The sequence below is a fragment of the Vigna unguiculata genome, chromosome 10, assembly GCF_037176805.1.
Source record: "Vigna unguiculata cultivar grain cowpea cultivar isolate G323 ecotype 2 chromosome 10, ASM3717680v1, whole genome shotgun sequence".
NCBI lineage: Eukaryota > Viridiplantae > Streptophyta > Magnoliopsida > Fabales > Fabaceae > Vigna > Vigna unguiculata.
In genome coordinates this window covers 4,999,999-5,072,087 of record NC_140801.1, presented here as the reverse complement: position 1 = coordinate 5,072,087, position 72,089 = coordinate 4,999,999, and the positions used below count along the sequence as shown (strand labels likewise).

The window sequence follows — 72,089 nt, the reverse complement described above, 5'->3', positions numbered from 1 at the left end:
TTAAATAATGTTTCCCCTAATTTATCTATTTGTACTTGTATGCATGTAATTTATTATTTTTTTCGTCACACTAGTTACAAAACTTCTGAACTGACGGACGTTGATAACTTCAAACTGATGTGATTAAATTTAAGGTCAACATTGACATAGTCACATAAATTAAAACAAAAGCTAAAAATATATTGGCAAGCACTAAAAATATACATGACTTAAAGCAAAAGCTATCGTATATGGAGGAACAAAAATATGGATATACTTTTCATCGCACCTCACCTCTTTTTTTATAAATTTTTTTTCTTAAATTTTCTAATTGATCCTGACTTTGACAAGAGAAAACGACTTGTATGGAATTTCGAATATAATATGACAGTAAAGATGCAAATGATATCTAAAAAAAAATACCCGTTTTTTGAGCTGTCTATTATATATGCAAAATTTAATGAAAAAGACATATAATATAAAAGACACCAATATTAACATTTTAGGAGAAAACTTACATACATTATTAGTATATTGTACCAATCAAAATGGAATTTAAAGAATACCAAACTATCGAGATAAAATTTGAGATAATAGAACATAATACCAATAATTTTTTTATTGGCAAAGAATACTTATATTTCGAATAAAGTATTTGGGATCCCCAACCCTGGTATACTTTGTATTCAATCTTTGTTTCGGCTAATGACCCACCAAATCAACCATACACACATAATCATATTCCATAACCCTTCCTTTCTATATCCACCAGTGGCATATCTCCCAACTATACCCAACCATCATTATTATCTAATTAGATTAGATCACAAAATAAGCACAAATTATATAATAGGACAAGTTTGTGTTAACTTTTACGCAGCAGAGAGAATACACAGTAGGGTTTAAAGTGATCAATGTATATTCAAAACTGAATTGCATCTCATACACAGAGTATGGTGCTTTATATAGCAGCACGCTTGAGAGAAACAGAATACAACAGACAAAACTGACAGTGCCTTTTTATTAACTAACAAGCCTGACATGTATTTGACTTAATTTCCTAACACTCCTCCTTAAGTCAAACTGGCTTTGATATTCATAATGCCAACTACATCTTTTAGCCAACGAAGCCTCTCTGTTCTAAAGGCTTTGGTGAATAGATATGGTAGTTGCAACTCAGATGTACAATGCTCAACCTTGAGTTTCTGAAATCGACGTAGGGATATATATCCAATGCTTTCTGAGTTTACAATTGAAAAAGGCACTTCTTTCATAGCTTTATTCTCAGCAGCTAGAGTTATCAGGGATTTCATTTGCACCATATTTGTTTCCATTAGGAGAATCTTCGAACAACCAGAAAGAATGAGAGATTTTAAAGATTTCAATTTCCTTATCTCCTTAGGGAGATATCTTAGACCTGTACAGTCCTTCAAATTTAGCAGTATAAGATTTCTGAGAAATCCAATAGAATGGTGCAGTTCGTGCAATCCTGGACAATCTTTGAGAATGAGACGTTCAAGACGTGGTAGTCCGATAAGTCAGGGGTTTGTGTTAAATTCTTGGAGTGACTAAGATTAAGAACTTTTAGCCACATTAAAAACTACAGCAAGATAAGCAAGATAGTTTATTTGACAAATATTAGAGATGAAATAGTAAAGGGAGGCTTTGGATAGGTATTTTGAAGAAAACCCTTGCAAATTGATCCATCTCACTTTCTTCCCCTGTCGTTTAAAGACAAAAGAAAAGCCAATGCATTGAACATAAGAAAGCAAACACTTAACAGAAGTCCAAAACCATATATAAAGATTGTTCTTACTGTATTATTTGTCAATACATATTCTGAGTCATCAAACAGTCGACGCTTCATCCAAAATTCCCCTTGTATATATTTATGAATAATTTCTCTTCCCATGTCTTGTAACAAATGATGCATTCTAAGTTCGTTGTGTTAGGTTTTTAAAGGAGGGGGTTTCACTGGGGAGAACAACACCAATGAGATCTGAGCCCAACCACATAAGACACTGACACCACTCTCAACCCAAAACCTTAAGGCAATGGGGTTATGGGTCTTGATTCTTATATAGTGCTCTACTTTCTCATTTCTGGTCAATGTGGGACTTAGACTCACACTTGGATTTCTAACAATCTCCCCCTCAAGGGTGAGTCCCTTCAACCACATTGGTACACTCCCCCTCCAGCGGAAGCTGCCCAACCACGAGTACTCCTTTTCTGTACCGCCGTTATTCTTAACGGGTCACGCTTTACCTGACCAACACTGTCAGGAAGACTTTCGATACTAGGACCATACTGCACTCGTCTGAGCCGGTATTAACCATCGGCTCTGATACCACTTGTTAGGTTTTTAAAGGAGGGGGTTTCACTGGGGAGAACAACACCAATGAGATCTGAGCCCAACCACATAAGACATTGATACCACTCTGATGGGGAAAACAACAACAAACAATATACCAGAGAATGCAGCGGATATAATTTCCCCTAACTTGCAAGAATCTATGAGGAGCAATAATCAAAGAGCAACAATAATAAATCACCAAAAGCACAAATAAAGGCACCAAGATTTTTAACGTGGAAAACCCCTCAAATCAAGGGTAAAAACCACGAGTCGTCCAGACCAAAGAAATAGCTCCACTATGATCAACAAGAGTACAAAAGAGTCTCAATCAATAGCACAAATTAGTGCCAACATCCAACCAAATAACAAAGCAACAAAGCTTTCAAATAGAGAAGAACAAGAGGGGAAAACCTCTACAAATCACTGCTGCAGTGCGAAATTAATATCTCCCAACTCAGACCTCGTATCAAAGATCCGACCGGTCAGAATGAAGAGCAATGAGTTCCGAACCTGCTGTAAAAATTTCAGCCCGATCCAACGGGGAACGAATCCGCAGCGCCGAATTTACTGCGACAGCTCTATGAAAAACGTGAACAGAATTTTCTCTCTACCTCTCCCTCTATGTGTTAGGGCTTTCAGTGTATTCTGACTCTATTGTTCTGCCTCTCTCTTTATTTTATAGCCTCCTCTCCACTAGGTTTAAGTGAGACATGGGCTTCTCAAATTTTGGGCCTTTTCTCCACATAGGAAGGGAGCCCAATACCCAACAAATCTCCCCCTCACAACTATGTGGAGATAACCGCCAAACCAGCGATCTCACAACAAACTTCAAACTTTCCTCTTGGCAATGCTTTAGTCATCATATCAGCACCATTATCATCTGTATGAACCTTTTCCAACTCCAACAACTTAGCATCCAAAGCATCACGTATCCAATGATACCTCACATCAATATGTTTGGATCTAGAATGAAAAGTTGGATTCTTACCAAGATGGATAGCACTTTGGCTATCAACGAACAATGAATAGTTATCTTGCCTAAAACCAAGCTCCTGCAAGAATTTCTTCAACCATAATAACTCCTTGCATGCTTCAGTAATAGCAATGAACTCTGCCTCTGTAGTAGACAACACTACACACCTCTGTAGTCTTGATTGCCAAGCCACAGCTCCCCCTGCAAACTTTATCAAATAGCCCGAAGTGGACTTTCTGGAATCAATATCTCCAGCCATATCTGAGTCTGAGTAACCCATCAAAGTAGGTTTATCACCTCCAAAACAAAGCTTCATATCAACTGTACCATGAAGATACCTCAAAATCCATTTCACAGCATTCCAATGCTCTCTACCTGGGTTTGACAAAAATCAACTAACTGTACCAACAGCATGTGCAATATCTGGTCTTGTACACACCATCGCATACATCAAACTGCCCACCGCAGATGCATAAGGAACTCTACTCATATTGGTCTTCTCAACTTCATTTGAAGGACTCTGTTTAAGACTCAGTTTAAAATGAGTAGCAAGAGGAGTACTCACAGCTTTAGCATTTTCCATCTGGAATCTCTGCAACACCTTCCTAATGTATTGCTCTTGTGATAGATAAATCTTCTTTTCTCTCCTATCACGTGAGATATGTATGCCAAGAATCCTTTTAGCAGCTCCCAAGTCTTTCATGGCAAAAGACTCGCTAAGTGTCTTCTTTAACCTGTCAATTTTGGAAATATCTTTCCCAACAATAAGCATGTCATCAACATATAATAACAGGATAATAAAGTCATCATTAGAAAAACTTTTAACAAAGACACAATGATCAGAAGTAGTCTTCTTGTAACCCTTTCAACCAAGGTCCTGTTCATCCTCTCCGCTAGACCATTCAACTGAGGAGTTTTAGGAGGAGTCTTCTCGTGTCTAATACCATGCTGCCTGCAATAAACATCAAAAGGTCCACGGTACTCACCACCATTATCACTACGGATGCATTTCAGCTTCTTGCCTGATTGCCTCTCAACCATAACATGAAATTCCTTGAACTTTTCAAGTACTTGACCTTTCCGCTGAAGAGCATAGACCCATAGCTTCCTGGAACAATCATCAATAAAAGTAACAAAGTAAAGTGCACCACTAAATGACTTTACCTTTAATGGGCCACAAACGTCAGAATGCACCAATTCAAGCAATTCTGACTTCCTTGAGGGTGGATGCTTCTTAAAAGATACTCTGGTTTGTTTACCAGCCATGCAATGAGAACATTTCTCCAATTCTGCATTTCTCAATCCCATAAGCACATCCTTTTTAGCTAAGCAGTTAAGCCCTTTCTCACTTATATGACCAAGCCTCCGGTGCCACAAAGATGCCTCCATATACATAGCATTCACACTGTCTTTAGCAACCAAAGCTTTAGTCCAATACAATTTAGATTGTTTCTCCCCTCTGGCCATAACCAAGTTACCTTTAGTGAGCTTCCATTTACTAGAACCAAAGTGATTGTCATAACCACAATCATCAAGCAACTGCACAGAGATTAAATTAAAACGAACATCTGGAGCATATTTGACTCCTTTAAGCAACAACTGCACTCCCATGTTGGTTTGCAGGCAAACATCACCAACACCAATCACTTTAGACTCACCATCATTACCCATCTTCAACACTCCAAAATCACCAGAAGTGTAAGATGTGAAGAAATCCTTCCTAGGTGTAACATGCAGTGTAGCACCACTATCAATAATCCACATGCTCTCATCAGATACAAGATTAACATACTCAAAGTCACGAAGAAGAACAAGATCACCATCTGTAAATTCTTGTATGTTGACTTGGACTTGCTCCTACTCTTCTCTCTACCACCTTTATGTTCCTTTTTCTGACTTCTCCCCCTAGCTACACCATTCGAGGCAGAGTTCGTAATTGAAACCCGAAATACCTCCCAAGACTCTGGTAGAGTATTAAGCAACCATAATCCCATAACTTCGTCATCAAACTTTATGCCCATTCCTGACAATTGATCTAGGAGTCCTTGAAACTCATTTAAGTGATCAGAAATAGAAGAATTCTCCCTGTACCTCAAATTCATCCACTTGTTAGGTTTTTAAAGGAGGGGGTTTCACTGGGGAGAACAACACCAATGAGATCTGAGCCCAACCACATAAGACACTGACACCACTCTCAACCCAAAACCTTAAGGCAATGGGGTTATGGGTCTTGATTCTTATATAGTGCTCTACTTTCTCATTTCTGGTCAATGTGGGACTTAGACTCACACTTGGATTTCTAACACGTTGTTCCTTTTAACTTTTATGAGGTTACGATCTATGAGAACTCTTATTCCATTATCAGCGTCTACTCCACAGCTCTTTAGAATCTTCGTAACATAGGCTCTGCCCTTACCAACAAAGGAACAACATAAGTCAAGAAATAAATCTCTTTCCATTTGATTGTGTAAACCGTCAAAGCTTATTTTCAATTTCCATTGAACATCGTTCATGGGAATTTTATCTAATTTTAACACCACACTCTTCCATTCTTCTTTCGTCCTTTCAAATAAAGTACTTCTAATGACTTCAAGAGCTAGAGGTAGTCCTCCACAATAAGAAACTACTTCCTTTGCAAGGTCGTCGTATTCTGCTTTTGGTTTTGCTTCTCTAAATGCGTGCCAGCTAAGAAGCGTCGCATTGGAGAGTAGGTTGTTGGATGTCAATTGGCTGCACTGAATTCTGGTGGTGAAGGGAAAGTGGTGAGTCCAACAGAAGAAAGAGCAGAATCCAGATGAGAAACAAACTTGCTACGGATATCTTCTCCAGTAAAATTGATGAGCACATCGTACTTTCGTTGGAGTTTGGATGGTGAAGACGCGAATTCCATGGAAGGTCAGATATAGATGATATGTGCAGACACAAAACCATTCGAAGTAGTAAACAATTATTTACGATGAGAGCAAAACAATTACTCAGCATTTTATACTAAATATCATATGCACCTTGCTCCACTTGTAACAGTTAATTTTTTCCCCTTACTATATCTATTTGTACTTTTATGCATGTAATATATTTTCTTAATTTTTAAACTGATGATAACATCAAACTGATGTGATTGGATTTAAAATCAAAATTGTTATATTTACATACTAAAAAGTATATTGATGATAAAAACTATGAATATACTATTCATCCCACCTCACCTCCATTTTTTTTCTTAAATTTTCTAATTTGTAGACTATGAAAAGAGAAAAATCTTGTATGGAATTTGGGAGATTATACGAGAATAAAGATGCAAATGATAATAAAAAAACTTACGAAACGATAGCATTTTAATTGGAATATCCTAACTACTTGATAAGCAAATTAATGAAAAAGACATCTAATATAAAAGACTCTAATATTAATGTATTAGGACAAAACTTAAATACATTATTGGTATTGTGTATCAATCAAAACTTGAATTCTCCGTATATATTACATGTTTAACATTGAATAGAATATATTATAAAGAATACCAAAGATTATCGAGATAAACTTCGATGTAAATAATGAACATAATATAAATAAATATTGTTGATAAGAAATAAATGAATAAGAAAGTTAGGATTTTATATTTTAATTCTTTTATTTATCATCTTCCATATCCTGATCCTTTCTATTAAACTAAGAAATTTAGTTTCCTTCCTCTAAATCTTTATCTATTATCTCTACAAAACGCAAGTCAAGTTTACAATAAGTTTTCTATTAAATTAAGTATATATTCTTCCATTAATTTATCAAGCTGATTATGGTTTTTCTGTGAACTGATTTATAAATTTAATGACTTGATGTTATTGAAGGCATCGAGAAGTGACAAGGAATTATTCAAAACACCAAGGCTTGTTATGGAGTCAAGAGTTACTAGAAAGATGTTTCACACAATCGATCAAAGTTTAGCAAGGGTCAAGTCTTATAAAAATGGCATATATGAAGGATTGAAGAGGTCGAGATACATTATCTTTTACAAGGATGGTTTAAGATATGGATATCACAAGACAAGTAGGTAACTCGTTAGAAGTTAGCTATGTATCCCCTGTTACATGATTGATAAGAGAGCCAAAACAATATAGCTAATGTTGGTCGAAAATGATATTCAAAGCAGAGGATATCATAGCAAATCGGAAAGAAGGACAAAGCAACAACCGTTACAAAAACATGCATAATGAATCTTAACTACATGGACTCTAAAACTACTAGTCACCGAGGGTGGTTTTTCTAGGATAGTTATAGGGCGGTTTTGCATATAACTTGTTTATTTTCTTAAATTCATTGTTTGTAATTGAAGGGAAGCATAAAAGGTATAAATAGGTTGATTTTGTATTTTGCAAGGGTGACAAATCTTAGAATACATACATTCTCATAATGTCATTAACATGAACAAATGACTAATCTAGTATTGGCTATTTCAGTTTGGATCATCGCCTTCATTGATTTATTTTACAAGTTCGTTTCCTTTCTTTTAGTAATTTAGTTTATGCAATTTATTTCCCATTATTTACATTTCATTGCAATCAACATATCCATACACATCATTACTTGATTCATTCCTTGATTCACCATTTTAATCCATACTTCATCTATTGTGTCTTTATTTCCTTTTCATTGTTATTAGAAACCAAAAAGAAATAAAAGTAGGGTTCTGTTAGTATGACATGCATGAAATGAAATTCAAGTGAAAGAGATTGAATTCTTTGGTTATTTGGGTAGAGTAATTCATAACATAAGTAATTTCTACATAAATTAATCTTCTTTATAGAAGCATAAACAAACACCCTAGTTAGACCGAAAAACAAGTGTTTGCTAGCCTTATGGAAAAAAAACTTACATTGACTTGATTTAGGTTAAGTAATACTGATAATCTAATGCTCAAAACTAAATCTTCAAGAAACAAATTGGCGCTCCCAATGGAATCCTTGTGTCGTATGTTTAAAGGTGTCAATTTGGCCCAGCCCACAAAGCTTGGTCTTAGCCCATGTGGGTTAGGGCCAAAAAAGCCCACACCGAAAAAAAACCCCATCAAAGAAGTCCACAGGGTCAAAAACCCCACAAAAGCCTTGTGGATCAGGGCCAACCCATGGGATTTCATCCTCAACATTATTATTTATGGGACGGACTCAACGATCAGGACAAGCACTGTAAGACGCTTGAAAATTAATTAATTAAATAATTAATTAATTAATTAATAAATGCGAGTATAAAGTGCCTTTATGACATTAATTATTGGTTTATATGGTGTGGAAAAGTACTAGCTCAAGTGGTTGAGAGTACTTTGATTGTGTGAGAGGACTTGGGTTCGAGTCCTATGTATGTCATTTATGTGTTGATTGTTTTATTATTGATTTTTAATAATATGTATGGGTATGGAATTGGCATTTTGATCTTATCAGGATTGGAATGTATCACTAACATGATTTGGTTGAGTTGGTTATGCACTTGAATGGTGACTAAGTGGTCATAGGTTCAAACTTGGTTGGGAATCAAATTGGAACTTTATTTTTTTAATGTAGTTTTGGAGGGAATGTGAGAGGGCAACAGTAAACCTAGAAGGGCCCTCCAAGGATGCTGAATTATGTGCATTTTTATATGGTTTGTGTTTGTTCTCAAATTGGAATTTTATGTACATTGCAATTAAGAATTTGGGAATAGAATGTGGAGTGTCAAGTCTTTTGGGTATGAAACAAGAATGTGATGAGGGTTTCGGGTACTGTTATTTGATTCATGGTCATTTTATGCGTTTGGAGGATTCAAACATATGTACAATGTGTTTTAGAGTTTGATTGATGGTACAGATTTAATGAATATGATTGTATTCTAAATTGGCATTGGTTTGGTGTTTTTGGGGCACGAGCAGTGGTGAAACTCTGCAAGTTTCGCCCAAACGACTCCTTCTCGCCTAGGCAAGAGTTGCAGGAGTCCTTTCAGTGTTCATACTCGAGCATTTCGCTCAGGCGACCAAATACAGTCTTGCTTAGGCGAGATTGGATCGCCTAAGCGAGGTCGCGAGGAAACCTGGTTGGTTTCGAGCGCGAAAACTCGTCCAGGCGAGGAGTTTTGTTGGTTTGAGCGAACCAGGGTCTCGCTCAGGCGAGACTGCCTCGCCTAAGCGAGATATCGCGATCAAGTTGGATGTGCGCTTGCATTATAGCTCAGACGAGACTGAATTGGGTGTTTAAGCGAGATAACGTGATGAGGTTGTTGTTTTAAGGTCGCCCAGGCGAGGTAAATTAGCCGAAGCGAGGCTGAAGGCTTAGCTTGGGCGAGAGTCCCTAGCTTTAGCGAGTTTAGGCGAAATTCCATGTTTGTGTGTGCTTGTGTGTGTGATTTGACTACTTTATCCTAGGTATAGGATGTGTGTGCATGTCACTAGTGCATTTTTGAGCTTTTACAGCGTTGTATATGCCTCAGTTCCTGCGGACCCACTGCATATAAGCACGCGGTGGCAGTTTTGTAATTAAATTCATCTTTTATGCCTCGGTTGTCATAATAACCGAGGCATATGGCTAAAAAAAAAATTGATTCAACGCGTTGACCCCTAATTTAATTTTATTTTTTTTTACCGATGCAATATACCTCGGTTCTCTCTTAACCGAGGCAGTAGAGGCATGTAATTTTTTTGACCACTGCGTTGACCCATAATTTAAGTTTTTTTTACTGAAGCAATATGCCTCGGTTCTTTAATAACCGAGGTAGTAGTGATAATATATGCCTCTGTCCAGTGCCTACCCGAGGTAGTAAGGGTACAATATGCCTCGGTTTCGAATAACCGAGGCAGTATCCCTTCGTAGGGTTAAAAAAACCCCAATTCCTTCCTTGTGCAGGGATCTCCGACTTCTTCTACGAGCGTGCATCTTCTCCGGCCAACCTTCATCTTCTCCAACGACCAGCGTCACCGTCCCGCATAGCTCCCACCGTCCTACACACCTCCGACGCTCCAGGCCAGCGTTTCGTCGCCTGCACCGCACTGTCGCGGCTTCTTCTTCTTCTTCGACCAACCACCACCGTCGTCTGCACCGCACCGCCCTTCTCCGACGACCAGCGCAACTCTGCGCCACCATCCCGCACACCTTCGATGCAGAGCTCCCACCATCCCGCACACCTCCGACGCTCCAGGCCATCGTTTCGTCACCTACACCGCACCGCCGCGGCTTCTTCTTCTTCTTTGACCAACCACCACCGTCGTTGCACCGTCGAGGAGCCGTGCACTGCCACCGGAGCCGCTACGTGTTCTTCGAGCAACCATCACCAACGACCACTGCGATTCTATTCAGTCTGCCTGCACCGCCACTACACGCAGCTCGACGAGGTTCTTCCGGTGCCGCTGCCATTGCCTCCATTCAATCCCCCGCTCCTTGGTATGTTTATTTTTACGATTTGGATTGTTTTTGGATTCGCCTGGATTTAATTTTTTTGGATTGTTTGTATGTTCTTATATTTTCAATCTTGAATTTGAGATTATTAAAAATATGGAAGAAATTTTGGATTGTTTGTACTAGGAGATAATTTGTATCCTAGGAGTTAGTATGTATCAATTTCATGAGAATTTATATTAAACTTTTGACAGTGTTCACGTAGTATCCCTGTTGTCCGACTGTGGGTACAATTGATTCTCCTCCGTTGCTACTCATGTCTCACACTCCAGGTTCTTAATTTTATTATGAGCTTATAATTGTTTAGTGTATTGTTTATTTAGTATGTTTTTTATTTATATTTTAAAGTAAATCAATTTATTTTGTTTGATCTCAAATTGTCGTTGCATGGAGTTAGCCATAGTTTCCCGTTTGAGATTGAGTACGAAAATTATATACTTGTCTCCAAGTATTTTTTTTAAAGAATATGTATTTTTTTTAAAAGGAGACAATACTAATAATTTAAATGTATTCAATCTTGAATTGTCCGGTTGGACAGTTTAAGAAGATTAATCACTTTTTAATAGTTTATTAGTGCATGTCTATTTTAATATACATATCTCAATATTCATGAATATTTGTCAATTGTGTTTTGTATTGATCTTTGGGTGCATATTTGACTGTGGTTAATAATCACTTTCATTTCGTGTAACCTGAAGACCATGCGAAATGGTGGCGAAATTTCGTGAAATTTAAGATATGTGTTTTAAAATTAATATGTACCAATAAACTAGAAGAAGTGAATCTTCTTGAATGGGATAGGGTCACACCTTAAATACAAAAGCGAGGTGATCATTCATTTAAAGATTATTGAAATTGTTCACACAATTTCAGTATATAAACGTATGGATTGAGACTGGATTTACTTGCCACGCATCAGTGTTGAGTATGAGAAAGGAGTAGAAGAATTTAAACAATTTGCGCAACGTTATGAAGGTAGAAGTGATGATGAAGTGAAGTTTAGATGTCCTTGTGTGAACTGTTCGAATGCGAGAAGGTTGAATGCAACTACAATTAGGGAACATCTTATCTGCGATGGTTTCCTTCCAAGATATACAATATGGACATGGCATGACGAATTAATAGACTTCCCAACTGTCTCCCGAACTGAAAATTTTGTGGATTCCATCATGGAAGATCAACGTGAAGAAGACAAATTAGAGGACATGATTCGTGATGTTGGCGCTGAAGCTTTTGCCCAAGCGCACGTGTATGAGACAATCTCTACTGATTCAGAGACTCCGTTGTATGTTGGTTCAACTAAGTTTACAAGGTTGTCAGCGGTGTTAAGATTGATGAATTTGAAGGCGACTAATGGGTGGACCGATAAGAGTTTCACAGAATTATTAGTGTTGTTGAATGAAATGCTTCCAGGTGGAAATACACTACCCACTTGCAACTATGATGCCAAAAAAATTCTTTGTTTGATGGGTATGGAGTATAAACTGATACATGCATGTCCTAATGATTGCATGCTCTATAGGAAAGAATTTGAAGGATTGAAAAAGTGTCCGAAGTGTGGCTTATCACGGTACAAGGAGAAAATCAACAATGAAGATAAAGGTGAGTTAGAAAAGGATGGACCCGCTTTGAAAGTAGTCTGGTACCTTCCAATCGTACCTAGACTTAAGCGTTTGTTTGCGAATCCAAAAGACGCTAAAAACCTTCGGTGGCATGCAGATGAGAGAAGATGTGACGGCCTGCTTCGTCATCCAGCTGATTCAATGCAATGGAAAAATATTGATCACGAGTTCCCCCAATTCGGTGAAGAATGTAGAAATATTCGCTTTGGTTTAGCTACTGATGGAATGAATCCATTTGGTAATTTAAGTACCAACCACAGTTGTTGGCCCGTTATATTGATCACGATTTTTCTTCCGCTTATTATTTGATACTTTTGTTATCTTTCCAACAAATGATAGTAGAGCTCTGGTTATGAGCTTTGGTTTGTGTTTTGAATATAGGAGATAAATTGTTCAATTTGAAAATCTCACATGGAAGATTTATTATTTTGTAAATGTCTTTCTGATTCTATGAACAGGATGTCGAACCAACATATAAATATGTGGAAGATTGGAAGAAGTTAAATAGAAAGATTATTGACGTGATCAAACAATAGATATATCAATATATTTTTCATCATATATTAATATTTAAATTTTTACTTGATTCATCTCAATTTATTTTATATTTTAAAATAAAAATATTATTTTATTACTGTTGAATAGGTGCAGAATAAAAATTGTGGTGTTTGTATATCTTATCCCTCATAAAAAAAAACGTGTACAGTATTTATCATCTTTGTCACTTCAATTTGAAACAAAGAATAAGAGCCAAAACTAAAAACAAGATTTTTAAAACTACTATAACGAAAAAAATAAGAATAAATCACATGCTTAAAAGTACAAATACATAAAGTTAGGGAAAAATATTTAACCGTAATCGAGGTGACAATCCCAATGATTACAAGCCCAGGATGAATCATAAAATTATCGGTAATTGCTTTGGTCTCATCCTAAATAATTGTCAGCACCCAAAGTTATCCAAAGTTATGAAGTAGTAAATTAAGAATTGTCTATACACTAGTGCAGAATTGGATTTCTACCTTGCCTTATAGGCCTCGGTTGGCCAGGAACCGAAGTCTATAATGGCGCGGTGGTAATTTTGCAATTATAGGCAATTTTTATGCCTCGGTTCCCCTACAACCCGAAGCCAAAACCAGTTATAGGCCTCGGTTCTACGCAACCCGAAGCTAAAAGAGCTGTTAGGCCTCGGTTAAGAAGGCCCGAAGCCAAAAAGAATGCCCAAAATTTCAAAAATGCCATTCTCGTTTTGACTTATAGGCCTCGGTTGTGATAATAGCCGGTGCCAAAAGCGGTTTTAGGCCTCGGGTGGTGGGGACCCGAGGCCAAAAGGGGTTATATGCCTCGGTTCTAAATTGAACCGAGGCCATAGTGTTTAATTAGGGCTCAAAACTGCAGCTCCTCCATTTCTCTCCTCCATTTCTCTCTGCAATTCCGGCCACCACGCGCTGCTCCTCCTCCATTTCGCTCCTCCACCACTGCCACCCCGTCGAGAAAACCACGCGAGCACGCGAGCCGCCGCTGTCTCTCCCTCTCTCTCCGCGACTTCCGGCGAGAAAACGACGCCAGCCCCTGCCGCCGTGTCGTCTCGCCTTCGGCCACGCTGCTCCGGCAGTGGTCGCTCTCTCTGTCTCTCTGCAAGTGTTCCGGCGTCCCTCCACCACCACGCGAACATTTTGGTTCTTTTGCCGCAATTGTCGCGCCGCGGTTTTTTTTTAAGGTAAATTTTCAACGCGTTTTTGTTTGATTTTCTATTTTTGTGTATGTTTGTTTTTCTGTTTTTGTGTATGTTAATTATGACTTTCTCTTGTGTTTTTTGTTATCTCTTGTAGCTTTCGAACGCATTGAATTGGATCATCTTCCAGTGTCATCTACTCTTTTTACGCGCTCCCAGGTTCCTAATTCTAATATTTTCCTATGATGCCAATCTGTTGTTTGATTTATATATTTTATTAATTATTTGTTAAAACATGTTGTTTGTTTTTCTTATATGTGAGTTAGCCTTAGTTTCCCGTTTGAGATTCAATACGTAAATTATGTATTGTTCCCGAGTTTTCATTTTGAAAAAATTACATTTTTTTAAAATTACATATAAGGGGATACAATACTAATAATTTAAATGTATTGAATCTTGAATTGTCCGATTGGACAGTTTAAGAAGATTAATCACTTTCTAGTAATTTATTAGTGCATATATATTTAAAATACATATCTTAAAATTCATGAATATTTGTCAATTGTGTTTTGTATTGATCTTCGGGTGCATATTTGATTGTGGTTTATAATCACTTTCATTTCGTGTATCCTGAAGGCCAATGCGAAATGCTGGCAAAATTTCGTGAAATTTAAGATATGTATTTTAAAAGTAATATGTACCAATAAAATAAGGAAAGTGAATCTTCTTAAATGGGATAGGGTCACACCTTGATTACGACGTGAGCATTGATTCAAAGATTACTGAAATTGTTCACGCAATTTCAGTATGGATCGAGATTGGATTAATTTACCACGTATTAGCGCTGAGTATGAGAATGGAGTAGAAGAATTTATAAAATTTGCGCAACGTTATGAGGGGAGAAGTGATGATGAGGTGAAGTTCAGATGTCCGTGTGTCAACTGTTTGAATGAAACCAAAACCGAGGCCAAAAAGGGTATCGAATTTAAAAAAAAAAAAAAAAAGCCCATATGGCCTCGGTTGCAACCAAAACCGAGGCCAAAAGGGTATCGAATTTTAAAAAAAAAAAAAAAAAAAGAAGCTCATATGGCCTCGGGTGGCCCAGAAAACCGAGGCCAAAAGGTGGGCTCTATGGCCTCGGGTTCCTCTGAACCGAGGCAGAAGGGCACTCTATGGCTTCGGTTCTTAACCGAGGCCAAAAGCTGTGCTCTTTTGGCCTCGCCCCAATATGCTTCGGTTCCCGAACCGGTGCAGAATGTGATAAACAACCGCTGCCAAAGGCCCTTCCTGCACTGGTGATACTTTTAGAATTAGATATTGTTATTAGTGTAATATTTTATTCTTTTGGTCTTAACGGGCTCCCAGGACTAAAAAGAAATATTAATTTTCTGCCTGTACTTTCAATGGTTTTGTGTATGCACATATCATTTATCTGACCTTCCATGGAATCAGCGTCTTCATCATCCAAACCCCAACGGATGTACAATGTGCTCATCAACTTTACCGGAGAAGACATTAGCAGGAAATTTGTTTCTCATCTCGATTCTGTTCTCACTTCTGTTGGAATCTCCACATTCCTTCACCACCAGAATGCAATGAAGGAAATGTATATCGAAGAACCTATTTTGAATTTGTGTCAGGTAGTAATAGTTGTTTTCACCAAAACCTATTCTCAATCTTCCTGGTGTCTTCATCAACTTCAACAAATCATTAAATGGCATGAAACTTATCGTCGACATGTTCTGCCGGTATGTTATGAAATTGAGCCATCTGATGTACGTCTTCAATAGGGTGATTTTGGAAAAGCCTTCATAGCAACTGCTCACCAAACGTTCTCAGGAAAACAACTGAAGCATAGCATGATTCGGGGCGAGAAATATCATGGACTTAGAGCTCATTATATAGTCACTAACACCCATGCCTTTGGTTATCCTAAGCGATGTGTTTTTTTCAAGATATGTTATTTTCATTAGCCCAACATTCTTCACCCTGATTAAAATAAACACATCTTTATTGATTATACTAACAATCATACTCCACCCATGAGGGGTATCACTTGGAATCAAGTCGTCCCGAAAATTTCCACTTGAAATAAAACTATGCCAACAGTTTTCACTTGAAATCAAACCATCCAAGAATTTTCACTTGGAATCAAACTATCCTAAGAACTTCCACTCGGAATCAAACCATCCCAAGAATTTTCACTTGGAATTAAACTATTTGAAGAATTTTCACTTAGAATCAAACCATCCCAAGAATTTTCACTTGGAATCAAACCATCCCAAGAATTTTCACTTGGAATTAAACCATCCCAAGAATTTCCACTTCGAATTAAGTCATCCCAAGAATTTTCATGCACCATGCATCACTGGTAACCAATGCCCATGTATAATCACCACACACTTTGCATAAATATTAGCCAATGCTCATGCATAAACACCATACTTCCTTTGTCGGAACTATGCCGCAACCCACGATGCAAAACCATAGAACATTGCAAAAAACCACAGATCGAACATCTACACTTCGCAGCCACCTTGTCGTTTGACTCCTTTGTCGGAGAAGCAACACCTACCAGCGTAGCACCTCCATTGACTCTTGTCGAAGCAGATCTGTAAACCACATAGCACTTCCTCCATGCACATACTGCCCGCAAATTATGACTCACAGATCAAATCTCCGTCGTACATAACTCACCGGGTCATGCGAGCACCAACTGCGACATCCTTCCTAGATCCAGGAGCATCTCGCCACACACGAACTCCACTGCAGATCCAGCACAACTCACAATCCTTGAACCTCCATGAATGAACCTAACTACAGATTCAACACGTCAACACAACACTAACAATGATCCTTCCATCAAATTTCTCATTGCAACTTCAACAACCAAGGATGATTCTACAACAATAAGGAATTAATCTTTTCTGATGTGGAAGATCATACTACGTATGCTGCAACCATAGAGCATACTAATAAAAAATCCTTACCGAACCATAGCTCTTGATACCACTATTGGGAAAACCCCCTAAAAAACACATATATAACTCTCTCATGCCCTTTGACCCCGAGTACCCACACCCTCCAAAATAATAATTTAACCCAAACCTCACAACGCTCTTATTACAAGAGTATAAGAAATAAGAAGAGTCAAATACACGCTTGAAGTGTCTTTGTTTTGGGGCAAGGAACATCATGGACTTAAAGTCCATTATATAGTCAATAACACCCATCCCATGGTTGTCCTAGGCGATGTGGGACTTCTTTGCAAGAAATGTTATTTTCATCGGCCTAACATTTTAATTAATTTGGGTAATACATGACTTCTTCTATAATTTGTATTGTACTTGATGGAGTGACACAGAACTAGTGGATACAATTGTTGAAAGCGTTCTTAATTTATCAGTATAGTCTTGTTTGCTACTAATTTTCCAGTTGGATTACAATCCCACGTGGAAGCTATGATTCGAACTATAAAAAATAGATCCACAAAAGTTTGTACAGGGATATGTGGAATGGAAGGAATGTACAACCACCATTTCCAAAGCCATCTACAACCATATTCATGGAACATTAAGGAGAAAAGTTTCATTGAAGATATTGTGCAAGTTAGTTGAACCAAAGGGTATCCTCATTTACAAGGACAACTTCTGTCGGATATCCTTAAATCAAAGGTGGGGATACATAGCGTTGAAATGGGAAGAAGTATGCTTCAGCAAAGGCTTCTTGGGAAAAGGGTGTTGATTGTACTTGACAATAGATGAGAAAGGTCCACTATTAGATCTTCGGAAATCATGCATGGTTAAATAAAGCGATGGGTTATGTTTCATATGGATTATGGTTATCCGGTCAGTCACTCCCAACCATCGACTCTAATACCATTGTTGGGATTGTTAGGGCTTTTATGAGAGATATAATATATATGTGATATGTTATACGAGGAACATGTTGTTGTATTATACTTTATATATAAAGCAAAATATAACATAATATCAAGTATAAAATATTTAGAATATCTCACACCTAATCTAAAATAATAACTAATTTCAAAAATAGAAATATTTTTTAAAAACTAATTTAAATAAAAAAGATATTACTTAAAAGTAATATTCTCAACATTTTTTTTTTCATTTTTTTTTTCATAAATATTCTAAAAAATATAAAACATTTTGGAAATAGTCTAAATGTAAGTCAAAAGTCCCATATTGGATATAATTGACAAAGTTAAACACTTTATAAGATAAAATACTCATAACTACATTGTCTTAAAGTTTTGGGATTAAAGTAGTGTCAAATGTCTTATATATATGTGATTATTTCAATGTCTATAACCATAATCATATATGTGACTGTCGCTTGAGCTTCTTAGCTTGCACGCATTTAGTGAAGCAAAACCAAAAGCAGAATACAATTGAAAATAATCTTTGGAGGTTTACATAATCAAATGGAAATTGATTTATAATTGCTTGACTTCCTCCATACTAATAGTGGCAACTGATTGTTTTCTTTTAAAACGAAACCGCCTATGTCCCCTTTTCACTCTCACTTTCTTCATCATCTTCATCAATGTTATTCAACTTTTTTCTCTTTAATTTTGCTTGCTTAGCATCTACAACTATCTTTATCTCCAAATTTTTAATTTTTTTCCAAAATAGAGGCACAAGGTTCAAAGTTCTCCCTAATTCTAGCAAGATGAGGTTTGAAGTTAAATATTCATTTACTCACAATCTTTGAACAATAGTTCCATTTAACTTTTCTACCATTGTCATTAATATACAACCCGAGTTTCCATCCAATATGATACCGGTTTCCCGGAGATTTTTAATTCTAATGTTAATAAGTATGGATGCACTTGGATTAGTATCATTTTTCATTTTCTTTAAATTTGGATATCATTTGCATATTTATTCTCATATAATCTACCAAATTATATACAACATTTTTCTCGACATAGTAGGATCAATTAAAAAATTTAAGAAAAAAAAGGGTGAGGTGGGAGGAAAACAATATATACGATAGTTTTTGCTTTAAGTTCATGAAGAGCCTGCAGATGCAATACTTTTTTATTTTAATTTATATAATATGTCTATTGATTTTAAATTCAATCACATTAGTCTGATGTTAATTTATGTTTGTCACTTCAGCAGTTTTGTAACAAAGAATAGCTGCGAAAACTAAAACCAAAATTTTTAAAACTACTGTGACGAAAAAAATTAAGAATAAATCACATGCATAAAAGTACAAACACATAAAGTCAGGGGAACAAATATTTAATCGTAAATAGGGTTTAATATAAAAGAGATGACATGCGCAATGGCTACAAGTCAAAGATGCATCGTAAAAATATAAGTAATTATTGCTTTGGTCTCATCGTAAGTAATTGTCAGCCAAAGTTATGATTAAATTGATAAATTAATTATTAAATTTTTTGGAATTAGATATTGTTATTAGTGTAATACTTTTTTCTTATGGTCTTAACGCGCTTCCATGAATACAAAGAATAATATTAATCTTTCTGCCTATACTTTCAATGGTTTTGTGTCTGCACATATCATTTATCTGACCTCCCATGGAATCAGCGTCTTCATCATTAAAACACCAACGGATGTACGATGTGCTCATCAACTTTGCTGGAGAAGACATCCGAAGAAAATTTGTTTCTCATCTCGACTCTGTCCTCACTTCTGTTGGAATCTCCACTTTCCTTCACCACCAGAATGCAGTGAAGGAAATGTATATCGAAGAACCTATTTTGAATATGTGTCAGGTAGTAATAGTTGTTTTCACCAAAACCTATTCTCAATCTGCCTGGTGTCTTCATCAACTTCAACAAATCATTCAATGGCACGAAACCTATCGTCGACATGTTCTGCCGGTATATTACGAAATTCAGCCATCTGATGTTCGTCTTCAGAAGGGTGATTTTGGAAAAGCCTTCACAGCAACTGCTCACCAAACGTTCTCAGGAAAACAACTGGAGCATGGCATGTCCAGGTGGAGATACGCACTCACCAAAGCTGCAAATTTCTTTGGATGGGATGAGAGCAATCACAGGTAAATCACTCACTCGATAAACATATTTTAACCTTCAACTTTAATTAATTTGGGTAATACATGACTTCTTCTATAATTTGTATTGTACTTGAAGGAGTGACGCAGAACTAGTGGACACAATTGTTAAGAGCGTTCTTAATTTATCAGTCTTGTCTGCTACTAATTTTCCAGTTGGATTACAATCCCACGTGGAAGATGTGATTCGAACTATAAAAAAGAAATCAACGGAAGTTTGTACGATAGGGATATGTGGAATGGAAGGATCTGGTAAAACCACCATTGCCAAAGCCATCTACAACCATATTCATGGCACATTCAAGGAAAAAAGTTTCATTGAAGATATTGCGCAAGTTAGTCGAACCAGAGGGTATGCTCATTTACAAGGAAAACTTCTGTCGGATATCCTTAAAACAAAGGTGGAGATACATAGCGTTGAGATGGGAAGAAGTATGCTTCAGCAAAGGCTTCTTGGTAAAAGGGTGTTGATTGTACTTGACAATATAGATGAGAAAGCTCCATTATTAGATCTTTGGAGAAATCATGCATGGTTCAATAAAGGAACTGTAATAATAATTACAACAGCACATGAACACCTACTGAGGACGAGGACGCCTCTAGATGATTCTATTTTTCGGATAAATATAATGAACGCAAGCGAGTCCCTTGAATTTCTTAGTTGGCACGCATTTAGAGAAGCAAAACCAAAAGCAGAATACGACGACCTTGCAAAGGAAGTAGTTGCGTATTGTGGAGGACTACCTCTAGCTCTTGAAGTCATTGGAAGTAGTTTATTTCAAAGCACGAAAGAAGAATGGAAGTGGGTAGTGTCAAAATTAGAGAAAATTCCCATGTATGATGTTCAACAGAAATTGAAAATAATCTTTGGAGGTTTACATAATGAACTGGAAATTGATTTATTTCTAGACGTATGTTGTTCCTTTGTTGGTAAGGACAGAGCCTATGTTACGAAGATTCTAAAGAGCTGTGGAGTAGATGCTGATAATGGAATAAGAGTTCTCATAGATCGTAACCTCATAAAAGTTAAAAGGAACAACAAACTTACAATGCATCCTTTGTTACAAAACATGGGAAGAGAAAGTTTTAATAAATTTATACAAGAGGAATTTTGGACGAAGAGTCTACGGTTTTATGATTCATATGTATTGACAAATAATACAGTAAGAATATTCTTTATATATGGTTTTGAACTTCTGTTGGTAGCGTTTGCTTTCTCATGTTCAATGCATTTGCTTTTCTTTTCTCTTTAAAATGACAGGGGAAGAAATCCTCTAAGGAATTGCCTGTGAAACTTTTGTCAGTCAGAAGAAAACTATCAGGATTGCTGAAACTCGCTCAAAATTCTGAGTTTCGTTATAAGAAAGTGAGATGGATGAGTTTGCAAGGGTTTTCTTCAAAAAATCTATCTATCGACTTTGATATGAAAGATGCAATAGCAATTGATTTAAAACGCAGTCTTCTTCGACTCGTCTGGAAACAACCCCAGGTTTTTTATTACTTGCCATTTTCAGGTGACCCTTTACTATTTCATTTTTACTTTTTCATTTCTAATATTTGTCAAATAAACTATCTTGTTGTAGATTTTGAGGTGGCTAAAAGTCCTCAATCTTAGCCACTCCAGGTACTTGAAAAAAACCCCTGACTTTATCGGACTACCACATCTTGAACAACTCATTCTCAGAGATTGTCCAAGATTGCTCGAAGTGCACCAATCTATTGGATTTCTCTACAATCTTACACTCCTAAATTTGAAGGACTGTACAAGTCTAACCAATCTCCCTAGAGAGATATATAAGTTGAAATCCTTAAAAGCTCTCATTCTCTCAGGGTGTTCGATGATTGACCTATTGGAAAAAGATATAGTGCAAATGAAATCCTTGATAACTCTAATCACTGAAAATACAACCGTGAAAGAAGTGCCTTTTTCAATTGTAAACTCAGAAAGCATTGGATATATATCCCTACGTCGATTTGAGGGATTGTTACGTAATCTTTTTCCTTCTATCATTCGGTCTTGGATGTCACCAACAATGAATCCCATATCTTATATTCATTCGTTGTACATGGATATCGATAACACATGGGATGACATTGCGCCATTGCTTGGCAGCCTCAAAAATCTTCGAAGTGTTTTGGTGGAATGTGACACCGAGTTTCAACTATCTAAACAAGTACAAAATATTCTGGTGGAATACTTTGCAAATATTATAGAACCAGAAATTTCAAAGCAACAACTCAGGTGGTCTTTGATTGGTGTTGGAGCATACCATGAATTCTTCAATGTTTTCAGCGATAACATACCTAAGGTTCTTCTTTAGCTTTACCTTTTTCTACTACCTGCACCATCATTTTAGCTAATAATTAATAAAATCGACAATTCTAACCTTCTAGCACTATTCTGTTCTACAATCACGCAACTTATCCAAACCTATATGGTTTTATTTATCAATTAACCAAGTGATTATGCTTATACTATACAAGGAAATTGTTTTCCACTTTCTTGCCTTACTAGCTTCATGATTGTTTTATTCTCAATGACAGTAGAAATATCGAAAGAAACGAAAACAGAAATGCATTTTAAATCCCTAACTACAGAAATATATAATTAAAACATTGATAGAAAACATAGATAAATGACTAAACTTTTTTAAATCATGGTACAGGATTTGGCATGCATCGAGTGGTGTGATGTTTCTCTCCCAGTTGTGAATGATACTTATTGGTTGGCCCAGATGGGTGAGGGACATTCTGTTTCTTTCACAGTGCCCGAGAATCGTGTCATGAAGGGAATTGCTTTGTGTGTATTTTATTTATCAACCTCTGAAATCGTGGCAGCTGAATGTCTTAGAAGTGTCTTAATTGTTAATTACACAAAGTGCACATTGCATATACACAACAATGACACAATCATATCCTTTAATGATATAGATTGGCAGGGTATAAAGTCTAATTTAGGATCTGGAGACAAGGTGGAGATTTTTCTGACTTTTGCTCATGGATTGCTTGTAAAGAACACAATTGTCTATTCTATATGCGCGGAATAAAATTACTTCAAAAAAGAGTCTAAACCAAAGGAAAAAATTCTCTCCTTAGATTCATAAAGAAAATTGTAATGTGACTTCTGGTATGGCATTTATCTTCTTTAAGAACCACAGGATCCTTTACTTTATGTTCATTTTTTCCATGCTTTCCTTGTTTTTCTTTATAGTATAGTTTATAGTTAAGAAATTCATGTTTATTTTAGCCCTGTTTCTCACTCCTCACATTGTGCTTCCTCAGCTTCACTTGTTTTTTTTTACCCTTAGACATATAAGCATATAATATCTCATTAAGAAATCCACTTAGAAAAAGACCTGCAATATGAAATTTAAGTCGAGATGTTGTTCGATATTTCGTTATGTGTTCTGTTTGCTATCTGCTAGGTAGTCTCTGTTTTCGTTTCAACATCACAAGCACCGTAGCCTCATTCCTTTGTTTAAGACTGAATGAAACAAATTTTAATTCACTTCTTGTTTTTACTCTGATTTGATTTGTTTTATGTATTACTAATATATATCACTTTTTTCAATTAACATTTACGAGTTTCATTATAGTTTTCAGTTGTAATTTTTCATTTCAGTTTTCAACTACTTTTTTTTTCAATATAGTCACGATCTTATAAATTATTTGAATTTTGTTAAAAATGTTTTAAATTTGATTCTTATAAATTAATATTCTTGACATGACCAAATATAACCTTTTAAAGAATTCAATAAAAAAAGAATAACTATTATTTATACTGTGGGTATTTAGATTCCCGTTGTAAAATTCATTATATAATGTTCGTGCAATTCTTATATTGGTTATACTCTTAATGTGGAAATTAAGTTTTTTCTTTATAAAATATTTGGTACATTGCTTCACAAAAAACAACACACCTTAACTGTCTCGGCAATTCGTATTATGTAAGCATAGACGTAGATAAAGAAGCAGCTACACATAGCACATATTTTAGGCCAACACAATCCAAAATATTCCAACACCTTCCTCATCCTTTGTGTGTCATTGTGTTCATCAAAAAGTGATGAATGACAAAACTAAGCTACATACATAAGGTATCTTAATGTTTACAACACACCTCCTTGTGATTTGATCATTACCAATGCGTTACATAATGTTTCATCTAACACAAAATATTTTTCCTCGCTTCTCAACTTGACTCTCTCAAATTTGACTCTCTCAAATTTGGAAAAGAAGGAAGGAACCACAGAACCAACCAAATAATTAACAATATGAACAAATAAGATTTGAGATACATAATACCTTCACATCAGTTAAAACTAGCCGAACTTCATAAGTGAAGCCATCATGGATAGGAGTGTCATATTCTAGCCTTTCAAGAAATAAATAATAAGAAAAACTACAATACATTTGGCAAGTTATTTATGAAAAATATTTTTTCAAAACAGAATGTCATAATTTCTTACAAATTAATATTTATAACAAAATTTATAGGTATTTTTTGGGTAAAAAAATCTTAAAAAGAATTGGCAAGAAATATGCCCTTTTATATATTTTGTTAATGTCAGGGTTAGGGATGTCAACGGGTGGGTATGATACGGGTAATAGCTCCTTTGTACCCTACTCGCGGGATAAATATCCGTCCTGTACCCATACGTATATTCGTGCGGGTATCCGTTATGCGGGTACCCGCATATTTTTTTAATATCCATGGGTAGTTGCAGGTATTTATAAAAGAAAATTTTAATATTTAATAACAAATTTTAACCATAAATTCAAATAAAAATATAATACATAACATTTATAAATTTCAAACAAAGTGAAAATGACTCATTTAAATAGTGTTGAATGACAATTTACAAATAAATGAAGATTTTTTAAAACCAATTGATAAAAAATAACCCATTTAAAGAATCAATGTGTTAATGTTTTAATAATTTTTTTAATTTAAATTAGAGTATAACGGGTACAGGTATCCACAGGCCGAAGTTCAAGACGGATCTGGTTTAGGCCGAAGTTCAAGTTGGATCTTGGGTCGAGATGGGCCAGGTTAGGTTGAGGGTGGAGATGAGTTGGCTTAAGTCGATGGTCAAGATGAGATGGGAAGATGTTAGAAAATAATTACTCAAATAATACTAGTAATAATCAAAATATGAAATAATATAATAATAATTATTAGAGAAATAATAACAATGACATGTATCTGAATCAAAGAATATTAATCAGAGCTATAATATTATTAATAATAAAATTATTATAATAATAATAAATAATAGATGAAAAATAAATGAGGTAAGGAGTAGAAATAGCCTGGGTTGAGGCACGCATAGCGCTATCCTTAGAGAGAAAACGCCCCTACTACGCAGGGCTAAACAAATACACAATCATATGTGTTTCAAATCATATGTGTTTCTCTCCTAAGATACAACAACCCGTTAGATCGATCGAGTGTATTGAATGATCTCCGAACCTTATGAACACCACTATCTTAAAGATAATATAGAGAACAAAAGAATAACACTTCGGAAAAAACTCTAGTTTTTGTTGTCTTTGTTGTTATGTCTTTCTCGATGCACCTAGGTGGTATTTATAGGTAGAAAAGGGAGACAAAGAAGTAAATAGTAATAAGAATATTGTCGTTAGCCATGAAAAACATTAACCCATAAATTAAAGGTTAATAAAAACATGAGTAATAGTAGAATTTTTATTTTAATTATTTATTTCTTAAATTATATTAAAATATTTCTAACAGTCCTCCACATAATATTAAAAAAAAAATAAAGCAAAAAATGTATTATCTTTTAAAACAAAATATTGTAGTTCAGCGTAAGGAACCTTCTGGGTCTGACCTTTACACCTAGTGCTTATAAACTTTCACCCGAGAAAATGCAGAGACTTAATTGCCTTGAACTACATCCCCTGTAATCGGGTTTTAGTAAATAACACATACAATATCAGTGTTCATTATAGGTTCTAATCAGTGGGTGCACGTTACGGCCTTGTGCATGTATCTTGTTTCATGAGTGTCACTTAAAGACTTGCCCATGTCCCACAATGGCGACCCCACCATCACACTCACTAGGTAAACCCTCAAAGGGTGGTTTGTGACTCACACCCCTACAATAATTGTCATTGGGTTTATGAAGAGGTATTTTATAAAATAATGCACATACCTCAACCATTGGGTTTATTAAGAGGTATTTTATAAAATAAGCATAATAATTCACAAACCTTAACCTTATTATTGCCACAATTTATAATACACCTCGCCATAAGAATGAGACATAAAATTTAATCAAATTTTTTGGTGTAGTTTAGTCAACAACAACTTCGTTGTTACCCATGGAACTCCATTCCAGGGATCGCCATTCATGTGGAGATGGGTGTCCATTGTTGCAACTAATTTATGGGCTATAATCTCATTCCCCTCGACAACTTAAATACTTGTTGTTGATGCATAAACCTTTTGATAAGCAGATCTGCAATATTTCTTTCTAACTTGACAACGTCAAGAGAGACAATACCATGAGTTATTAAGTTTGTAATATTTTTGTCTTTCATTCTCATATGTCAATTTCATTGACATTTTTACTAAAAACTTTAAATATAATAATTTGATTGTCAGGATGCATTGAACAAATGGAATAATTTATGTTGGAATAGTAGATCATGACAGAACAACAACTTTTTAACATATTCCATGATCGTGCACCTCCATCCAAGGTTAAAACATAACCATAACCAGCAGTTGATTTTGTCACCAAAATCAATATCCAATTTACATTATCCTTTAATCATCTCAAGAAATTGGACATATTATCATAACTAGAAGAAACACAAATAATATTACACTAGATGGCAAAATAGTGAGGTATATATTCATTCACTTTATAATATATAACCAAGATTTTTTTTATTAACATGTATGTTAACCATTGCAAGACACCCCTACACTTAGAAATATTTTAAATGTGGTTTTTTTCTTTCATAACTGATAACAAGTTTTCTCACAACCTTTTGAGTTCAAAATATAGTATGCAGGATATAACATTTCATTAATATAATGTTAGACATACTATAACTTGTAGAATAACATTTATTATATCAAATAAAAACTTTTTTTTTTCTTTCGCTACACAATTAGATTAACACCATATGAAGATATTACTTAATGAATAATACAATGAGTTTCACACAAAAACACTCATTTATACATACATGTATCATAACTTCTCTATTTAATTAATTTTGCACCTCAAAATTTCATAATTTGAATGGTGTCTAACCAAAATTTCTCAACTTCTCAACAATTATAATAATAGCATGTCATATATCAAAACTTAACATTTTGTGATAATCAAAGAAAACTTATAAATATTTTATTACAAGATAAATTTATTTAACTCAAACAAATAATCACAAATACATCATTTACCAACAAAAACACATCTTTAGAAATAATAATCTTATTGCACTTAGAAACCACTTCATAACCTTGTTGAGCACAAGAAAGTTTCTAAATTCAGAAACATGAAAAACTCTTCGATTTTTTAAAATAATTGCTAGAAGACAACTTTAGTTTTTACTTGACCATCCCTTCAATTTTTGATATGAAGATTTCTTCTTTTATCAGCATTTGTATTATCTTAAACACGATATCAAATAAAATAATTCATTTTAATTTCATGTCATAAACAATAAATTTAAATTCATAAATTTGATAAAGATTATATTTATTATCAGTCACTTATTTTTTTCATATAAATATCAAGCTAATTTTTTTTTCTCTTTGCAAATGCAAACTTTAGTTCAAGTGTTTTCCATAATACAATAGTAGTTTTAGTATGACAAATTATTTTATAATTATTTTCATACAAACACTTAAAATATATATACATGATATAGAACATCTTTATCAATGGTAAGAATAAACAATATTAAAGCATAAATTAATATATCAACAAAAAATATTACCTATAAACATCACAAAAAATTATTCAATGAGCAGGAATTTCATTTATCCATAATTTCATTTATTTTTACCAATAGAAATAGAAACAATTATACATACCAATTTTTAGGCTTAGTTGAAATTGATTTAATTATAACCATAACAAACACATTAGTTCATAAAATGTGTTTTCAGTCTTCAGCTCTATATTGTTTTTAATTTTAGAAATAAATACAAATAAATAATCACAAATAGAAATAACAAGGATTTGGCTCTCGTTCCTCGTTGAGCTAGAGAAACTCCATTCTACTCCATGTAAGTTGGTTCTCGACTCATGTTTTTGATTCTTCCACTTGTCTTTCGTGGTTTCAGCTAGGGTTCATTGTAGTAACCTAGTATTTGTTCTGGTGTTAGTATTTTTAGCTCACAAAGATGTTCCCAAAGTTGTGGTGCTCATTGTTGGGTGTTTCCTGTTGTCCACTAGCCTCTATCAAGGAAAGGGAAGCTAGGGTTTTTCGCATTTTAGTGATATGTTGATGTTTGGCTACTGCTTTCTGATTTAAAATGTTGGATTGATGTTTATACTTGCATGAGATTGAACTGGTTGTGGCTATGTACTGTTTTATTTGTGTTATCTTGGCTTGTTTGTACAAACAATGGAGGAGCACGATATTCTCACCCAAGCGAGCTGGCCTCGCCTAAGTGAGAGTATCTAGAACCCTCCTACGTTTTTAGTTCGCATTGTCGCTCAAGAGACGAGCTCACGTTTTGAGCAAGAAGACATCTCGCTCAGGCGAGGAGGTCTCGCCTAAGCGAGAACACACGAAAACCTCACTGTTCCACTGCTCGAACTCTCACCTAGGCGAAAGGAGCTCGCTTAAGCGAGAGAACCCTCTCGCGTGAGCGAGGTCTTCTAACCTGAGCGAGAATGTGCTCAGGTACGGTTTTCTCCTCTGCTTTTGGTTGATGGTCACATGTTTGATTGGATTACTTTGTTAAAGCATGAATTGGGTGATTATGCATGTATTAAATGGTTTATGGGCTGGAATTGGTGAGCTTGGCATGATATGAGTATGAAACATGGTTGGATGGTTGGTTGTATGTTGGCATGGAATTGGTGTGCATGATGACTTTATGTTTGGTTGGTGAAACATGATCTTGGTGTGGTTTAGGACGTAATTCCATGAATCTCTAGGTGAGAACTTAGGGTGGTGCCTCATGGTCAGGACGTAATTCGATGATGGTTTCGTGGTGGTACCTCATGGTCAGGACGTAATTCCACGATGGTTTCATGGTGGTGTCTCAACGTAATTCCATGACCCTTGTTAGTGGGAGCTCATGGTGGTGCCTCATGGTTAGGATGTAATTCCACGGAAGTTTCGTGGTGGTGCCTCATTATATAATTATGTAAGGATTCAAGTAAGAATTGCATCCTGAAACTCTAAAGAGTCAACTAGTCTCATGTAGAGCGTGCTGACTCAAGTGGTGGGCGTAGTAGGAGGCCCTAGTCTTTGGCAGGATAATGGCCTTAGATATTTGAAGGCTAACCTTGTGAGTGGTAGGGTGAAACCCATTGGCAATGGCTCTGTAGAGCAGTAGGGGCCACCACAAGTGTAAGCATCCAGTGAATCTGACTGATTATATGTATCCGGATAATTGAGTCTTAGAGTCGTGCTTGTTAGTCATCACATGCTTGGTTGATTTATGTATTCCTGACTTTTAAGTTGTATTCTCAATTGTATGATAAATCTTTTTCACTCTAGCTTACCCTTTCTGTTTGCTTGTGTGTCTCGTGTGTGGTTTTCTCCTTTTGCGATGATCATCAATTTATTGATGTGAGCAAGTGTGGGAACTCCTGGTGATCGAAGTGGCGATGGGGATGCTGGTGCTTAGTTGGACATGGTTTAGTGTTGGGTCGCTGTTGAGCCCACATTAAAGAGTTATTATTATATTGTAATCCCTTACTTATGAGCAAGCTTTTGGTTAGCTGTCGAATCTTTCCATTTTTTTAAAGGTACAGTGGTGCGCCTTAGTTTTTCTTTATTGAATACTTGGATGACTGCGAAATCTTTATACTTTAAGTCTCGTACCCTTGGATATTATAATATGTACGATGTTTTATTTGAATAGAATTATCTTTTAAAATGGGACGTTACAACATTCCTAAGATGTTTAGAGGTTGCACGGGGATAAGAGGAACTAAATATTATCATTATTCAGTTATGGGTGATGTAAGTCTTTCAGTCATTATATATATTTATTTGATTTATTTATCTATTTACTTATATGAAATCAATTTTGTGTGTATACACACCCCAACTCAATCATGAAGGCAACAAGTTTATTGACACCCAAGCATATGTGACCAAATGCTTTCAACGGAGAAAATAAATTTATGTTGTCCCTTATGTTGTTGGGTAAGTCATATTTGTTATTGACACCCAAGCATAACAATGAATTTATTTGCTTCTCAAGCGTCATTGGTAACTACTTATGGTTTTCTTAAGGGAGAACCTTGCTATGTGGCTTTGCTCTTGGCACCCCCTCCCCCAACCATCTTACACAAGTGATAGTTTGGTAAAAACCTCAATATCAATCTTATGAATATTATTTGTTATATAAAAGTATCCTAACACATTTCCTTTATCATAGTTCAGTTGTTAAACATAACATGTTGTTAATTAGGGAGATCAACTGTTAAGGCAAAATGTCTTGCATGGTGTTTCCTCTAGGTTTGGTATTTTTATCCATATATTTATAGTTGTTTGATTTGATTTTCTTCCTTAATTAATTGTAATTTTGTTGATATAATGTAGTGTAATGGGCAAACTCACTCAAATGAGTATGGTTACTATGTAATGCAATGGATGACAACCATTATGCATGCTTGTACTACAACTGAAAACTATAATGAAACACATAAATGTTAATTAAAAAATGATATATCATTAAAACATAAAACAAATAAAATAAATCAGAGTAAAAACGAGAAGTAAAATTAAAATCAGAATAAAAATAAGGAGTGAAATTAAAAATGAGAAGTGAAGGTATTTAGAAAATAAAGGGAATTTAATTACAAACAATTCAAAAATAAAATGCATTTCAATTTCTCAACATTGTTAAAATGCTTCATCTTTCTCATACTCTGATTGGTATTTATGTCCTTTCCATTGCATTAAAACATTGTTATAACATGCCTACACAAGTTACTTTGCAGAAACTATAAGTATGCTCTTGGATAATATGCGACAATAAACTAGAGGACTACATAAAGTACATAATTAACCAAGACTAACAAATCTCAGACGATCTAGTCTAGAGGATTGTTTTGAATAAAAATGAATAGAGAATGAAGGCTTACCTACGAAGAAAATCTGGTAAAAACCTTTGAGAACTAAAACCAATCAAATATATACTGATTGAGCCTAACATCACATGAAGGAAGGTTTAAGTGCAAATATTTTATGCGAGAAATTCAAATTTCAAAGTCTCCCTCAAAATGATTATCCTCACATTTATTCTCATCCTCAATGTCATTAGTATGAAATTCGTCATCTCATATGTTTGTTCATTATAATTTGAGCCCCAATCCCAAATTTTCTCTTCTTCAAACATGACATCTTTACTAACTACAATTCTTTCTGTCTTAGGGTTAAATAGACGATAACCCTTTGACTCATCACTAACACCAAACAGAATACAAGGAAAGCTCTTATCATCCAATTTATCGCTTTTTGCCTTTGGTATGTGAACGTGTGCCACACATCCCCATACTCGAAGGTGCTTTACAACTTCTTGAGGAATGACCTTCCTCACAACATGAGTTGTACATCGATTCAATAGATAAAATGTCTAATTGACGACTTTAGTCTAAAAGGATTTAGGAACTCATTTAGCAGAGAATGTACCATGTTCATAACTGTTCTGTTTTTGTGTTCTGCTACTCCATTTTGGTGTGTTGTATAAGCTGTGGTAAGTTGACATTTCATGTCATTTTCCTCACAAAAATGATTTAAGCTCTAGTGAGTTAAAGCCTCCTCATCTATCTATTCGTAAGCATTTGATGGATGTTTCTACCTCCTTCTCCACTAATGTCTTAAAAGACTTGAAGTAGTCTAAAGCTTCTGATTTTTTAAAAGGTAAATAGACCCAACTTTTATGGCTGTAATCATCAACGAAGCTTAAGAAAGGCCTTTTTCCACTATTCGAGATTAGTTGTATGGGTCAACAAATATCTTCATTAATGAGTTCCAAGACCTTGCTAGCATGCCTTTCACCTACTTTAGGAAGTGGATTTCGATGTTATTTCCTAATGAAACAGTCAACACAACTAATATTTGAGAGCGACCTAGATTAAAAATGACCTAAATTGTGACACTTATAACACTCCACTGTGGATTTTTAGAAGGACTGCCTCCCTCTTCCACGTCCTCTACCTCTACCTCGGTTTGTTACTCTAACGTGAGGACTTGTTCATCTTCTCGATTGACTCGCTTAAAATTTGTTCATGAACCACCAAAGAGATTTGTAGTTCATCAATGGACATTGCTTATGTGCCCTTTGATTCCTCGATCGAGACAACAACATAGGTGAATCTTGTAACATCCCTAAGGAATATTACTGATATTAAATAAATAAAATTCAAATTAAAATAAATACTGCATTGAATATAAACTATTTCTCAATTAAAACCATAACTAGTAACATACATAATTCGAATGTACAATATTGTTATAAATGTTATTAAAATTCGACATAAAGATATTTACATTAAAATCAAAACAATAAAGTTCTTTCAAAATCCCAAGTAGCCCATGCTCTCCGCCTCTAAGCATCTCCTGGCTCACTTGTCAAATCATCTGCTCCCGGATAACAAATTATCCGATCATCGCCATACACACACATATAGGGTGAGCTATGCACAATAAAATATAAACAGATATATGCAATAAACATGTTTCCCAACCCAAAATACTATAAGTACAACTCTCATAATTCTCCAAATCACCCAACCATGACCTCATAGTCCTTCATGAGTCATATGCATGAACTAGGTCTTGGGACTTCCCTATGCTCCCACGAAACTAACTCATTTGTGGTCCAACCCTATGAGCCTATCCCGCTCATAGTCTTGCCCTACAGACTCCTCGTCTGTAGTAAAACATTCGAGTCTCGCACTTCGACCCTGGTGTCAACACCCAATTTCGTCCGAGTGAATAAATTTATTTTCCAAAAAAATAAAAAAAAAAAAGGGTTTTTTAGTTAATGGAAAATAAAAAAAATGTGAAACAAAAATTTCTTTAAAAAGATTTTCAAACATCAACTTTAGAAAAAAAAAGAAAAAAGAGATAAAAAAAGAAGAAAAAAAAGGAGGAAGAGCCCAATTTGTTATTAATTTTCACGAGCTCAATAACTCAAATATTTTCTACCTTTGTTCCTGATAGAGAAATTAATTATATGATAATAATTAGAAACAATATCTCTTCAAATGGTAAGAATCAATATTATTAATTGGGATTAATTTTGTGCTCTGATTTGTTGTTGATGATGATTGATTTTGTGCTCTGATTTGCTGCGATTTGATACTCATAAGTTGCTACTATCATGACCAATTCCTTCCTTATATTATTCGTTACAATTAAGGCTGAGATTGCATTGACATTGTAAGTTGTGAATATAAATACGCACTATGTCATGACCAGAAAAATATACTTTCGACACTTCTCTAATTCTTTCCCATCACCACTCCCACATACGTACCTCCTTTTTATCTCTCTTTAAAAAAAATTATTGAAGGAGGTAGAAAAAAGAAGAAAAAAAAATATTATCTACACTTTTCTAATTCTTTCTCTCATCACTCACCACCCACATATACACCTCTCATTTTTTTTCTATTGGAAAAATAAACACAAAACTATTAGAAAAGGAAGAAAGAAAAGAGAAAAGGTGGGGATATTGAATTTTTTTAAGGTACATCACTCTCAGTTCTTTCATCTTTTGATTTAGTTTTTCTCAATTTTCATTCTTTTTTTTAATCATAAAAAATATGTTTTTCCCTTTCTTTAGTGTCTGCCCGGTCGCGTCGCATGACATCCAATTTAGACTTGTTTTTTCTAAAAAATATATACAAATGATCTAAAAATAAAAAATAGATTTCTTTGTTTCCTCCTCTATATCTATTTGGTTGCTCACGTCGCAATGATATCCACAACTACTTTAAAATAACTTTAAAAAAATATTAAAAATTTATAAATGTTCTAAAAAAAATCAAAAAATAAAAGAATTTATTTCAAGTGTCTATCCGGTCGCTCGCGTCGCGTGACACCAATTTTAAAATAATACTAAAATTTAAATAAAACAGTTTTCAAAATTATAAAACAAATTAAATCATTTTCAAATAATTTTTCAAATAGATTTTTCGAAAAGAACTACGTAACCTTGATTCTCCATTCACATGGAGATACGTAGGAGCGAGGATTAATCCTCGTCGGGCCCAAAAATTCAAAAAAATATTTTAGTTTTTTTTTTGTACATTCTTTTATTACTAATTTTAGGGAACATTAAATATTTTGAAAAACCACATAACTTTTGCATATTTAATTAAAGGTACCGTCTTAGGACGGGCGTTGTGGGGGTGTTAATACCTTCCCCACGCGTAACCGACTCCTGGACCCAAAATCTGGTTTTTTCGGAGACCTTGCTCTTTTTTTATGGTTTTCCATAGTTTCCTATAATAACTATGGTGGCGACTCCAAAACCTCTTTTTACAAATTTTAATTTTTTGGTTCGTCGTCCCGTCGCGATTTCGGTTGCGACAGATGGCGACTCCACTAGGGAAGCTAGAGAGTCAGACCATTTATTTGGATGTGCAAACTTGATGTGGTTTTTCTTCATATTTTTTCTTTCTCATTTTTGTTTTTGGTATTTGTTTTTTTATTTTTATTTTTTATATTTAGAATAGTTGTATGTGTATATTCTTCTTTATTTTTGTATTTGGAATAATTGCCAAGTGTGGGTTTAGGTATACATTGTGTTCTCCCTTCACACATACACATTTTATTCATTACATGAGTGGGGCCCTATACCTGGGTCTGAGTTGCTTAGAATTAGAGGGGATTGTGTAGCAATGTCACAGTGGATGTACTTTCCAAGTGGTCATTGTGAGAACCCCAGCTAGAGTTTGTTTGCTTCATTGGTACTCCCACTTCTTGTTGTTTACCAACTGTCGTGGGAAATGCCATGAAGTGGGCCATAACTCTAATGACCTTGATATTTAGGTATTAGGAAACTATCATTGTGAGCACATATACTTTCCCTTAGAACTTTAAGCATCAAACCCATGTTAAATAGAGACACTAAAGGGAGACTATTTGCGTCCTTTACCTTCACCTTTCCTTGTATATAATAATAAATGCCATCACAATCACACCATTATTTGCTATAAACATACATTTCATTAGCATATCAAGTGAATAAGTGCCCTGTGAGGCACAACAAACATGCATTGCATTGCACAACAAACAAATACATAGCATGCATCAACATAAATTTTAGAAAAAATAAAAAAATTTACACTACAATAAGTTCAAATTGTTTCCCACTTCTCTTATCACCAAATTCTTGGAATCTTTCTTATGAAAAATAATAAAACATTCTTTGGTCAAATCAGTGGATTGAATAAAGAAATAAAATTTTGTTTGTTATCATGTCTTTTAAAGCATCATATAGTCTTGCATACATGAAATTGCTCAAATCTATCTTCATTTCCATCTCTCTTCCACCATAAACCTTGTTTTCTTTTCCATGAAGAATTATCATAAAGGGGACACATATCTTAAAAAGGATTACCATAAATTCTCTGAACACACAGAAAAACAAAAGGAAGAAAAGTTCGCTAGACTTACAACTTTGAAGGACAGTCTAGGCAAAAAATAAGACAAAAAAAAGTAAAAAAAAAAAAGAACAAAACAAGGGACATCATGTTACATGACCTAATTATTTTCCTCTGAATTAATTTTTTTTTTTAGAAAAACAACCATGATTTGAAATTATGTGTGGCCATGTTTCTTTATCAAAAGAAAAAAACAAAAGTAATTATCCTTTGCTACCCAATTTGAGCCTTCCAAAAAATTTCTTTCAAATTACCATAAACAAGGATCACCCTCCCACTGAGGATTGACATAATGTTTGCATTTGTTTCATCCGACTTGTAGTTCACCAATACAAAAATATCAAAATAAAAAGAAAGAAAACAAAAGTTTGAAGAATGAGAATAAAAGGTCAAAATATAGAAAAAAAAATGTGAACAAGAAGAAGTCAAACAAATTCTGAATGAAACATTATTCAAAGATCCTTGTTGAAACAATCCTCACATCACTTGTTTAGGCCTTTACTATCATTTACTTCCATACCACTAGCCTTGGCCACAATACAAGCCTAATAAAGTCCACACAGATCAAAGATTGGTTGTCATCTTTCGAAGGTTTTAATTTAGAGGAAAATTTTGATTTGCTAACAGGTTTGTTCTAAAAAAAAGATTGAAAAAGTGTGTTCAGAGATTTGCTTTTAAACACTAGGGCAGATTATTTTTGGGTGACATATTTTCAAAGCTTTAGTAAGACAATTAAGCTAAATTTGGGTTGTCCTCTTTCAATTCATTTCTTCATGAAACTCCATCCTTGCTCATATAGTATCCTTCGCTCTAAACCTAAACCTTGACCAACCTTAACATAGCCCATCTTTATCAATCCCAAACCCAAACTGGGGCAGTCACTTTGTTTGTGATTCATATATTCCCATCATTCATTCTGAATTGGGGCATTTATTTACATTGAAGACTCTGATCACATTAGGGGAAACTTGTGAAGACCCCATCATTTTCTTAATCTCCTCATTTGGGAAAAGTCTAACATGCTTTTGCACCCCAAGACCATCCTAGACTCTCACACTAAGGGCAAATTCTTGAAGTCCCCATCTTTTCCTTCATACCATCAATAACTAGAGAAAGCCCAAACATATTTTGTTCCCCGAGACCAATTCAAATAGGGGCAACTCCTTAGTTAATCTTCATCAACTCATCCAAACCTTTCTGAGCCCTTAGCAATTTCATGCATGTCATTCAAATAGTGTTTCAAGAGAAATGATTAAAAAAATGTTTGTTAATAAATTGATTAGACCAAAGAAATGATTTAAAAAAAGTAAAAAAAATATCAAAGTAGAATGATTCTATGAATTAGAAATAACAATGAAATGGGAATCAATTCGAATTTATTTCCAAAAAAATGCAAAAAGAAAAATTCATACATCACACCAAGTTATGCATACATGAGTAATTCATCTTTTTGAATAAATCAAATTTCACACATGCATCCACGCATCCATGCATGCATCATCATCTAGGTTTAAAAAGAAAATCATAGCATGTCATACATCATCAAAGATTCATAACGTGTGCATATGCATAACTCCTCCAACATTTCTTAGATTTATGAAAAATGAAAAAATGAAAAAAAAGAGAGCAAATTCCACTCATGCATTCACACATCCATGCAAGCATATCATATAGTTTCAAAAAGAAAATCATAACATGTCATGCATCATCAAATCATCCATCATACTCCACAAAATCATTGAAAATCATTTAAAAAAAAATTCAACAATCAAAATTTTTTGTGTGAGTCTCACCAATGTTAGACATTCACGCAATGTTTGTCGACACTTCAAAATTCAGGTTCTCTTTTTATACATCAAGACCCTCTACAAGGAAATGATCATTGATTTCTTATGTCACATCGAGGCCCTATACGAGGCAATGGTCATCGATCTCTTTACATCAAGACCCTCTACAAAGCAATGGTCATTGATTTCTTATGTCACATCGAGGCCCTCTGCGAGGCAATGGTCATCGATCTCTTTACATCAAGACCCTCTACGAGGCAATGGTCATTGATTTCTTCTGTCACATCGAGGCCCTCTGCGAGGCAATGGTCATCGATCTCTTTACATAAAGACCCTTTGCGAGGTAATGGTCATTGATTTCTTATGTCACATCGAGGCCATCTGCGAGGCAATGGTCATTGTTTTTTTCGGATCGGGACCATCTACATGGTAATGGTCCTCGAATCCTTTAGATATAGACCCTCTCCTTGGGATTGGTCTAATCTCTTTTTCAAAAAGTCAAAGTACAAAAAGAATATGGTTTGTCATATCGTAACCCTCTACATGGTAATGGTCATTGAATCTTTTGGATATAGACCCTCTCCTAGGGATTGGTCTAATCTTTTCTCAAAATATATAAAAAAAAATTTCAAATTGAGGCCTTCTACATGGTAATGGTCACCGAATCTTTTGAATAAACCCTCTCAACGGGATTAGTCTAATTTGGTTTTTTCAAAAAGTAAAAAAAACAAACAAAAGGAATTATTGTGTCAAACTGAGACCCTCTACTTGGTATGGTCAAATTTGTCCTCAAATTTGTCTTCTTTTGAAATCCGAACGAAATTAGTGTTTTTATCTTTACTTATCTTTTATTACGATAATATGAAAAAGTCAAAATTTCAAATTATCTAATAAAATCTAAGTAAAGAGGAGCAGCTGTCAACACCCAATTTCGTTCGGCTGAATAAATTTATTTTCAAAAGAAATAATAAAAAAAGGGTTTTTTAGTTAATGGAAAATAAAAAAAATGTGAAACAAAATTTTCTTTAAAAAGATTTTCAAACATCAACTTTAGAAAAAAAAAGAAAAAAGAGATAAAAAAAGAAGAAAAAAAAGGAGGAAGAGCCCAATTTGTTATTAATTTTCACGAGCTCAATAACTCAAATATTTTCTACCTTTGTTCCTGATAGAGAAATTAATTATATAATAATAATTAGAAGCAATATCTCTTCAAATGTTGTTCGTTACAATTAAGGCTGAGATTACATTGACATTGTAAGTTGTGAATATAAATACGCACTCTGTCATGACCAGAAAAATATACTCTCGACACTTCTCTAATTCTTTCCCATCACCACTCCCACATACGCACCTCCTTTTTATCTCTCTTTAAAAAAAATTATTGAAGGAGGTAGAAAAAAGAAGAAAAAAAAAGATTCTCTACACTTTTCTAATTCTTTCTCTCATCACTCACCACCCACATATACACCTCTCATTTTTTTCTATTGGAAAAATAAACACAAAAATATTAGAAAAGGAAGAAAGAAAAGAGAAAAGGTGGGGATATTGAATTTTTTTTAAGGTACATCACTCTCAGTTCTTTCATCTTTTGATTTAGTTTTTCTCAATTTTCATTCTTTTTTTTAATCATAAAAAATATGTTTTTCCCTTTCTTTAGTGTCTATGACATCCAATTTAGACTTGTTTTTTCTAAAAAGTATATACAAATGATCTAAAAATAAAAAATAGATTTCTTTGTTTACTCCTTTATATCTATTTGGTTGCTCACGTCGCAATGATATCCACAACTACTTTAAAATAACTTTAAAAAAATATTAAAAATTTATAAATGTTCTAAAAAAAATCAAAAAATAAAAGAATAGAAAAAAGAATTTATTTCAAGTTTCTATCCGGCCGCTCGCGTCACGTGACACCAATTTTAAAATAATACAAAAATTTAAATAAAACAGTTTTCAAAATTATAAAACAAATTAAATCATTTTCAAATAATTTTTCAAATAGATTTTTCAAAAAGAACTACGTAACCCTGATTCTCCATTCACATGGAGATACGTAGGAGCGAGGATTAATCCTCGTCAGGCCCAAAATTTCAAAAAAATATTTTAGTTTTTTTTTTGTACATTCTTTTATTACTAATTTTGGGGAAAATTAAATATTTTGTAAAACCACATAACTTTTGCACATTTAATTAAAGGTACCGTCTTAGGACGGGCGTTGTGGGGTGCTAATACCTTCTCCACGCGTAACCAACTCCTGGACCCAAAATCTGGTTTTTCCGGAGACCTTGCTCTTTTTTTATGGTTTTCCATAGTTTCCTATAATAACTATGGTGGCGACTCCAAAACCTCTTTTTACAAATTTTATTTTTTTGGTTTGTTGTCCCGTCGCGATTTCGGTTGCGACACGTGGCACGCACGCAATCACCATATTATGGACTCCTCGCCCAATAGTAGCCGACGGGAACATCACAGTTCCTTGCCCATCGTGCGCCCGACACATGCAATCACCATACTAAGGACTCCTCGCCGATTAGTAGCCAACGAGAACTCAACCAGTTCCATGTCCATCATGTGTCCAACCATCGAGCACATCCCAGACCCTGAATGGACTTAGTCCTTCAAGCCCACACACCACAACACATGCATATACAACCTAACCATGGTATAACAGCCAAACACAGTCACAAGCACGTAGAAACATAGTAATTTGCATAAACTCACTTAAGCTAGGGCCCCTCGCCCAAGCTAGACCCTCAATCTCGCTTAGGATAGTACACCTCGCCTGAGTGAGTTTAAATCAGCATCAAAAGCATGTCATCTCGCTTAGGCGAGATCCCCTTGCCTAGGCGAGACCATCTCTCGCCCAAACACCCATTTCAGACTCGCCTAGGCTAAAATACAACCAAAGCACCATGCATGGCCACGGCATCTCGCTTAAGCGAGGCCATCTTGCCTGGGCGAGACCCTGGTTCGCTCAAAACCCACAAAAACCTCGCCTGGACGAGAAGTCGCGCTCAACATGAGCACACTTCCTTGCGATCTCGCTTAGGCGAGCCACTCTCGCTTAGGCGAGAGTGTCACTCGCTCAACAATAACACAGCTCGCCTAGACGAGCTACAAGGCCTTCAAACCAGAAACGTAGCTCTGCAATTCTCGCTTAGGCGAGATGGACTCGCTTGGGCGAGACTTGTAGGGTTTTTCCTCTGTACACACACACAAATCATTCGAAACATACCCAAACCAATCCCAAATCGCAACCAAACATGTTCAATCAATTTGTATCATCAACCAAGCCATATATGTGCAGTGCAACACGTTTGAATCCTCTGAACACACATATTGGCCATAACCCAAAAATAACAACCCCAAAACCCTCATCAAATCCTTATTCCAAATTAAAAGGAACTTTTACCCCGCATACCATTCACAATTATCAATTACATTGCAGATTATACCAACAATCATAGGTCTGCAATATGTCATTCGTACCATATATATATATATACCACATGAGAATAAAACAAACTCAGGCACAACCATAATTCACATACAACATAGACAGCTCCCCTAACCTAAAAATTTGATTGAAATTGGGAAGAAGATTGGTTTTCCTTGGTTTGCCAAATTTCGTACTATCTTCCCACCCCCTTGGTGGCCCCATTCTGCTAGGCTTTTCTTTACCCCTTCACATTCATACCACAACTATTAGTTAGCAAAAATAAAACTTATTCTTTGCCCACCAAGGTTTGAACCTATGACCTTCCACTCATAAGGCCAAAGCATAACCACTATGCCAATTCACAATCAACATACGTTTACATTTCAAATTCCACACTCTTACATATTTTCAAAAATAAATCATAAAACAACAACACATAATTGGCATATATAGAACCCAAGCCCAAGTCCTCTCACACAAACCAAAGTACTCTCAACCACATGAGCTAGTACTTTTCCACATCACATTAAACAATAGTTAATGTCATAAAGGTGTTTTCTACTCGCGTTTATTAATTAATTAAATATTTAATTAATTAATTTTCACGGGTCTTACAAATCTTACTATCAACGTTCGAAATATTTTCTCTACCACCTTTGAGTCGGGCATAACATGTCCATTGTTTCTCATTTTGTCTGCCACTTCCATTACTCTTGCAACATACTTTGTGAGAGTTTTTGTTTCATTCATTTCAAGCACTTCAAACTCTCGCCTCAATACATTGAGCATAAATTCTTTTTCTACCTCTGCATTGCCTCCAAATTTTCTTTTCAGGGAATCCCAATCAATTTTGGATGTGCTCCTATCCAAAACTTGATCGAAAATGGTTTTATCGATGGCCTGGAAAAGATAATGCTTGACTTTGTGATCTTCAGTTCGAGACTATTCCAATTTCTCCAGTTCGACCTCTATTAGAGCTGTTCCTTCAGGTGGCTCTTCATCACCATTTTTGACCAAGTTCCACAAACCCTTGGCACAAAGAAGATTCTCCATCAACTCACTCCAATGGTCATGGTGCTGACCATCAAGGTAAGGGATTTTAGGTGAAATTTTCTCGATATTCATTCTCGTGCGTGATGTTTTTTATTGATGTTACGACTTAAGTATAGGTATCAGGCTCAATGGGGGCTCTAATACCAGTTTGAAAAGAATAAATGTATAATTGCACTAGGACTGATATCTTTATTTCAAAAACAGAGGTTAATATATGGCCTGTACCTCTCTTAACTGAATGCACAAAAAGTAGATCACGTAATTTTACGTGATAATAGCTGGAATAATAAAACTAAATGTTCCTAAAAAATAGGACTTATTCAAACACTAACGGAAACATATTAATAAATTCTAATAATTAAAAAACCTTTGCAGTATCCTTGTTCTTCTGCTTGGTCACAACGGTATGGGTTTTCCCATCGGACAAAACACATAGTCTTTAACAACTGTTTTTTGTCTTCAACCTCTTCTTCTAAAACCCGCTCTTCTTTTTTTTTATCTTGTTCATCTCCTTGGTCGCAACGGACACACACACAAGAGAAGAGTGGAAAAAGTAAATAGTGCAATTAAGAAAGAATGAAGAAATTCCTTTATTCAATGACAAAGGCACCAATAAGAACTGGCTACAAGAATAATTCTTTATCGAACTATTCAATCATTTTCCATATATATTGTGGAAAATAGGAAAGGGAACATGATAAAATTTTGAAATGACAAATGAATTACTGAACAAGCATTACATAAAAACTATACAAGATTATATGTCAAATCCATTAGTAAGAACAGAACAATCGTTGTGTTAGGGAGATGGAACATTGACGTTTGGGAATGGGATATAGAGTGGAGGAGAGGTTAGTTTGAATGGGACTTACCTTAGTTAACCATATTAATGAAACAACTAGCATGTACATCACTTAATAGGGAGAGGGAAGACGTAGTGAAATGGAAAAATAAGAGACTAACACCTATAGTGTCGAATTAGCCTATAAAAACCTGTAAGATATAGTTTTAAAATCCCTATAAAATTATAATATCAGTACACTTCATATTTGAAACAATTACAAGTTTACATAAATAACAATGCTTAAAAGTATAGGCTAGTTATTTTATTTTAATGCACTGGTTCTTACTTCTTGATTCTAAAACCAGAATGCACGACAATATAAATAAATCTACCTAGGTTAGCAATCCATGGAATCTTCCATTTTCCTTTGTAGTTTAGGTTGTAGGCATTCTTGATTTTTGCAGTTCAACAATTTTTAACAAAGCCTAAAAGAGTTTTATCTATATAAGAGAAAGGTGAATTTTATTACGCGTGGTTAAAGTAACTTTGAATCTTGCATGTCCTTTCTCTATATAAGCGAGGGCTTCTCAGAGTAGGTTCTTTTGGAAGAACATTGAGTGCAAGAGCATTAGAGTTCATTGTTCTTTTCGCTAAAGAGTGATTTGAGTTCTTGCTGGAGAATTAAGTCTAAGAGAAATTCTGGGAAGAAAGAGTGTTGCATTCAGGCATTAAGGAGTGTGAAGAGTTGTTAAAAAAATTTATTTATTTATTAAAAAAAATTAAAAATAACTTCATACTTTTTTGTTTTATTTTTTAATCTTATGTTTTTTTGTGTTGTATTAGTACATAAATTGCACCAGAGGTTGTATATGTTGATTCCCCTACTACACCTCCTCAATCATTTCCTGAGATTGTCATTCCTCTGCAACTTGTTTGTCCCAGTTGTAATATCGTAAGTCTACTCAACTACCATATTTTGTTTATTCCTCTTATTCTGATTCATTTGCTACTTTTATTGCCTCTATTCATCGTCTTCATGAGCCTTCATCCTATAGAGAGGTTGTTTCTGTTTCACTTTGACATAATGTTATGGCTGAGGAACTTACTGCTCTACATCAGACTCATACATGGGACCTAGTTCCATTACCACCACGAAAACATTATATTTTGGATCTCGTTTGGTATACAAAATTAAGACAAAATCATATGGTTCACTTGGAAGGTATAAAACTAGACTTGTTGTTAAAGGGTATACTCAAGAGTATGGCATGGATTATGAGGGGACATTTGCTCCTATGGAAAATATGACTACTGTTCGTATCTTGATTATTGTCACTTCTATTTTTCAATGGAAGATTTTTCAAATGGATGTGAAGAATGACTTTTTAAATGGGGATCAATATCAAAAGGACCAGCTGGATGAAACTTGCCAGCATAACCATTGTTACCTTTGTTCGCATATCAAAAACCGTTAGGCACATCATAGAATCCATCCTGAGAAATAGTAATCGAAGGAGTTTTAATTGATTTCTTCCTTATCACTTTCAATAACTGAGATAATCGGATCATAATCTTCTAACAGACCTTCATGGATCGCATCTAAGTGCTCACAAGAGAGAACAATATTACCACAAGATCCAATAGCATCACTAATAAATTTGATGTGAAGAAGATACTAAGACATAGTTTTTTGATCAAGCATCGTCGTGCGAAGTTCAGTGCGCTACTGTCGTGCCTTGGCACACATTTGTTTCTAGAAATACTTATGAAGTTGCTCCCAAATCTGATAGGAATGAGCGCAACCGATCAAACAAGATAAAATGGAGGAGGAAAGTGTCGATTGAAGCCACAACATAAGAATATGATCCTACTGTTCCCAACTACAATACTCTGGATTCTCGTTTCCGAGAGCACGATCCTCCTCAGTTAGAAATCGCTTCAGAATAATTGGATTCGCAACAAAACATTGTAGTTTGTGCGCTTTAATGACTTGCTCAACTTGTTGCCACTAGGGGTGGACAAAAAATCTAATTTTCTTAATCCAATCCATTTTTGCTCCAATCCAATCCATTTAAAATCCATTTAATGGTTATGGATTTCAATCTAATCTACATTTTATATATTTTATGGATTGGATATCCATTTTATAAATCAAGATTTTTAAATATGGTTAATCCAAAAAATGCAATCCAAATTTTCAATTTAAATTTTTAGTTGGGTTAGACTAAAGGTTGAGATGGACTAGGCTAAATTCAGACTTGGACGGGTATTGCTCGATGACCTATACGGATCGGACAGGCCCGACGACCCTAAGAGGTTGGGCGGGCCTAATGATATGAACAGGCTAGGCGAGCCCGACAAATCGAGCGAGTCGATCGGACCCAACGATCCCGAAAATTCGAGTGAGTCCGATGACCCGAATGGGGCAAACGGGCCCAATGACCCGACGAGCTAGGTGGGCCCGAAGACCCAAACGGGCCAAGTGGGCCCGAAGACTCGAATGGGCCAGGTAGGTTCGAAGATCCGAACGGGCCAAGCGAGCTCGAAGACCCGAATGGGCCAGGCAGGCCTGATTACCCGAATGGGTCAAGCAGGCTCGAAGAACCGAACGGGTCAGGCGGGTCCGACGACCCGAACGGGTCAGGCTGGCCTAATGACCCAAACGAGTCTGGCAGGCTCGAAGAATTGAACGAGTAAGGCAGACCCGAAGACCTACACGGGCCATACGACCCGGATGGGCACGACGACACGAACGGGCCGAACGACCGGATGGGCCCGATGATCTGAACGGACCTAATGACTCAGACGACCCAAGCGGGCCCGATAACCCGGACTGGCCCGACGACCTAGACAAGCCCGACGACCGGGAAGAGCCTGAAGACCTACACGGGCCTTACGACCCAGATGGCATGACGACACGAACGAGCGTGACGACCCGGACCGGCTCGACGTCCTGGAAGGGCTCGACGACCCGAACATGCTCGACGACCCGGATGGGCCTGACGACCCAGGCGGACTCGGTGACACGGACGAGCCTGACGACCTTGACGACCTAGACGGGCCCCACGACTCGAACGTGCTCGACTACCCGATTGGGCCTGACTTTTGGACGGGTCTGTCCGGGTCGTCAGGCCCATCCAGGACGTTGGACCCGTTCACAACGTCGAGCCTGTTCGTGTCATCGGACTTGTCCGGGTTGTCTGGCCAGTCCTGGTCGTCGGGCCCGTCTGGGTCGTCCAGGTCGTTGGTCTCGTCCGAGTCGTCGGGCCCATCCGGGTCATTCATGCCTTAATGAAACAAGTTTTAAGAAACTAAATTTAAATTTCTTTTATAAAAAATGAATTCTGGATTTTGAACTTGATCCAAATATTTGGATTGGATTTAAATCTTGATCCAAATATTTGGATCTGGATTTAAAAAAAATCCAAACTACTTTTACTAAAAAAATGAATTTGGGTCAAAAATTTAATCTAATTATTTGGATCTAAAATGAAGGTGGATTGGATCATTAAAAATCCAATCCATGCCCACCCCTAGTTGCCACCATAGGAGAAAATTGGAATCAGTGAGTTTCTCAGAAATTGGATGAAAAGTAGGAGTGGAAGAGAAAAAAGTGTTTTGAGAGGACGCCATTGTTAGATTTGAAATGGCTCTGGATACCATATTACTGAAGTATAATAGAAGATGAAGAGTGTAACAAAACCATAATAAACTTTGTAGTATTTGATTATTGGTTAGACATGAAAGCCACTCCTCATTATATATTGAAGTAGGAACATGTACCGAAAGCAAAGCAAGTGTAAACAACATAATGTAAAATACTGACAACTGTCTTAGCTTATTTCAGGTATCCTATACACTAATAATTATTACAGTTCCTTTATTGAACGATGCATGATTTTTGCATAAGTCTAATAATTGACCATCCTCACCTATATTGTCAAGTACAATCAACACCTTTTTCCTAAGAAGCCTTCGCCGAAGCATACTTCTTCCCTTCTGAACGCTATGTATCTCCACGTTTGATTTCAGGAGATCTGACAGAAGTTTTCCTTGTAAATAATCATACCCTCTCGTTCGACTAACTTGCGAAATATCTTCAATGAAACTTTTCTCCTTGAATGTACCATTAATATGATTGTAGATGGCTTTGGCAACGGTGGTTTTACCAGATCCTTCCATTCCATATATCGCCATCGTACAACCTTCTGTGGATTTCTTTTTTATTGTTCGAATCACATCTTCCACGTGGGATTGTAATCCAACTGGAAAGTTAGTAGCAGACAAGACTGATAAATTAAGAACGCTCTTAACAATTGTGTCCACTAGTTCTGCGTCACTCCTTCAAGTACAATACAAACTATAGAAGTCATGTATTACCAAAATTAATTAAAGTTGAAGGTTAAAATATTTTTGCTGAGTGAGTGATTTACCTGTAATTGCTCTCATCCCATCCAAAGAAATTTGCAGCTTTGGTGAGTGCATAGCTCCACCTGGACATGCCACGCTCCAGTTGTTGTACTGAGAACGTTTGGTGAGCAGTTGCTGTGAACACTTTTCTGAAATCACCCTTCTGAAGACGTACATCAGATGGCTGAATTTCGTAGTATACGGGCAGAACATGTCGGCGATAAGTTTCGTGCCATTGAATGATTTGTTGAAGTTGATGAAGACACCAGGCAGATTGAGAATAGGTTTTGGTGAAAACAACTATTACTACCTTACACATATTCAGGATAGGTTCTTTGAACTGCGTTTCCTTCACTGCACTCTGGTGGTGAAGGAAAGTGGAGATTCCAACAGAAGTGAGGACAGAATCGAGATGAGAAACAAATTTCCTAAGAATGTCTTCTCCAGAAAAGTTGATGAGCACATCGTACATCCACTAGGGTTTGGATGATGAAGACGCTGATTCCATGGAAGGTGTAATAAGATAAATGTTCTGTGCAGAAACAAAACCATTCAAAGTAGGCAGAAGATTAATATTTCCTTATAGTCGCAGAAACAATGCCTAATTCTAAAAATTTAAACAATTCTTAATTTATTATTTTAATCATAACTTTGGTTGTTGGCAACTATTTTATGTATTTGTACTTTTATGCATGTGATTTATTCTTAATTTTTTCCTCACGGTAAAATGTTGTTTTTAGTTTTCCTTGTTATTCTTTGTTAAAGAACTGTTCACGACAAACCATCATAACATAAGACTAATGTAGATGAATTTAAAATTTAAATTGACGTATTAAATAAATTAAAACAAAAGTATTTTATGTGCAAGCACTAAAAAAATACATGAACATAAGGCAAAAACTATCGTATATATTCTTTTCCTCCCACCTCACCCTTTTTTTTTACCTTTTTTTCTTAATTGATCCTCATTACGATGAAAAAATCGCGCGCGCGCATATATATATATATATATATATATATATATATATATATATATATATATATATATATATATATATATATATATGTTTTAATCCATTTACTTGTGTTTTTTAGGGTCAATTTTGTGTACATATAACATATATCTTGTAATATTATATACAATCAATACTACATAATCTCGTTCTTCATATACTTCTTTGTTTTCTAGATGATATCATAACCCCAAATGACCTATGATTAAGAAGGGATTCTTGCATAAGTTCCTCTTTCCTAAATCCTAAGCCCTAAGTCCTAAGTCTCTTTCACAAATTTTATAATTGAGAAGGGATTCTTCTAATAGTTCTTGTTTCGTAAACCCTAAGCCCTAAGCCCCAATCCTCTTTCACAATGTTTCACAAATATTATGATTGAGAAGGGATTCTCCCAGGTTCCTTTTTCCTAAACCCCAAGCTTTAAGCCATAAGGCTTAAGCCCAAAGCCTTTTGTCGCAAATTTTAAGGTTTCACCCGATCGCATTTTTATTTTCTACTTGAGGCGTTTTTGGAGGTTTTACACCAAGTTCTTTATGTCATTTGAAGGTATTTCAAATCCTTTAATATTGGGTTTGTATTACGTGTTGCTCTCTTCCTTTGTGTGGTTCGCATTTCTGTTTTGTATTCGATTTGTTTGGGCGACGTGTAAAGATGATTTTCTTCCGTATATTAGTGAGATTAGATTGTAAAAATTATTCCTATTGTGAATTATGTTATGAAAAAATTTCTTCGTGGAAAGCCCGTGTGATGTTATATTTCAAGTGTTAAGGAAAAATCGATTGACATCAAAGCTGATGATTATGCTACTACTTTAGAGGTATGGGAAGTTGATAACTCTAAAATTATCACATAGGTCAATATTTTTTTCACACACTCGATTGGTGGTCAATTGGAAAAATATGTGTTAGAATCGCACAATGGAATGATTAAGCGTGAGGACAAAAAAAAAGAGCCAAGAGGGTGGTTGAATTAGATTCTTAATAAAAATTGTGCTTTAAAATTTTTTTCGTTTTAATGTCAAAGCTCAATTAAAATTCTTTTCTTTATTTTAATAACCACAATAAAATAAAGAGAGTAAGGAAGAGAAAATTACACATGGCATTTATATTGGCTCGGATAAAAAGATCCTATGTCCAGTTATTAATCTCTAAAAAACGATATTAACCCAGTCACTAAAATAAACAACAAATACAATCAAAGATAAGACATTAGTACAGAGAAGGGAAATGACAGCGGTTATTTTCAGCTTTTGGCTTTGGGTCCGCAACCGAGGCATATACGGCTGAGGTAAAAAGATAGTACTTTATGCCTCGGTTACAAACCCGAGGCATATTTAATATTTACTGTCTCGGGTCTGTTTTAACCGTAGCAGAAAGATACATTTATTGCCTCGGTTCTGTTTCAACTGAGACATATGACCATTTATAAAAAAAGAAAGAAAAATTCTAACACAACCACAAAACAAAGCAACAATGGCTGTCCCTTTGAGAGTTGCAACTGTTGCTTTTGTTTCACGCATTTCAATGCCCAAAAACCCAACGTTCATTTCACTTCCACGTTTCAACTACACCCTCAAATTCCACAACTCACCTTCTCTTCATCCACACAGCCTCACCACTACATTCAAGCCATCAGCGAGGCAACTATGGAACCTGAAATTTCTAAGAAGCAAAAAGAAATATGAATTTGTTTTTGTTGGGTAAAATTTGTTAGTTGCTTTACTGTGCAATGAAGATTTATATATTTATATATGCTTGGTCCAGAATATTGAAGAAACAGAGACAGAAAAGAAAGAAAATGCAGTGAACAGAGAAAGGAAAATGAAAGAAAAGTGATGATTAATGCATATACCTGAATAGGTGTGAGGTGTCTAACGTAGAACATTTCAGCCGTTTCACAAACTCCATTAATGGTTCTCCCCATCCTCACACACACATGGGAATCCTTAATGCATGACCCTATCTTCCAATAGTCCTCCAAGTAGTACTCCAAATACGCCCGGTTCATCACCCTCCAACCCGACCCTTTGTTTGTCACTACGTACGCGAATATGATGAAGTCGATCAAGACCGCAATCACCACGAACATCACCACCAGGTACAGCCGCATCTGAAACTTGTTTCGGTAACACGCGCCGATGAAACCCACCAGGGACACCACCATGATGCTTACTCTCACGCCGACAACGAAGGACCAACAAGAACGACCAATTTGATGGCCAATCGGTGCGGTGGAGGCGCAAAACAGTGGTGGCGGAACGACGTGGAGGCACAAGCAGCGCTGATTTTTGAAGGTAGAAGATGCATCTATAGTGCAGCGGATTTGGGTTTTTAAAACCTAACTGGCCTTACTGCCTTGGTTGATTTAAAATCGAGGCATAAACATTTATAGGCCTCGGTTTAGTGAATAACCGAGGCATATACTCACGCAAAAAAAAAAAAAATCAGCCACGTGGAAAAATAGCTCGCTGTAGTAAACCATTATATGCCTCGGTTCAGTGGAACCTGAGGCATAAAACTGCCTAATTATTTTTGAATTTTAAAAAAAACAGGAAAGTGTGAATTTCTGGCAGCGTTACTGCCTCGGTTGAATTTATAACTGAGGCATAAACATGCATAGGCCTCGGTTGTTTCATTAACCGAGGCATAAAAGTTGTTCGAAATCACAAAAATGCCACCGTGTCCTTATCTACCTCGTTTGTGCAAGAACCGAGGCATATAGGGCATTGTCTAAACATGAAACTGCACTAGTGAAAAAGTTTAGGGTTTAAAAAACACCTCTCTTGAAGCTACAAGAGATGAAGACACCTCCCTCGAAATCCACAAGGAATAAACACCTCCTTCAAAACCAACAAAGGATGAACGACTTCACCTAGAACCAACAACAACACTCAATTATTCAAGATCTCACTTGATGAAAGTTATTGCTCTACCCACACTAGGTTTCCAAAGCCTTCCATAGAGAGTTCTCAAGTACTCATACTTCTCTAACTTATGTGTGTTCCAAATGAAAGCCTACCACTTTATTTATAGAAGCCTGTGTAGAAATTATCTTAAAAATAGGAAAAGCTAAATCTAAATTTCCACAGATAATTGATTATCATAAGTGATAATTGATTATCAAATAATAAAAACAAGCATAAAACAACAAAAATACAAAATAATACAAAAACAAATAAATTTGAGGATAAAACAAGATAAAAGCTAGGAAATAGTGCATTATTCATGACAATAGACACACAAAAATGGGTAGAAATTGACGTTATCAATCTACATGATTCTAATACCAGGAGTCTCTCACACATGTTGGTATAATTGACTCTAATAACCCTTGAAACCATCATAGAGATTAGACTAGATTGTTTAATGAACAAAAAACTCAATAGAACAACAAAAAAGTAAATTGGTAAACTAAAACTCAGGTTACATTTAGTTCTCTCATAAAACAATTAGGAAAGAAATTTCACTAATCACAAATCACACTTACTTATATGAATAGATAAATTACTTATTGCATGTTATTCTCCCCTTGAGAGTAGTACCTGGTAGACAGCTTTTGTCGCCTAAACTGTCCCAAACAAACTGAATTAATCACCTTTTACTAATGCAGTATAAGGATCAACTCAAGTCAGTCCAAGGATGGAGTCAATGCAATGAGTGGGTTGAATGCTAAATACATATTGTTGGGAGATTTTTAAAAGCATAAAAGATAGACAAAGAAATTAAAACAAATGCATTTATAAAGTGATGAATTAATGAAACTAACTCATAAGAAATATGCTAGACTCTTAAAAGTAGAATAAATGAGAATGTATGTAGCCATGAAACCAATGCAAGGATAACAAGTAGAAGAAATGACAACATTTGAAAGAGATAACAAAAATTGGCCTAGCTAGTGTCTAAAAATCAATAACAAAGTGATGACTAAGAAAAAGGGAAACAAAACCAAAAATGATGTGTACGTACTCCACTAGCTAGTGCCCCCTTTTAATTTAGAACTTGATTTGGCATATCACAAGAGCATGAAACCAATAAAACAGTGACTGAACCAAGTCATCTGGAGCCAAAAACAGAGCTGCAATGTATATCATGGAAAGCTTAAACAGTAACTGTAAATTAAACCTAATAAAAATGCAGAGTAACTTTAAACTAGGATGTAATCAACCAAGATGGATGCTCTATGGACAGCAGCAAATGAAGTGCAGAACAAAATGAAAATATAAAATCAGAAGCTAAGTGTAAAATGCAAGCTGGAAATATTCATTGAAGACATAAAACTCCCACAACAGATTGAATTGGCAAGAACATTCATCATGGGTTTCAACTTACATAGTCTTGGAATCAAAATAACAACTGAATAGCAAACTAAAATAAAACTCACAATCCATATCACAATGCAAAGTGCTCAGCAATTCATCTTCGAGGAACTTGAAGAGAAAAGTTTTTTTTTTCAGAGAATCCAGAATGATGGTGTTGTCTAAGAGCTAATGAAAGAAAATTGCACACTAATGGTCCCTGAAAACACTCCCTCGTTCTCTCTATCCCTTTTTTTTTTCAATTCCAGCCCCGCCCCTCTGCACCAAATTGCCTCTCCAAATTCCCAACAACATTCTGTCCAAAAGCTGCCAAAAGCTGATCCTGCTTTTTTTTTAGTGTGTGTGCTACCAGTCCTTACAGAGTTTTCTTCTGTTTTGTCTGCTGATGTGGCAATGATGGCCAACCCTAGATCAGCTCCCTTTTTGGGCTATTCCATGTGCAGAGAAGAAGCCCATTAGGTGAAGGAAGGGTCTGCTTCAAGGCTTTGCTAAATGCACCAAATTTTCAACGAAAACATGAGGTGGTTTTTTCCTTTGTAACTGCTGCCATCTTCCAGAGTAAACTGCATCTCACACAAAATTCCAAAAATTGCATTCTACCACTTCAATTAAAGGTCTTTGAGTGTAGAATCCAACGCAACAAGAACCAACTCATTTGGACACCTGTAGAGAAAGTTATGATCAAAACAAGAAGCAAAGGTCAGTGCTGAAAAATTAGCATTTTTCTGCCAGCGCCTAGCGAAAGAAGGATAGCGCCAGGCGGGAACGTGACAGTGGAAAATGATCCTTTAAGATGCGTCGGGCGGTAATAAATACCGCCAGGCGATACTGCAGCTTTTGAAGACAACTTTAAAATATCACATTTTTAAGCTAAGATTTAAAGATAAAGGAAACTAAAATGGCAAGTGAGTGCAATAAGCTTCAATATGAAGGTATTGAAATTGAGTTATCAGTACCTTACAACTAGCGAAAGAAAAAAACTCTAAAAGAGAGAAAAATTAAGCTTACAGAAAAACCTCCCACACCGAGACATAACACAACGAAACCTTGAAATCAAATTTGTTGCCTACACTAATCCCCACTCGTTGGCTAAATCAACATAAGGTTGTGCATGAAAACCTCTTAAAACATACCACCTATGATGCATCGATGCTTCAATTTGGGTCATGTACCCTTGTCCGATACTTATGAATGAAGTATTTAGTCTTTAAAGCAATATATTTTTATTATGACAATAATTTATAACCTTTTATGTTTACAACTTCAATACATATAATTTTGATTTGGATTCACATGATAACAATCATATATTTATTGTAAACTTTTCGATATACATATATCACATATCATATCCTATTATTTTCAAAATAAGTGTATCGGTGTATTGGATTCTTCTTCTATCTGATACACATATAGTATTCATGCATCATAACCAACCACTCATAAACCTAACTTCATTAAAACAACCACTCGATTTTAATTTATGTAAATTGCATAAACATGCTTCGTACATGAGATCAATAGAGTGAAACAATCAGATATAGTTGATAGCAAAATAAAACAAGTGCAAAAACATTGGAAACTTTTTAACAAGTCTTCAATTCCAAATTTAAGGAACTAGTATCTCTTACAACTTCGTATAAAAGGACTAGACATAGCAAAACTAATGAAGGCTACATGAAACTAATTCGAGTCTTAACACCAGCCTACCTAAGCTGCATAATTGTGGTCTGACAATATAGAGAATGATATTGCATCACTCCATATATATCGTGCCAACAAACAACCACCAACAAGATTAAGTATAACGTAACTGCCCAAGGTGTTATAAGGTGAATGATAATAGTCAGTAATTTTGTTAGTGGGGGAGTTGTCGCAACTGGAATCGCGACGAGACGACGAACCAAAAGAAAACGGGTTTGAAAAAGAGATTTGGAGTCGCCACCATAGTTATTCTGGAAAACTATGGAAAACCATAAAAATAAAACAAGTCTGCGAAAAACCAGATTTTGGATCCGTGAGTCGGTTACGCGTAGGGAAGGTGTTAGCACCCTACCGCGCCCGCCCGAGGGCGGTACCTTTAATTAAAAATGCGAAGTTGATGTGGTTTTCAAAATATTAATTTTCCCCAAAAATAATAAGACAAAAATGCTAAAAAGAAACAAATATATTTTTTAATTTTTTGGGCCCGACAAGGATTGACCTTGGTCCTACGTATTCTCATTAAAAATGAGAAATCAGGGTTACGTAATTCTTAAGGAGGAACGATTTGGAAAACAATTGAGAAAAAAGATTTGATTTTTTTGGAGGTGAACCTGACAAGGACTGGCCTTGCTCCTACGTATCTCACAGTGGAGAATCAAGGATCACGTAGTTCTTAGAAAGACGTTGTTTGAAAATGTTGATATTTATGTATTTTTGAAAATTTTGTATTTTTTGGTATTTTTGAATTAGTTGAAGATATGTGTCACACGACACGAGCGTTCGGACAGACATTAAAAAGGAAAGAAAACTATTTTTGGTATTTTTGAAAATGAGTGTCACGCGGTGCGAACGACCGGACAAACACAATAAAGAGAAAAAAAACTATTTTTGGTTTTTTTATAGATTTTTCTATATATTTTTTCATATATTTTAATTTTTATACTTTTCAAATATATAATAATAAAATAAATAAATAAATAAAAGGATAAAATTATTAACAAAATATGGTGGTGCAGGAAGTTAATCAGGTGTGTACAATAAAAATGAGAGTGTAACAAGTAAATATAGAACAAGCCCAAGAAGACAATGAAGCATGTAGGGGGAATGGGGTCAGTAATTATGGAGGTGCGCAAAGAAAGTAAACAAACTCAACAAAAATGAGATATAGGGGTGCGGGTAAGTAAAACCGAGGTGTATGAAGAAAAGTGAAACAGATTCAATTAAAATATAAAATATAAAGAAGGGGTGTAGGATTAAGAGTGGGGTGCACGTAGTAAAGGAGATGTGGCATATGAGACACCTAAACCCTAATTGCTCAAAGAAAGCCTCCTCTCCATCTCTCTCGACACCAAGATGCTGCCACTGCCACCGACCATCAGCACACCACTTCCGTCTCTGCCTCGCCGTACCACCGCACGGAGCTCGCCGGCGACACCCATCGACACCGGCGACACACCTATTTTTTTCTTTTTCCGCAACGCGCGAAACCCTTTCTCCCTAGCGCGTTCCAAACAGGGGCTGCACTGATCCCCTTCACGGCCGCAAGGTTCAGCTTGCCGGAGGTCGCCGCAGGTCGCCGTCAGCAGCTCCAGCCGTCGCAGGCGCCCACGCCGCAGCCATTCATCTCCAAACCCATGATCCTTTGCTTCCGCGAGAGAGAAAGGTGCCCAAGACTCTGCGGCTCGCCACCACCGCGCCAGCCACCACGTCTGGACCCGCAACCGTCGTGACCACACCTTACAGATTAAAGCTCCGACTCGCCGCCGGCAATGCCGCCGGCGATGTCCTCTTTTCTCTGTTTCACTGTTTCGATTGGAAGTGGTTGTTTGGCACTGGAATTGGTGATCTGTTCTTTGATTTTGCGCAGGTGAATGATAAAGATGAGGAAAAAAATGAATCGATGGTGGAAGAGTGCGTGACGGTGAAAGTGATTTTAGAGCTGGAAATCTGTGTGAGGGTGCTAATGAAAGTATGTGACGTGAATAAAGGTGTAGACTTGGGCTTGAAGACCAAAGTAGAGATGGGTTTCGACTTGTTTGGGTGTGGGTTGCAGGTTTGTGAAATTGAGGATGAAGTTGGTTCTGTATGCGGGGTATGTGTTACTAGTTCAACGGTGAAAGTATTGGTGGATTGGGAACGATGGTGAAGCAAAGAGGATAATGAGGTGGGGGATGAAACTGGTTTGCGTTGGGCTTTGGTTGATTACGGTGAAGCACATGTGAAGGAGAATGGAGTAGTGAAGGTGAAGGAGAATGGATTGGTGAAAGCGTGAAGGGGGTGGGTGGATGATGGTGAAAGGTTCTATTCAAAGTGCAGGCTGCAGGAGAAGTAATATGAAGTAATATGGAGGTGATTGGTTTCGACGAAGGTGAATGAATGAAGGAAGGGAAATGACATTTTTAAGGACCGGAGGTACTATGAGGGTGTGAGGATGACGAGGGTGATAATGGAGGATTCAAGTAACAGTAATGTAGAAATGCACACAAGAGATTCAATGAGCCAAATAAAAGACACGCAACCATCAATATACGACCACATTCTCAAACACACAACTGCACCAGGTTCATCTTAAACATTCAAGCACTCAAGTATTCAGATGAAGTACCTACCTTGCAGCTTGCAATCTCTATCAGTTGGTGGTTTCACGTCTCACATTCTTTCCTCCCTCCTTGGCTCGCTTGTATCTCCTCTATTCTCCAAATGTTATTCTCCCGTTTTTTCCCTTCGTTCCGTGTTCTCAACCATATTTTTTGAAGTGATAAAAATCCTCTTCTCTGTTTGAAAGTTGTGTCTCCTTTCAACGGCTCTCTCCTGCTCTAGCATTCTTAAGCCTTGTGCTAGAGGGCGGTTGCTTCTTGCATCTCAGCCATCCCACCATTCCACACACTACAATTTCCATTTTTGCGTATAAAACTCACTGCAAATCAGACTTTGCATGCCTGATCCTCACCTAAATAAGGAAAAGCTAGTCTGCTTAAGTCCAATCACTACAAACTCTACGACCTTTATTTCTCCTTCTTGTTTTGTCTTTTTTTTTTTCTTTTCTTTAAAAAAACTGTTTGAGAACGAGAGGGAAAAGTAAAAAAAGAAAGAAAATAAAGGAAAATAAAAATAAATAACAAAACGAAAAAGAGAAAAATAAAATAAAACAAAGTAAAGGTAAAAGTCAATAAAAAGAAAATGGTGGAATAAAGTGAAAATAAGACCAAAGAAATAAAAAAAAGAAAGTAAAAACAAAATAAAAAAATAAAATAAAATAAAACAAAAATAAAAATACAATATATAAATATATTCACTATCAAATTAATAGTATATTTTTTTTTCATTTTTTTGGAGTTAATTGACTAATTTTTTGTTGTCGGACGAAATTGGGTGTTGATCCCACCCTTCCTTCCAAACCCACCTTGCAACTCCTAAGTGTTAGTAGGAGGAGTTGAACTCACTACCTCTCCCTCGGGGTGGGCAAAAAAATCCAATTTTCATTATTCAATCCACTTTTTCTCTGATCCAATCCATTTAATATCCATTTTATTAAAAATCCAATCCATTTAAAATCCATTTTATTAGATCTGGATTTTAGTATGATCTACATTTTATATATTTTATGGATTGGATATTCATTCTCTAAATCTAGATTTTCAAAATGGATAATCCAAAATATTCAATCCAAATTTCCAATTTATATTTTTGGTTAGGTTAGGCTAAAGGTCCAGACAGACTAGTCCATATTTAGTCGTATTTGACTGAGTTGGCATGACCCTATACGAAGTTTGGCCGAATTCAGTTAAGTCGGTCCCGATTGAAATTTAGCCCAGCCGGTCCTGGAAAAAAATTGGAAGTATTCGGTCGAGTTAATCCTAACCCAAATTTGACTGCATTGGGCTAAGTTGACCCAAAAAAAAATTGACCGTATTCGACCGAGACAACAGCGACCAAAATTTGGCCGTATTCAACCTAGTTGGCTCCGGTCAAAATTTGGTCGAATTGAATCGAGTTGGACCCGATTGAGATTTGGCCGAGTCGGTCCTAGCCCACATTTGGCCATATTCGGCTGAGACGGCCTAGGATGAAATTTGACCATATTCAAATGATTAGGTCACGATTGAAAGTTGGCCGTATTCAATCGAGCGGCCACGACTGAAATTCAGCTGAATTCAGTCGAGTTGGCTTCGATCAAAATTTAGTTGTGTTGGCCTCGATTGAAATTTGGTCGAGTTGGTCCTAGTCCAAATCGCGACCAAAACTTTGACGTATTCAGGTGAGTCAGTCTCGACCTAAATTTGGATGAATTGAGTCGAGTTGGCCATGACCAAAATTTGGTCAAGTCGGCCCTAGTCCAAACTTAGCTGTATTCGGTCAAGTAATTCCTGAACGAAATTTGACTGTATTCAACTGAGACAGTCTTGATTTAAAATTGGCCATATTCAGCCGTGTCGGTCCCAACCGACGAATTTAGTGGAGTCCACCCTGATCAAAATTTGACTGATTAGGCCCTAGTCCAAATGTGCCCATATTTGGCCAAGTTGACTTTGGCCAAAATTTGATCGTATTAGGCAAAATCGGCCTTGGCAGGAATTTGACTGAATCCAGTCAAGTTGATCTTGACAGAAATATTGTTGGGTCGACCCTGGCCTAAATTTGGTCAAGTCGTCCCCGACCGAAATTTGTTCAAATTTGGCCAAGTCAACCCCAGCCAAAATTTGGCCGAGTCGACCCTAGTCAAAATTCGGCCAAGTCGACTCCAGCCAAAATTTGGCCGAATTCGACCAAGTCAAGCTCGACCAAAATTTGGTCGAACCCAACCGAGAGTCAGTCGAGTCCATCCCATGCTGAAATTTGGTCTCGTTGTCCCCGACAAAAAATCTGCCAAATTTTATTGTGTCGACACTATGAACACAAGTTTTAAAAAATTCAATTTAAATTTATTTTATGAAAAATGGATTTTGGATTTTGAACTTGATCCAAATATTTTGATCTGGATTTAAAATTGATCAAAATATTTGGATCTGAATTGTAAAAAAAAATCCAACCTACTTTTTCTGAAAAAAAAAAGCATTTGGATCGAAAATCTAATCCAATGATTTGGATTCAAAATGGATGTGGATTAGATCATTAAAAATCCAATCCATGATCACCCATACATCTCCCACCTTCCCTTCCAAACCCACCTTGTAACTCCCAAAGTGGGGGAGTTGAACCCACAATCTCTCCCACCCTCCGTTCCAACTTTACCATGTTCATTAGATTAAAGTAGTCTTTTGTTGCAATCCTAATCTACATGCATATGCAAATGAAAAAGCACATCTTTAGGCATTACTTTGAGTTGTCAATATCAGCCCATGTTGCAATTTTACTTATGAATCCAATCCAATGCATGAAGCATATCATAAACTAAAGATACAATATACCTATCACAACTCTCTTTAACTAGAATCCATTAATCATTAATGCCACACTGCACTTGAACCCTGTTACTTCTACCATAAAGTTCTACACTATCCACTAACACACACCACTCTCTTCTCCCGTGCAGGTTCCAAACCCACTCATCCTGACTACATAATCCTATATAAACAAATTTCTCATTTTCTACATTAAGTTAAGGAAAAATCTTAGGTAAACGAAAAGCTAATATCTAATTTTCTCAATCCCTAATATCCACTTTATTAAATTCCATAAAAACAAAAGAATAGTTAGGATTCTACAATTTAAGAACTTTGCCTGTATTTGTTAAGGAATCAAGAACTCTTATAATCTCACACCTACTCTTATAGAAGTTAACCTTGAGATTGGATACAATTTCCAACATCTTATTACGCATTTTATAACATATGCAATATTCATTGACATTTCCCGAAGGAAAATCGTATCATCAATAAACTAGAGATGTTCAACTTCCACACTTCCATCTTCCAACCCTTACGTATAACTTCTAACATTAAACCACTCAAGTGTTCTACCACAACCGTAACTAAGAAGCAAGCAAGGGGACCGCCTTAATTAATGCCACACTTTGCATACAAACTCAATAGTAGGGCTTCCATTAACATAAATAGATACAGAGCACGATCCAACATAACATTTTATATGAAATGTTGGAAAAAACTCACACACTAAAAGAATATGCAACGTAACTCACTGTGGTATTTTTCATTGATGGAGAATAGGCTATTATATAGCAAATTACAAACCAAATATTAACAAACCAAACTAAATCTTAATCTAATTTAATCTTATCTAATATCCCATATTATCAAACTAAATCTTAAATACTCCAACTAACTAAAATAACAACTAACTTAAATCTAATTCACCAAATATAAAATACCCTATCACTTTGCTAAATCCATAATCTAAAACATAATCTAACTATTATCTAACAAAATTAAAGATTATTCAACAAAACTCCCCCATAATCTTAAATTTTTTCTTCTCATCATCTTGAACAATCTTTTATCTCCATAGCCGATTTCTTCTCTTTGTCCGACTTGATCTTCTCTTTGACTGATTTCATCTTAACCTTAGCTGACTTACCCTTTGTTGGGTTCTTTATGGTTTTTGTGGCCGACTTGCCATTAACTAGAATCCTCTGAATAGGCCGAGCTCTCTTTAAGAGATCGGACAATTACCACTTCTCATCTTGCACCTCCAGTACAACTCTCAGATCCTTCTCAACACGCAACTACTCTTCTTGTTCAAGATCCGAGCTATCCACAAACTCCACCAAGCTCTCCAAGTCCCTTTTCGGGTTGTCTAAGATCTCCACACTTTCTGCCAAGCTTTCCGAGTTATCTACATGTCTTGACGTCCTCTTCATGCTACTGGTTTGATTTATGACACTCAACCTTCTTGTTGGCTTCTACACTTGTTTGTGCTCATCCCTCGAGCTACATCCCATCATCAACAACACTGCTTCTTCTTCAACTTCTTCGATAAGATTGGTTGTCTCTTCTTTTTCTGATCGCACTGCTTTAATTTTCTTACCTGTCTCTTTCTTCACCACACTGTTTCGAACGGATCTCGTGTCCCCATCACTGTCCGCACGTTTCAAACATCTTTGCAAGATGCTTAACTACAATTTGTACATCCGATTTTTCTCCTTTTCTACCTGGGCTGCTAGCCGCCCGTGCTTATCCTTTAAGTACAGTACCTGGTTCTTTATTAGAATCGAGTTTCCTTTCTCCACTATCTAACCTATGCTCAAAATATTACTCTTAAGCTCAAGAACATAGTAGACATCCATAATTTCTCCAACCCGTCCATCCTTCTGCATGTGCCAGATTGTTCCATGCCCTTTTATCACAATCTTTGAATCATCTCCACATGACACGAATTCGGCCTCAACCTTGTTGAGTTCGTTGAAGAAACTCTCATCTCCACACATATGATTACTCGCTGCAGTGTCAAAATACCTGATCGAGTTTAAACAACCTGGACTAAGTGCGTCACCTGATCTCTTTTCCTTTACACGGCCTGAATGCCACTTAGCTTCCGATTCACCACTCTTGAGTTCGGCGTCTGAGTTTTGCATTATCATTAAAATCCCTATCTCTTCCTAGTTGTCTTCCTCTATGAGAATATTTTTCTCCTTTTTTTCCGATTGACAATATTTTGCTATATGACCGACCTTGCCATAGTTGTAGCAACTTCTCGGTCTGCATTCTCTTGCGTAATGGTCGTACTTGCCACACCTGAAGCATTCCATTTATAACTTGGACCAATCTCCTTAGCCCTTTTCCTGACCATGACCATGCCAATTCTATTGCCTGGTCTGATCTATGCTCTCTTCAACATCATCTCGGTCACGTCCACCTCAACCTCGGCAACCTCGTCCTCTGTCTCTAAGACCTCGGCTCTGAGTATTCCAAGTTTCATCCAAATCAAGTTGTGCCTTCAGTGCTTGATCACGCGGTTCGTGCTTCTTCCCTCTCCTTTGTTCATGGGCCTCTAGTGACCCAACAAGTTCTTCCACTAAGAGAACTGACAACCTGACTTGCTGGCACATACGATGCTCTCAAAATCATCTGTTAATGATCTCAAGATTTTCTCCACAACCTGGCTTGCTGGCATTGGCTCTCCATTCCTGCCGAGTTGGTTGGCCACCTTCTCTACCCGAGTTATGTACTCGGTTACCTGCTCTTTATCTTCCATCTTCAGCCCTTCAAACTCTCCTCTGAGAGCTTGAAGTCGGACTTGTCTAACCCGGTCGTTCCCTCTGTATGCAACCTCTAGTATATCCCATGCTTCCTTTGAAGATGCAACGTTTGCAATCTTCTCGAATCCTGACTCGTCCACAACATTGTACAAAAAATACAAAGCTGACTTGTTTTTCACTCGCGTCTTCTTCAATGCAGCAATCTAGGCCACCGTCTGATTTGTGTCCTCCGCGGGTTCTTCGTATCCGCTCTCCACTATATCCCAAATGTCTTGGGATCCCAGTAGGGTCTTCATCTGCAGACACCAATTATCATAATTGGTTTTCTTCGTTAATTGCGGCACCATCATACCATTCACAACTTTTGCCATCTCTCCTCTTCTTTTTTTCTCCCAAAGCACTCAAGCGCACACTTTTTGTTTCATTCTCTCTCTCTCTCTCTCTCTATTCACTCGGTACTTAGAGCATAAAGCTCTGATACCACTTTGTTGGAAAATCTCACACACTAAAAGAATATGCAATGTAACTCACTGTGGTATTTTTAATTGATGGAGAATTGACTATTATATAGCCAATTACAAACCAAATATTAACAAACCAAACTAAATCTTAATCTAATCTAATCTTATCTAATATCCCATATTATCAAACTAATTCTTAAATACTCCAACTAACTAAAATAACAACTAACTTAAATTTAATTCACCAAATATAAAATACCCTATCACTTTGCTAAATAAAAACAACTCCATAATCTAAATATTATCTAACAAAATTAAAGATTATCCAACATGAAAGCATAATCTTCTAAGCTTGTAAAGAAGAAATGTCCATGAAATTGAATTGTAGAGTTTCTCATAATCAACTTCAAACATAAATTCCTTGTATTCCTTCAAGCCTCATCTACAACCTCATTAGCCACCAAAACAATGTGCAACATGTTCCTCTCACCCAGAAAAGGTACTTTATCTATTATCCATGATCAATGGTAGAACTTGTTTTAATCTATTGGCCATCACTTTAGATATCACTTTATACATGAAACTTACTAAAGATATGGTTCTGTAATCACAAAGTTTCTAGGGATTCTCCCCCTTAGGGATGGGTAATATGAATGATGAGTTGCTTCCTCTTGGTAGACTTTTAACTAAGACTTTTAAGGATTGCCAAAGTTGCTTGACAAATATAAAGTTAAATCTATCAGGTCCTAGATTTTTTTCCCTCCCACATCCCAAATTGCCCATTTTACCTCTCCTTCGTCAAAGGTTCCAAGCAAATTAACCACTCATTTTCTTGATTAGGAATTTTAATGAAACTTACACCATCCAATGTTGGTCTATCTGATAAGGTTTCCATAAACCTTAACTCAGAGAGTTGTTTAGACTTCTTCTTCACTATATTAGGATCTTCCATTATCCTTCAATCCTCTTAGGATGTTTTTGTCTCAAGAGTGATTCATCGAATTTTGCTAAATTCTACAATTGTTCTAGCAACACCTTCTTGGTTATGCACTCTTCACTTGTAAGATTCCCTCTTCACTAATGAATCATTAAGAGAATGAGAGGATCTTAATTAATTCAAGAGGATTTGGAGAAGACGAACATCCATGGGAGAACAAAGAGTGTTGCAGAAGCATGTAGTCATGGTGTTCATTCCAGAAAATGAAGAAAAGAGAACAAGTAGAAAAAAAAATGGATTAAGGAAAGGTATGAAAAAGGATTTGTCACTTGAAAAAACTATCCAAGATATGAAAAAAGAGACCAAAGCAAACACTCTCAGGACTCTTAAGGTTGTCTCACAAAATGAGTTTATTCAATCTTCAAATGTGATTACGAGAGATGCGTGACACCTAACTTCTAAAAGTGAATGAACTTTCTATGCAAACAACATTTGAAAAAGCATTTGTTCCAAGTTATCATAGCATTTGTGAATTTTACCACCGGAATAAAGTCTAAAATATCAATAAAAATGCTCCCGTCGATAGTTTCTATCTATATCTATCTATCTTCTATAACAATAAAGAGGATTCTCTCTTTTGTGTCCACGTTTCAAAATACCAGTTTTACCCTTTAAAATATAATTATTTATTAAATTTTTGAAAATTGACTATTACTTTTACAAACTTTTTTTTTATTTATCAACAATTATTGTTTCATCTTTTCTTATATATTTCACTTTATTTTTAATAAATATTATTTTATTTAGGATTCCCTTATTTGTGTCCACATTTCAAAATACCAGTTTTACCCTTTAAAATATAATTATTTATTAAATTTTTGAAAATTGACTATTATTTTTACAAACTTTTTTTTTTATTTATCAACAATTATTCTTTCATCTTTTCTTATATATTTCACTTTATTTTTAATAAATATTATTTTATTTTATATATTAACTTAATAATATTATATTATCACTTATTAATATGATACCACACATATTTAAAAAATACATATACACAGTTGCGACAGCACCTGTGTGTACGCTAGCAAATATTAGTTGCAGTTGTAAAAAATAGTTTTTATTTTTTATTTTTTAAGAGATTACATTTCGTCATATGAAATGAATATTAATTTATAATAATTACGTTTAAAACATTTTTAACAAAATTAAAATAATTTGTAAGATCGTGAGTATATTTGATAAAACATTTACAACGGAAAAATATAATGAATTTCAATTCAAAAAATTTGGTATATTTAATTATACATAAAACAAATAAAAACAGAGGAACAACGAAAACAGATCGTGCTACGATGCTTAGAGTGTATTTGGAAACCCATTGAAAAAGTTGATTTTATTTGATATGAGAAAATCAATTTTTTGGTTGATGGAGGAGTTAGAAAGAGTTGTTTTTCTTTGATGTGAATTTTTCTTCTACAATTGATTTTAGAAATTGATTTTAAGTGTCTCCAAACAATTTATTAGCATAAATTAATTTTAGGAATTGATTTTGGATGTTTTCAAAGTGAAATCAATCATGCACTTATTATGTTGAAACGAAAACAGAGACTATGTAGCAGATATAAAAATAAAACACGTAACAGAGTCTGTTTTTATTTCAAAATGCATGTCTTTATCTAAGAAGATTACTTGATGAGATATTATATGTTTAAAGGGAAAGGAATTGACAAAAAGTAACAAGAAAACAAATACAATAAACAGCTCAAGTGAAGCGAGAAAGCACAATGTGAGGAGTGAGAAACAGGATAAAGTGAACCTGAATTTCTAAACTATAAGCTATACTCTAAGGAAAAACAAGGAAAGGATGGAAAAAAAATGAATTTCAATGAAGGACACAGATTAATTCCATAACTAAAGGGATCATGCACTTCTCAAAGAAGATAAATGACTTATGAGAAGTTACTCTACAATTTTCTTTATGAATCTAAGGACAGAGTTTTTCTGTGGTGTAGGCTCTTTTTCCAAGTAATTTGATTCACCATATATAAGATAGACAAATGTGTTCTTTACCACCAATCCATGACCAAATGTCACAAAAATCTCCACCTTGTCTCCATATCCAAAGTTTGACATTATACCTTCCCAATCAATATCATTAAAGGAAATTCCTGTGCCATGCATGTGTATATGGAATGTGCACTTTGTGTAATTAACAATTAAGACGCTTCTAAGACATTCAGTTGCCTCAATTTCAAGGGTTGATAAATAAACAACACACAAAATCATTCCTTTCACATCATTATGTGGAGGCACAGTGAAAGAAACAGAATCTCCCTCACCCATATAGGCTAACCAATAAGGATGGTTGTCACCTAGAAGAGAGACATCACAAGATTCCCTACTTGCCAATACCTGTACCATGACATAAAAAACTTAGTCATTTATCTAACTTTCCTACTCAATTTGTCTTATACAATCATTATTTGTGGTTAAAGAGTACAAAATGCAATACATAATTAAAGGATACCAATGGTAATTAATTTAAATAAATTTGGTTAGTAGCTTTGTTGTGTAAAAATCACCTTCATGTCGTTATGGATTTAGAACCATTTCTGTTGTCGTCTCTTTCCGGTTATACAATCATTGAGTATAAAACAAGTATGAAACTAATCGAGCAAGAAAGAAGAAATCAATTTCCTTGTACTTAGTATAAGCACGATGATTTGGTTACTTGATTATTAAAATGAGATACTTTTGTATGAAGTTGTGTAGCTGTAGAAGCACACAGTGCTAAAAGTATAGGACAGTAGTTTCTATTAGATACTTTAATAGGATTATTTTACGTTCTCTTAATTAATAGCTAAAATGATGGTGAAGGTAATACACAAAGGAAAAGTTAGAGAAGAACCTCAGATATGTTACCGCTGACAGCATTGAAGAATTCATAGTATGCTCCAACACCAATCAAAGAAGACCTAAAGTGCTGCTTTGAAATTCTTGATTCTGTAATATTTGAAAAATATTCGACCAGAATGTTTTGTACTTGCTTAGATAGCTGAAACTCGGTGTCACATTGTACCAAAACACTTCGAAGATTTGCCAAGCTACCAAGCAATGGCACAATATCATCCCAGCTATTATCTATATCCATGCTCAATGAATAAGTATAGGATACAGGATTCATTGTTGGCGACATCCAAGACCGAATAATGATTGAAGGAAAAAGATTACATGACAATCTCTCAAATCCTGGTAGGGACAAATATCCAATAGCTTTTGAAGTTACAATTGAAAAGGGCACTTGTTTGACTGCTGTATTTTCAGCAATTAGAGTTATCAAGGATTTCATTCGCACTATATCTTTTCCCATTCGGCCAATCTTGGAACACCCAGAGAGGATAAGAGTTCTTAAAGATTTCAACTTATATATCTCTCTGGGGAGATTGCTTAGACATTTACAGTCCTTCAAATTAAGCAGTATAAGATAACAGAGATGTCCAATAGATCTGTGTACTTTGCGTAATCTCGGACAATCTTTTAGAATGAGTTGTTCAAGACTTGGTAGTCTAGAAAAGTCAGGTGTTTCTGTCAAGTACATGGAGTGACTAAGGTTAAGTACTTTTAGCGATCTCAAAACCTACACCAAAATAGTTTTTTTCTAAATATTAGAGACAGAAATAACAAATGAGATAGTAGCAAGTGACTATTTTATTTTAATTAAGCTTTGTATTTTAATGAAGAATGGCTCGTAATAAAACCTGGGGTTCTCCCCAAAAGAATCGAAGAAGACTGTGTTTTAGATCAATCGTTATTGTATCGTGGACATTAAAGGCGAAAGGTATGTATTCTGAAGAACACCCATGCAAACTAATCCATCTCAATTTCTGAGAAAGGTTCTCAGAATTTTCAACGTCGTTCGGCAGTCTTGATGGTTTTCTTATAGATGAAAGCAATCTCACAGGCAATAGCTCAGAGTCTTTTCTCCCCTGTGACTTAAAGAGCAAAGAAAAAAATTGTATTGCGTACATGGGAAATTAAACAATTTTCAAAAGAAGTTTCTAACCACATACAAAGAATGTTCTTACCGTATTCACCTTCAAGGCATATTCTATAACATCACCATACAACAGTCGTATTTCTGTTGAATTTAGTTGAAAAATTGTTATTCCTATTTGTTGTAGCAAAGGATGCATTCCTAATTTGTTATTCCTTTTAACTTTAATGAGGTTACGCTCCATAAGAACTCTTATTCCACTATCAGCATCTACTCCCGAGCCATTTAGGATCTTCGTAGCATAGGCTCTGTTTTTACCAACAAAGAAACAGCATACATCAAGGAATAAATCTCTTTCCATTTGATTGCGTAAACCACCCAAGCTTATTTTCAATTTCAGTTGAACATCGTACATGGGTGTTTCCTCTAATTCAAACAATATACTATGCCATTCCTCTTCTGTCCTTTCAAATAAAGTACTTCCAATGACTTCAAGAGCTAGAGGCAGTCCTCCACAACAAGAAATTACTCTTCTTGCAAGGTAATCGTATTCTTCTTTTGGTTTTGGTTCTCTAAATGCGTGCCAACTAAGAAGCTCAAGGGACTCCTTTTCATTCATTAGATTTGTCCGAAAAACAGAATCAACTTGATGTTTCCTCAGTAGGTCTTCGTCTCTTGTTGTCATGATTATGACAGTTCCTTCACTTAACCATGAACGACTTTTCCTTAGATCTAATAATGGAAGATAGTCATCCATATCATCAAGTACAATGAGCACCCTTTTCTGAAAAAGTCTGTCCCGAATCATATTTCTTCCCATCTCAACGCTATGTATCTCCACCTTTGTGTTTAGGATATCTGAAAGAAGTTGTTCCTGTAAATGAATACGCCCTCTTGGTTCACTAACTTGTGCAATATCTTCAATGAAACTTTTCTGCATGAATCTACCATGAATTTGATGGTAGATGGCTTTGGCAAGGGTGGTTTTACCCGATCCTCCCATTCCACATATCCCTATTGTACAAACTTCCTTGGACTTATTGTTTATAGCTAGAATTAGTAATTCCACTCGGTCTTGTAATCCAACTGGGAATTTAGTAGCAGACAAAGCTGATAAATTAAGAATGCTCTTAACTATTTTGTCCACTAGTTCAGCATCACTCCTTCAAATTAAATAGAAGTCATGTATTAACACAGTTAAATCACTATCCTCAAATATGGTTGAGAGAGTGATTTACCTGTGATTGCTCTCATCCCATCCAAAGAAATTTGCAGCTTTGGTTAGTGCGTGGCTCCACCTGGACATGCCATGCTCCAGTTCCTGTTCTGAAAATGTTCGTTGTGCAGTTGCTTTGAAGGCCTTTCCAAAATCACCCTTCTGAAGACGTACATCAGAGGGCTGAATTTCATAATATACAGGCAGAACATGTCGGCAATAAGTTTGGTGCCATTCGATGATTTGTTGAAGCTGATGAAGACACCAAGCAGATTCAGAATATGTTTTGGTGAAAACAACTATTACTATCCGACACAGATTGAGAATCGGTTGTTGGATGTGCGTTGACTTCACTGCATTGTCGTAATGAAGGAGAGTGGTGAGTCCAACAGCAGAGAGAACAGAATCGAGATGAGAAACAAATTTCCTGCCTATTTCTTCCCCATCGAAGTTGATGAGCACATCGTACTTCCGTGGGAGTTTGGATGATGAAGATGCGAATTCCATGGAAGGAATTGATGATGAGAGGTAATGAAGAGTTAGAAGAGAAAACAATATTAATGAAACACTGTGAAAGCGATTCAAAATACTTTTTTAATTATGGTGGAAGCGTGTTAAGACCATCGCAGAACCGTTTTTACTTTGAACCAACAACCACTTTGAAACAGACAATAATATATTACGCTAATCACTATGAAATATTTTTATTTAAAACTAGCAAAAACTAGCAAACACACAAGCGCGACACTGGCGTATGTATATTCGCATTTTTTAAAAAATCAATAACAAATATATAATTTTTAAAATAATTATAAATATAAAAAAAAAAAATATATATATATATATATATAAAGAAAATTTAAATAATGATTTAAAACAAAAAAAAAGAATGATTAAAAGAAAAATAAGATATATAAAAAGAAAAATGATTAAAAATAAATTATTTATAAAATAATTAATTTTTAAAATAAATAAAGGTAAAACGGTTATTATAAAATGTGGACACAAAAAGAGGAATCCCCTTTATTATTGTTATAGATTATATATTAACTTTACTTTTATTTGAAAAACATCGAGTCTCTTTTTATAGTATGCTAATGTCGCTTTAAATAACATGATCATGTTTTACAGTACACAATACACATATATTTGTGAAAAAGGTTATTTATATAATGAAAAAAAAAAAGAGTAGAAAGTAAAAATGCAATTTTGGAAGACATCAAGACAACTCAATTTATTTTTAATAAATAATTAGAGCAAATAATTAGTTTAGTTGAATTTAATTCTTTTGTATACTCATTTAATTTTAATTAATTTATATGATTACTTCAATATCATTTTGTTATAATTTTTAAATAAATATTATTTTTTTATTCATATTATTACATAATTTTAAACAATTTAATCAATAATTTATTTTTTTCTTTTAATCTGCGGTAAAAAATTACTTCCGATGAGACCGAAACAATTAGTCAAAATTTTATTCTACATCTCAAATGCATCTTTCATTCATAACAATTCTCGTCACCTCTATTTTAATCACTTGTTACATATGCTTTTCCCTAACATTTATTTTTATTTTGATCCCTGAACTTTTATTTTTGTCCTTTCATCCCTGTACTTTGAAAAATATGTTTTTAATTTCTGTTGAAACTGTTGAAATGTCTGACAATGACAACAAACTAATGTGGTTTGATTTAAAATCAAAATTGACATATATAACAAAAGTATTATATTTTCAAAAACTAAAATAAAAAGAAAATGCATGGACTAAACCTTTATTAGTTTTTTTTTTTTATCAACAACAAAATAATCATTTTATTAATCGCACAAATACATCTTTTGATTTATATATCCTACCAAAGTATCTTTCCCGGCCCTCCCACCCTTCCCTGTACATCATCATATGTGACTCACGTATTTTTAATTCTGCAAAATAAGTCATTTGCTCCACCTTTTATATATGCCAAACTCAGGCGGCTAAATATATTATGCATAAGATGTATGTATAATATAGACTTTACATTAAACACCATAAAGTACAAATACATATTATAAAAGTCTCTCCCCTTATTTTCATTGTTCATGCTACGCAACTTGCTTACTCAAGTACTTTCCATTACGTTGTTCTTATATTGTTTTTTCCTAGTAGTTTTATGGCCTTCTTTGAAAAATTATTGGGTTAAATATGTTTTTTTTTCTTGGCTTTAAAAGAAAATTGGAATTAGTCTCTTTCTAAAATTTTAGACCAATTTAGACTTTCATCTTTAGAAATGCATAGATTTAGTCCTTTAAACCAAATTTAGTTATGTTTATTTAACATTTCAAACATGTTTTTCAACGAACATTGAAGCCAAAATGTGTCAACCGATATAAACAACTCAAATGCTATCATGAAATACGTTTGAAATAGCTCCGACAGAAATTTGTCTGAATTCAATCGAGTCGGTCACGACCAAAATTTGGTTGAATTCGGCTAAGTCTTCGTCAACCAATATCCGATCAAATTCAGTAGAGTCAACCTAGTACAAATTCGACATCGAGTCAGCCATGACCGAAATGTGGCTGGTCTTCATTGGGTCATACGTAGCCGAATTTGGCCAAGGCGGTCCCGACTCAGTCCGAGGGTCAAGATAAGTCGTGTCGGGCTGAAGATCAATCTTGACCAATTTGACTAAAGGTTGGGTCAGGCCTTTTCTAACTGAGAGTCAAGACGGGCCAACCTAAACCGAAGGTCTAATAATATATTTAAACAAGTATTATTTTTTATGTTTATAAAGAAAGCCCATGGGTTGGCCCTAGCCCACAAGGCTCTGAGGGCTTTTTCAATAGGGCTATTTTTGGCCCTATGGGGTTTTTTTGGCTCCAACTCACGTAGGTTAGGGCCA

General features: G+C 35.5%; 3 protein-coding genes and 2 pseudogenes across 4 annotated transcripts; 1 reads left to right on the top strand and 4 right to left on the bottom strand.

Annotated features, from left to right (window-relative positions):
- The first annotated feature begins 19,498 nt into the window (after nucleotides 1-19,498).
- On the top strand, nucleotides 19,499-23,329 carry LOC114165089 (TMV resistance protein N-like). Its single transcript, XM_028049743.2, has 5 exons — nucleotides 19,499-20,068; nucleotides 20,163-21,246; nucleotides 21,345-21,572; nucleotides 21,667-22,392; nucleotides 22,750-23,329. Exons 1-5 carry the CDS (start codon nucleotides 19,584-19,586, stop codon nucleotides 23,128-23,130), a joined length of 2,904 nt encoding a protein of 967 aa, XP_027905544.1. The 5' UTR covers nucleotides 19,499-19,583; the 3' UTR covers nucleotides 23,131-23,329.
- A 23,513-nt stretch (nucleotides 23,330-46,842) lies between these two features.
- LOC146882034 (disease resistance protein RUN1-like) lies at nucleotides 46,843-47,914 on the bottom strand. The gene is made up of 2 exons (XM_085667245.1): nucleotides 47,424-47,914; nucleotides 46,843-47,332 (listed from the first exon to the last, which is right to left on the bottom strand). The coding sequence occupies exons 1-2, from the start codon at nucleotides 47,870-47,872 to the stop codon at nucleotides 46,843-46,845; spliced, it is 939 nt and encodes a 312-aa protein (XP_085523371.1). The 5' UTR covers nucleotides 47,873-47,914.
- Nucleotides 47,915-50,056: 2,142 nt separating this feature from the next.
- LOC114165130 (tetraspanin-3 pseudogene) lies at nucleotides 50,057-50,576 on the bottom strand (annotated as a pseudogene).
- An 11,045-nt stretch (nucleotides 50,577-61,621) lies between these two features.
- On the bottom strand, nucleotides 61,622-62,958 carry LOC146882033 (uncharacterized; annotated as a pseudogene).
- A 2,945-nt stretch (nucleotides 62,959-65,903) lies between these two features.
- LOC114167027 (disease resistance protein RPV1-like) lies at nucleotides 65,904-69,751 on the bottom strand. Of its 2 annotated transcripts, none has more exons than XM_028051934.2 (5): nucleotides 69,224-69,751; nucleotides 68,077-69,148; nucleotides 67,750-67,983; nucleotides 66,900-67,628; nucleotides 65,904-66,403 (listed from the first exon to the last, which is right to left on the bottom strand). In XM_028051934.2, exons 1-5 carry the CDS (start codon nucleotides 69,706-69,708, stop codon nucleotides 65,951-65,953), a joined length of 2,973 nt encoding a protein of 990 aa, XP_027907735.1. In that variant the 5' UTR covers nucleotides 69,709-69,751; the 3' UTR covers nucleotides 65,904-65,950. The 2 variants fall into 2 exon arrangements, with proteins under 2 accessions (XP_027907735.1, XP_085523795.1); XM_085667669.1 differs by having other exon boundaries at nucleotides 67,750-67,977.
- Nucleotides 69,752-72,089: the final 2,338 nt, after the last annotated feature.

Bases quoted from the DNA above. Each gene is read 5' to 3' on its own strand.
- LOC114165089 (XM_028049743.2), top strand. From the start codon at position 19,584: ATGGAATCAGCGTCTTCATCATTAAAACACCAACGGATGTACGATGTG. The intron at 20,069-20,162 runs GTAAATCACTCA...TTGTACTTGAAG, and splicing joins TGGGATGAGAGCAATCACAG to GAGTGACGCAGAACTAGTGG. The intron at 21,573-21,666 runs GTTTTTTATTAC...ATCTTGTTGTAG, and splicing joins TCGTCTGGAAACAACCCCAG to ATTTTGAGGTGGCTAAAAGT.
- LOC114167027 (XM_028051934.2), bottom strand. From the start codon at position 69,708: ATGGAATTCGCATCTTCATCATCCAAACTCCCACGGAAGTACGATGTG. The intron at 67,984-68,076 runs GTAAGAACATTC...TTGCTCTTTAAG, and splicing joins ATGCCTTGAAGGTGAATACG to TCACAGGGGAGAAAAGACTC. The intron at 66,404-66,899 runs GTTCTTCTCTAA...GTCATGGTACAG, and splicing joins TCAGCGGTAACATATCTGAG to GTATTGGCAAGTAGGGAATC.
- LOC146882034 (XM_085667245.1), bottom strand. From the start codon at position 47,872: ATGTACGATGTGCTCATCAACTTTTCTGGAGAAGACATTCTTAGGAAA. The intron at 47,333-47,423 runs GTAAATCACTCA...TTGTACTTGAAG, and splicing joins TGGGATGAGAGCAATTACAG to GAGTGACGCAGAACTAGTGG.